Below are 72,089 nucleotides of genomic sequence, written 5' to 3'. Positions count from 1 at the left end.
CAACCAACATAACCAACACAACCAACACAACCAACACAACCAACGCAACCAACACAACCAAGACAACCAACACAACCAACACAACCAACCAACCAACACAACCAACCAACCAACACAACCAACCAACCAACACAACCAACACAACCAACCAACCAACACAACCAACACAACCAACACAACCAACACGGCCAACACAACCAACACAACCAACCAACCAACCAACATAACCAACCAACCCAACCAACCCAACGAACCCACCCAACCCAACCAACCCAACCCAACCAACCCAACCAACCCATCCAACCCAACCAACACAACCAACCCAACCAACACAACCAACCCAGCCAACACAACCAACCCAACCAACACAACCAACCCAACCAACACAACCAACACAACCAATACAACCAACCAACCAACACAACCAACACAATTAACACAACCAACCAACACAACCAACACAACCAACACAACCAACCAACCAACCAACACAACCAACACAACCAACACAACCAACCAACCAACCAACACAACCAACACAACCAACACAACCAACATAACCAACACAACCAACACAACCAACGCAACCAACACAACCAACACAACCAACACAACCAACACAACCAACCAACCAACCAACCAACCCAACCAACCCAACCAACACAACCAACCCAACCAACACAACCAACCAACCAACCAACCCAACCAACCAACCCAACCAACCAACCAAAAAACCAACCCAACCAACCCAACCAACCCAACCCAACCAACCCAACCAACCCAACCAACCCATCCAACCCAACCAACACAACCAACACAACCAACCCAACCAACACAACCAACACAACCAACCAACCAACCAACCAACCAACCAACACAACCAACACAACCAACCAACCAACCAACACAACCAACACAACCAACACAACCAACCAACACAACCAACACAACCAACACAACCAAAAACACCAACACAACCAACACAACCAACCAACCCAACCACCCAACCAACCAACCAACCCAACCAACACAACCAACCCAACCAACACAACGAACCGAACCAACACAACCAACACAACCAACCCAACAACCCAACCAACACAACCAACCCAACCAACACAACCAACACAACCAACCAACCAACCCAACCAACCAACCAACCCAACCAACACAACCAACCCAGCCAACACAACCAACCCAACCAACACAACCAACCCAACCAACACAACCAACACAACCAACACAACCAGCCAACCAACACAACCAACACAACCAACACAACCAACCAACCAACACAACCAACACAACCAACCAACCAACACAACCAACACAACCAACCAACCAACACAACCAACACAACCAACCAACCAACCAACCAACATAACCAACACAACCAACACAACCAACGCAACCAACACAACCAAGACAACCAACACAACCAACACAACCAACACAACCAACACAACCAACACAACCAACACAACCAACCAACCAACCAACCAACCAACCCAACCAACCAAACCAACCCAACCAACACAACCAACCCAACCAACGCAACCAACCAACCAACCCAACCAACCAACCCAACCAGCCAACCAACCCAACCAACCAACAAACCCAACCAACACACCAACACAACCAACCCAACCAACCAACCCAACCCAACCCAAACAACCCAATTAACCCAACCCAACCAACCAACCAACACAACCAACACAACCAACCAACCAAACAACCAACCCAACCAACCAACCCAACCAACCAACCCAACCCAACCCAACCCAACCCAACCAACCAACCCAACCAACCCAACCAACCCAGCCAACCCAACCAACACAACCAACCCAACCAACACAACAAACCCAACCAACACAACCAACCCAACCAACACAACCAACACAACCAACCAACCAACCAACCAACACAACCAACACAACCAACACAACCAACATAACCAACACAACCAACACAACCAACACAACCAATGCAACCAAGACAACCAACACAACCAACACAACCAACACAACCAACCAACCAACCAACCCAACCAACCCAACTAACCCAACAAACACAACCAACACAACCAACACAACCAACCAACCAACACAACCAACCAGCACAACCAACACAACCAACACAACCAGCCAACCAACCAACACAACCAACACAACCAACACAACACAACCAACACAACAAACACAACCAACACAACCAACCAACCAAGCAACCAACACAACCAACACAACCAACACAACCAACCAACCAACCAACCAACCAACCAACACAACCAACACAACCAACACAACCAGCACAACCAACACAACCAACACAACCACCCAACACAACCAACACAACCAACACAACCAACCAACCAACCAACCAACACAACCAACACAACCAATACAACCAGCACAACCAACACAACCAACACAACCAACCAACACAACCAACACAACCAACACAACCAACACAACCAACGCAAACAACACAACCAACACAACCAAGAAAACCAACGCAACCAACACAACCAACACAACCAACCAACCAACCCAACCAGCCCAACCAACCCAACCAACCCAACCAACACAACCAACACAACCACCACAACCAACCAACCAACACAACCAACCAACACAACCAACACAACCAACCAACCAACCAACACAACAAACACAACCAACACAACCAACCAACCAACACAACCAACACAACCAACACAACCAACACAACCAACCAACCAACACAACCAACACAACCAACACAACCAGCACAACCAACACAACCAACACAACCAACCAACACAACCAATACAACCAACACAACCAACACAACCAACCAACCAACCAACACAACCAACCAACCAACCAACACAACCAACCAACACAACCAACACAACCAACCCAACAAACACAACCAACACAACCAACACAACCAACACAACCAACTAACCAACACAACCAACCAACCAACACAACCAACCAACACAACCAACCAACCAACACAACCAACCAACCAACACAACCAACACAACCAACACAACCAACACGGCCAACACAACCAACACAACCAACCAACCAACCAACATAACCAACCAACCCAACCAACCCAACGAACCCACCCAACCCAACCAACCCAACCCAACCAACCCAACCAACCCATCCAACCCAACCAACACAACCAACACAACCAACCCAACCAACACAACCAACCCAGCCAACACAACCAACCCAACCAACACAACCAACCCAACCAACACAACCAACACAACCAACCAACCAACACAACCAACACAACCAACACAACCAACACAACCAACCAACCAACACAACCAACACAACCAACACAACCAACCAACCAACCAACACAACCAACACAACCAACCAACCAACCAACACAACCAACACAACCAACCAACCAACCAACATAACCAACACAACCAACACAACCAACGCAACCAAGACAACCAACACAACCAACACAACCAACACAACCAACACAACCAACCAACCAACCAACCAACCCAACCAACCCAACCAACACAACCAACCCAACCAACCCAACCAACCCAACCAACACAACCAACACAACCAACCAACCAACCCAACCAACCAACCCAACCAACCAACCAACCAACCAACCAACCAACCAACCCAACCAACCCAACCAACACAACCAACCCAACCAACACAACCAACACAACCAACCAACCAACCCAACCAACCAACCCAACCAACCAACCAACCAACCCAACCAACCAACAAACCCAACCAACCAACCAACACAACCAACCCAACCAACCAACCCAACCCAAACAACCCAATTAACCCAACCGAACCAACCAACCAACACAACCAACACAACCAACACAACCAACCAACCAAACAACCAACCCAACCAACCCAACCAACCAACCAACCCAACCCAACCCAACCAACCAACCCAACCAACCAACCAACCCAACCCAACCAACCAACCCAACCAACCCAACCAACACAACCAACCCAACCAACACAACCAACCCAACCAACACAACCAACACAACCAACCAACCAACCAACCAACACAACCAACACAACCAACCAACCAACACAACCAACACAACCAACCAAGCAACCAACACAACCAACACAACCAACACAACCAACAACACCAACACAACCAACACAACCAACACAACCAACCAACCAACCCAACCAACACAACCAACCCAACCAACACAACCAACACAACCAACCAACCAACCAACCAACCAACACAACCAACACAACCAACAACACCAACACAACCAACACAACCAACACAACCAACCAACCCAACCAACACAACCAACACAACCAACCAACCAACCAACCAACACAACCAACACAACCAACCAACCAACACAACCAACACAACCAACACAACCAACCAACCAACCAACACAACCAACACAACCAACACAACCAAAAACACCAACACAACCAACACAACCAACACAACCAACCAACCCAACCAACACAACCAACCCAACCAACACAACGAACCGAACCAACCCAACCAACCCAACGAACCCAACCAACACAACCAACCCAACCAACACAACCAACACAACCAACCAACCAACCCAACCAACCAACCCAACCAACCAACCAACCCAACCAACCAACAAACCCAACCAACCAACCAACACAACCAACCCAACCAACCACCCCAACCCAACCCAAACAACCCAAATAACCCAACCCAACCAACCAACCAACACAACCAACACAACCAACCAACCAAACAACCAACCCAACCAACCCAACCAACCAACCCAACCCAACCAACCAACCCAACCAACCAACCCAACCCAACCAACCAACCCAACCAACCCAACCAACCCAGCCAACCCAACCAACACAACCAACCCAACCAACACAACCAACCCAACCAACACAACCAACCCAACCAACACAACCAACACAACCAACCAACCAACCAACCAACACAACCAACACAACCAACACAACCAACACAGCCAACACAACCAACACAACTAACCAACCAACCAACACAACCAACACAACCAACCAACCAACCAACACAACCAACACAACCAACACAACCAACACAACCAACACAGCCTACACAACCAACACAACCAACCAACCAACCAACACAACCAACACAACCAACACAACCAATGCAACCAACACAACCAACACAACCAACACAACCAACACAACCCACACAACCAACACAACCAACCAACCAACCAACCATTCAACCAACCAACCAACCCAACCAACCAACCCAACCAACACAACCAACACAACCAACACAGCCTACACAACCAACCAACATAACCAACACAACCAACACAACCAACACAACCAACGCAACCAACACAACCAACACAACCAACACAACCAACACAATCAACCAACCAACCATTCAACCAACCAACCAACCCAACCAACCCAACCAACACAACCAACCAACACAACCAACACAACCAACCAACCAACACAACCAACACAACCAACACAACCAACCAACCAACACAACCAACACAACCAACACAACCAAAAACACCAACACAACCAACACAACCAACACAACCAACCAACCAAACCACCCAACCAACCAACCCAACCAACACAACCAACACAACGAACCGAACCAACACAACCAACCCAACCAACCCAACCAACCCAACCAACACAACCAACCCAACCAACACAACCAACACAACCAACCAACCAACCCAACCAACCAACCAACCAACCAACCCAACCAACACAACCAACCCAGCCAACACAACCAACCCAACCAACACAACCAACCCAACCAACACAACCAACACAACCAACGCAACCAGCCAACCAACACAACCAACACAACCAACACAACCAACACAACCAACCAACCAACCAACACAACCAACACAACCAACACAACCAACCCAACCAACACAACCAACACAACCAACCAACCAACCCAACCAACCAACCCAACCAACCAACCAACCAACCCAACCAACCAACAAACCCAACCAACCAACCAACACAACCAACCCAACCAACCAACCCAACCCAAACAACCCAATTAACCCAACCGAACCAACCAACCAACACAACCAACACAACCAACACAACCAACCAACCAAACAACCAACCCAACCAACCCAACCAACCAACCAACCCAACCCAACCAACCAACCAACCCAACCAACCAACCAACCAACCCAACCCAACCAACCAACCCAACCAACACAACCAACCCAACCAACACAACCAACCCAACCAACACAACCAACACAACCAACCAACCAACACAACCAACACAACCAACCAACCAACACAACCAACACAACCAACCAAGCAACCAACACAACCAACACAACCAACACAACCAACAACACCAACACAACCAACACAACCAACCAACCAACCCAACCAACACAACCAACCCAACCAACACAACCAACACAACCAACCAACCAACCAACCAACCAACACAACCAACACAACCAACAACCCCAACACAACCAACACAACCAACACAACCAACACAACCAACCAACCCAACCAACACAACCAACACAACCAACCAACCAACCAACCAACACAACCAACACAACCAACCAACCAACACAACCAACACAACCAACACAACCAACCAACCAACCAACCAACACAACCAACACAACCAACACAACCAACCAACCAACCAACCAACACAACCAACACAACCAACACAACCAACATAACCAACACAACCAACACAACCAACACAACCAATGCAACCAAGACAACCAACACAACCAACACAACCAACACAACCAACCAACCAACCAACCCAACCAACCCAACTAACCCAACAAACACAACCAACACAACCAACACAACCAACCAACCAACACAACCAACCAGCACAACCAACACAACCAACACAACCAGCCAACCAACCAACACAACCAACACAACCAACACAACACAACCAACACAACAAACACAACCAACACAACCAACCAACCAAGCAACCAACACAACCAACACAACCAACACAACCAACCAACCAACCAACACAACCAACACAACCAACACAACCAGCACAACCAACACAACCAACACAACCAACCAACACAACCAACACAACCAACACAACCAACCAACCAACACAACCAACACAACCAATACAACCAGCACAACCAACACAACCAACACAACCAACCAACACAACCAACACAACCAACACAACCAACACAACCAACGCAAACAACACAACCAACACAACCAAGAAAACCAACGCAACCAACACAACCAACACAACCAACCAACCAACCCAACCAGCCCAACCAACCCAACCAACCCAACCAACACAACCAACACAACCACCACAACCAACCAACCAACACAACCAACCAACACAACCAACACAACCAACCAACCAACCAACACAACAAACACAACCAACACAACCAACCAACCAACACAACCAACACAACCAACACAACCAACACAACCAACCAACCAACACAACCAACACAACCAACACAACCAGCACAACCAACACAACCAACACAACCAACCAACACAACCAATACAACCAACACAACCAACACAACCAACCAACCAACACAACCAACCAACCAACCAACACAACCAACCAACACAACCAACACAACCAACCCAACAAACACAACCAACACAACCAACTAACCAACACAACCAACCAACCAACACAACCAACCAACACAACCAACCAACCAACACAACCAACCAACCAACACAACCAACACAACCAACACAACCAACACGGCCAACACAACCAACACAACCAACCAACCAACCAACATAACCAACCAACCCAACCAACCCAACGAACCCACCCAACCCAACCAACCCAACCCAACCAACCCAACCAACCCATCCAACCCAACCAACACAACCAACACAACCAACCCAACCAACACAACCAACCCAGCCAACACAACCAACCCAACCAACACAACCAACCCAACCAACACAACCAACACAACCAACCAACCAACACAACCAACACAACCAACACAACCAACACAACCAACCAACCAACACAACCAACACAACCAACACAACCAACCAACCAACCAACACAACCAACACAACCAACCAACCAACCAACACAACCAACACAACCAACCAACCAACCAACATAACCAACACAACCAACACAACCAACGCAACCAAGACAACCAACACAACCAACACAACCAACACAACCAACACAACCAACCAACCAACCAACCAACCCAACCAACCCAACCAACACAACCAACCCAACCAACCCAACCAACCCAACCAACACAACCAACACAACCAACCAACCAACCCAACCAACCAACCCAACCAACCAACCAACCAACCAACCAACCCAACCAACCCAACCAACACAACCAACCCAACCAACACAACCAACACAACCAACCAACCAACCCAACCAACCAACCCAACCAACCAACCAACCAACCCAACCAACCAACAAACCCAACCAACCAACCAACACAACCAACCCAACCAACCAACCCAACCCAAACAACCCAATTAACCCAACCGAACCAACCAACCAACACAACCAACACAACCAACACAACCAACCAACCAAACAACCAACCCAACCAACCCAACCAACCAACCAACCCAACCCAACCAACCAACCCAACCAACCAACCAACCCAACCCAACCAACCAACCCAACCAACCCAACCAACACAACCAACCCAACCAACACAACCAACCCAACCAACACAACCAACACAACCAACCAACCAACCAACCAACACAACCAACACAACCAACCAACCAACACAACCAACACAACCAACCAAGCAACCAACACAACCAACACAACCAACACAACCAACAACACCAACACAACCAACACAACCAACACAACCAACCAACCAACCCAACCAACACAACCAACCCAACCAACACAACCAACACAACCAACCAACCAACCAACCAACCAACACAACCAACACAACCAACAACACCAACACAACCAACACAACCAACACAACCAACCAACCCAACCAACACAACCAACACAACCAACCAACCAACCAACCAACACAACCAACACAACCAACCAACCAACACAACCAACACAACCAACACAACCAACCAACCAACCAACCAACACAACCAACACAACCAACACAACCAAAAACACCAACACAACCAACACAACCAACACAACCAACCAACCCAACCAACACAACCAACCCAACCAACACAACGAACCGAACCAACCCAACCAACCCAACGAACCCAACCAACACAACCAACCCAACCAACACAACCAACACAACCAACCAACCAACCCAACCAACCAACCCAACCAACCAACCAACCCAACCAACCAACAAACCCAACCAACCAACCAACACAACCAACCCAACCAACCACCCCAACCCAACCCAAACAACCCAAATAACCCAACCCAACCAACCAACCAACACAACCAACACAACCAACCAACCAAACAACCAACCCAACCAACCCAACCAACCAACCCAACCCAACCAACCAACCCAACCAACCAACCCAACCCAACCAACCAACCCAACCAACCCAACCAACCCAGCCAACCCAACCAACACAACCAACCCAACCAACACAACCAACCCAACCAACACAACCAACCCAACCAACACAACCAACACAACCAACCAACCAACCAACCAACACAACCAACACAACCAACACAACCAACACAGCCAACACAACCAACACAACTAACCAACCAACCAACACAACCAACACAACCAACCAACCAACCAACACAACCAACACAACCAACACAACCAACACAACCAACACAGCCTACACAACCAACACAACCAACCAACCAACCAACACAACCAACACAACCAACACAACCAATGCAACCAACACAACCAACACAACCAACACAACCAACACAACCCACACAACCAACACAACCAACCAACCAACCAACCATTCAACCAACCAACCAACCCAACCAACCAACCCAACCAACACAACCAACACAACCAACACAGCCTACACAACCAACCAACATAACCAACACAACCAACACAACCAACACAACCAACGCAACCAACACAACCAACACAACCAACACAACCAACACAATCAACCAACCAACCATTCAACCAACCAACCAACCCAACCAACCCAACCAACACAACCAACCAACCAACCAACACAACCAACACAACCAACCAACCAACACAACCAACACAACCAACACAACCAACCAACCAACACAACCAACACAACCAACACAACCAAAAACACCAACACAACCAACACAACCAACACAACCAACCAACCAAACCACCCAACCAACCAACCCAACCAACACAACCAACACAACGAACCGAACCAACACAACCAACCCAACCAACCCAACCAACCCAACCAACACAACCAACCCAACCAACACAACCAACACAACCAACCAACCAACCCAACCAACACAACCAACCCAGCCAACACAACCAACCCAACCAACACAACCAACCCAACCAACACAACCAACACAACCAACGCAACCAGCCAACCAACACAACCAACACAACCAACACAACCAACACAACCAACACAACAAACACAACCAACCAACCAACCAACACAACCAACACAACCAACACAACCAACCCAACCAACACAACCAACACAACCAACCAACCAACCCAACCAACCAACCCAACCAACCAACCAACCAACCCAACCAACCAACCAACAAACCCAACCAACCAACCAACACAACCAACCCAACCAACACAACCAACACAACCAACCAACCAACCCAACCAACACAACCAACCCAGCCAACACAACCAACCCAACCAACACAACCAACCCAACCAACACAACCAACACAACCAACGCAACCAGCCAACCAACACAACCAACACAACCAACACAACCAACACAACCAACACAACAAACACAACCAACCAACCAACCAACACAACCAACACAACCAACACAACCAACCCAACCAACACAACCAACACAACCAACCAACCAACCCAACCAACCAACCCAACCAACCAACCAACCAACCCAACCAACCAACAAACCCAACCAACCAACCAACCCAACCAACACAACCAACCCAACCAACACAACCAACACAACCAACCAACCAACACAACCAACACAACCAACAACCCCAACACAACCAACACAACCAACACAACCAACACAACCAACCAACCCAACCAACACAACCAACACAACCAACCAACCAACCAACCAACACAACCAACACAACCAACCAACCAACACAACCAACACAACCAACACAACCAACCAACCAACCAACCAACACAACCAACACAACCAACACAACCAAAAACACCAACACAACCAACACAACCAACACAACCAACCAACCCAACCAACACAACCAACCCAACCAACACAACGAACCGAACCAACCCAACCAACCCAACGAACCCAACCAACACAACCAACCCAACCAACACAACCAACACAACCAACCAACCAACCCAACCAACCAACCAACCCAACCAACCAACCAACCCAACCAACCAACAAACCCAACCAACCAACCAACACAACCAACCCAACCAACCAACCCAACCCAAACAACCCAATTAACCCAACCCAACCAACCAAACAACACAACCAACACAACCAACCAACCAAACAACCAACCCAACCAACCCAACCAACCAACCCAACCCAACCAACCAACCCAACCAACCAACCCAACCCAACCAACCAACCCAACCAACCCAACCAACCCAGCCAACCCAACCAACACAACCAACCCAACCAACACAACCAACCCAACCAACACAACCAACCCAACCAACACAACCAACACAACCAACCAACCAACCAACACAACCAACACAACCAACACAACCAACACAACTAACCAACCAACCAACACAACCAACACAACCAACCAACCAACCAACACAACCAACACAACCAACACAACCAACACAACCAACACAGCCTACACAACCAACACAACCAACCAACCAACCAACACAACCAACACAACCAACACAACCAATGCAACCAACACAACCAACACAACCAACACAACCAACACAACCCACACAACCAACACAACCAACCAACCAACCAACATAACCAAGACAACCAACACAGCCAACACAACCAACACAACCAACCAACCAACCCGAACAAACCAACCAACCCAACCAACCCAACCAACCCAACCAACCCAACCAACACAACCAACACAACAAACACAACCAACACAACCAACCAACCAAGCAACCAACACAACCAACACAACCAACCAACCAACCAACCAACACAACCAACACAACCAACACAACCAGCACAACCAACACAACCAACACAACCAACACAACCAACCAACACAACCAACACAACCAACACAACCAACCAACCAACCAACACAACCAACCAACACAACCAACCAACCAACCAACCAACACAACCAACCAACCAACCAACCAACCAACACAACCAACACAACCAACACAACCAACCAACCAACCAACCAACCCAACCAACCAACCAACCCAATCAACACAACCAACTAACCAACACAACCAACCAACCAACACAACCAACCAACACAACCAACCAACCAACACAACCAACCAACACAACCAACCAACACAACCAACACAACCAACACAGCCAACACAACCACCAACCAACCAACCAAACAACCCAATCAACACAACCAACCCAACCAACACAACCAACCCAACCAACACAACCAACACAACCAACAAACCAACCCAACCAACACAACCAACCCAACCAACACAACCAACCCAACCAACACAACCAACCCAACCAACCCAACCAACACAACCAACCCAACCAACACAACCAACACAATCAACACAACCAACACAACCAACCCAACCAACACAACCAACCCAACCAACACAACCAACCCAACCAACCCAACCAACCCAACCAACAACCCCAACCCAACCAACACAACCAACACAACCAACCAACCAACCAACACAACCAACACAACCAACACAACCAACAAAACCAACCAACCAACCAACACAACGAACACAACCAACACAACCAACACAACCAACACACCCAACCAACCAACCAACCCAACCAACCCAACACAACCAACCCAACCAACACAACCAACCCAAACAATCCAATCAACACAACCAACCCAACCAACACAATTAACCCAACCAACACAACCAACAAACCAACCCAACCAACACAACCAACCCAACCAACACAACCAACCCAACCAACACAACCAACCCAACCAACACAACCAACACAACCAACCCAACCAACACAACCAACACAACCAACACAACCAACACAACCAACCAACCAACCAACCAACACTACCAACACAACCAACACAACCAACACAACCAACACAACCAACCAACCAACCAACCAACCATTCAACCAAGCAACCATTCAACCAACCAACCATCCAACCAACCAACACAACCAACGCAACCAACACAACCAACACAACCAACACAACCAACACAACCAACACAACCAACCAACCAACCAACCAAACCAACCAACCCAACCAACCAAACAACCCAACCAACCCAACCAACCAACCCAACCAACCCAACCCAACCAACCCAACCAACCCAACCAACACAACCAACCCAACCAACACAACCAACCCAACCAACACAACCAACACAACCAACACAACCAACACAACCAACACAACCAACACACCAACACAACCAACTAACCAACACAACCAACCAACACAACCAACCAACCAACCAACCAACACAACCAACCCAACCAACACAACCAACACAACCAACACAACCAACCAACCAACACAACCAACACAACCAACACAACCAACACAACCAACCAACCAACCAACCAACCAACACAACCAACACAACCAACACAACCAACACAACCAACACAACCAACCAACCAACCAACCATTCAACCAACCAACCAACCAACACAACCAACGCAACCAACACAACCAACACAACCAACCAACCAACACAACCAACCAACCAACCAACACAACCAACACAACCAACCAACCAACACAACCAACACAACCAACACAACCAACACAACCAACCAACCAACACAACCAACACAACCAGCACAACCAGCACAACCAACACAACCAACACAACCAACTAACACAACCAACACAACCATCACAACCAACCAACCAACACAACCAACCAACCAACCCAACCAACCCAACCAACCAACCCAACCAACCCAACCCAACCAACCCATCCAACCCAACCCAACCCAACCAACCCAACCAACACAACCAACACAACCAACCCAACCAACACAACCAACCCAACCAGCACAACCAACACAACCAACCAACCAACCAACCAACACAACCAACCAACCAACCAACCCAATCAACACAACCAACACAACCAACCAACCAACACAACCAACTAACCAACACAACCAACCAACACAACCAACCAACACAACCAACCAACCAACACAACCAACCAACACAACCAACACAACCAACACAACCAACACAACCAACCAACCAACACAACCAACACAACCAACACAACCAACCAACCAACCAACCAACCAACACAACCAACACAACCAACACAACCAACACAGCCAAAACAACCAACACAACCAACCAACCAACCAACCAACATAACCAACACAACCAACACAACCAACACAACCAACCAACCAACCCGAACAAACCAACCAACCCAACCAACCCAACCAACACAACCAACCCAACCAACACAACCAACACAACCAACACAACAAACACAACCAACACAACCAACCAACCAAGCAACCAACACAACCAACACAACCAACCAACCAACACAACCAACACAACCAACACAACCAGCACAATCAACACAACCAACACAACCAACACAACCAACCAACACAACCAACACAACCAACACAACCAACCAACCAACACAACCAACCAACCAACCAACACAACCAACCAACCAACCAACCAACACAACCAACTCAACCAACACAACCAACCAACCAACCAACCCAACCAACCAACCAACCCAATTAACACAACCAACACAACCAACCAACCAACACAACCAACTAACCAACACAACCAACCAACCAACACAACCAACCAACCAACACAACCAACCAACCAACACAACCAACCAACCAACACAACCAACACAACCAACACAGCCAACACAACCAACCAACCAAACAACCCAATCAACACAACCAACCCAACCAACACAACCAACACAACCAACACAACCACCAAACCAACCCAACCAACACAACCAACCTAACCAACACAACCAACCCAACCAACACAACCAACCCAACCAATGCAACCAACACAACCAACCCAACCAACACAACCAACACAACCAACCCAACCAACACAACCAACCCAACCAACACAACCAACCCAACCAACACAACCAACCCAACCAACCCAACCAACACAACCAACACAACCAACACAACCAACACAACCAACCAACCAACCAACACAACCAACACAACCAACACAACCAACACAACCAACACAACCAACGAACCAACCAACACAACCAACCAACCAACACAACCAACCAACACAACCAACCAACCAACACAACCAACCAACACAACCAACACAACTAACAAAACCAACACAACGAACACAACCAACCCAACCAACACAACCAACACAACCAACACAACCAACACAACCAACCAACCAACCAACACAACCAACACAACCAACACAACCAACACAACCAACACAACCAACCAACCAACCAACCATTCAACCAAGCAACCATTCAACCAACCAACCATCCAACCAACCAACACAACCAACGCAACCAACACAACCAACACAACCAACACAACCAACACAACCAACACAACCAACCAACCAACCAACCAAACCAACCAACCCAACCAACCAAACAACCCAACCAACCCAACCAACCCAACCAACCAACCCAACCAACCCAACCCAACCAACCCAACCCAACCAACCCAATTAGCCCAACCAACACAACCAACCCAACCAACACAACCAACACAACCAACTCAACCAACCAACCAACCCAACCAACCAACCCAATCAACCAACCAACCCAACCAACCAACCCAACCATCCCAACCAACCAACCCAACCAACCCAACCAACCCAACCAACACAACCAACCCAACCAACACAACCAACCCAACCAACACAACCAACACAACCAACACAACCAACACACCAACACAACCAACTAACCAACACAACCAACCAACACAACCAACCAACCAACACAACCAACCCAACCAACACAACCAACACAACCAACACAACCAACCAACCAACACAACCAACACAACCAACACAACCAACACAACCAACCAACCAACCAACCAACACAACCAACACAACCAACACAACCAACACAACCAACACAACCAACCAACCAACCATTCAACCAACCAACCATTCAACCAACACACAACCAACACAACCAATGCAACCAACACAACCAACACAACCAACCAACCAACACAACCAACCAACCAACCAACACAAGCAACCAACACAACCAGCACAACCAACACAACCAACACAACCAACACAACCAACCAACCAACCAACCAACACAACCAACACAACCAACACAACCAACACAACCAACCAACCAACACAGCCAACACAACCAACACAACCAACCAACCAACCAACACAACCAACCAACCAACACAACCAACACAACCAACACAACCAACACAGCCAAAACAACCAACACAACCAACCAACCAACCAACCAACCAACATAACCAAGACAACCAACACAGCCAACACAACCAACACAACCAACCAACCAACCCGAACAAACCAACCAACCCAACCAACCCAACCAACCCAACCAACCCAACCAACACAACCAACACAACAAACACAACCAACACAACCAACCAACCAAGCAACCAACACAACCAACACAACCAACCAACCAACCAACACAACCAACACAACCAACACAACCAGCACAACCAACACAACCAACACAACCAACACAACCAACCAACACAACCAACACAACCAACACAACCAACCAACCAACACAACCAACCAACACAACCAACCAACCAACCAACACAACCAACCAACCAACCAACCAACACAACCAACACAACCAACACAACCAACCAACCAACCAACCCAACCAACCAACCAACCCAATCAACACAACCAACTAACCAACACAACCAACCAACCAACACAACCAACCAACACAACCAACCAACCAACACAACCAACCAACACAACCAACCAACACAACCAACACAACCAACACAGCCAACACAACCAACCAACCAACCAAACAACCCAATCAACACAACCAACCCAACCAACACAACCAACCCAACCAACACAACCAACACAACCAACAAACCAACCCAACCAACACAACCAACCCAACCAACACAACCAACCCAACCAACACAACCAACCCAACCAACCCAACCAACACAACCAACCCAACCAACACAACCAACACAATCAACACAACCAACACAACCAACCCAACCAACACAACCAACCCAACCAACACAACCAACCCAACCAACCCAACCAACAACCCCAACCCAACCAACACAACCAACACAACCAACCAACCAACCAACCAACACAACCAACACAACCAACACAACCAACAAAACCAACCAACCAACCAACACAACGAACACAACCAACACAACCAACACAACCAACACAACCAACCAACCAACCCAACCAACCAACCAACCCAACACAACCAACCCAACCAACACAACCAACCCAAACAATCCAATCAACACAACCAACCCAACCAACACAATTAACCCAACCAACACAACCAACAAACCAACCCAACCAACACAACCAACCCAACCAACACAACCAACCCAACCAACACAACCAACCCAACCAACCCAACCAACACAACCAACACAACCAACCCAACCAACACAACCAACACAACCAACACAACCAACACAACCAACCAACCAACCAACCAACACTACCAACACAACCAACACAACCAACACAACCAACCAACACAACCAACCAACCAACCAACCAACCATTCAACCAAGCAACCATTCAACCAACCAACCATCCAACCAACCAACACAACCAACGCAACCAACACAACCAACACAACCAACACAACCAACACAACCAACACAACCAACCAACCAACCAACCAAACCAACCAACCCAACCAATCAAACAACCCAACCAACCCAACCAACCAACCCAACCAACCCAACCCAACCAACCCAACCCAACCAACCCAACCAACCCAATTAGCCCAACCAACACAACCAACCCAACCAACACAACCAACCCAACCATCACAACCAACACAACCAACTCAACCAACCAACCAACCCAACCAACCAACCCAATCAACCAACCAACCCAACCAACCAACCCAACCATCCCAACCAACCAACCCAACCAACCCAACCATCCCAACCAACACAACCAACCCAACCAACACAACCAACCCAACCAACACAACCAACACAACCAACACAACCAACACAACCAACACACCAACACAACCAACTAACCAACACAACCAACCAACACAACCAACCAACCAACCAACCAACACAACCAACCCAACCAACACAACCAACACAACCAACCAACCAACACAACCAACACAACCAACACAACCAACACAACCAACCAACCAACCAACCAACACAACCAACACAACCAACACAACCAACACAACCAACACAACCAACCAACCAACCAACCATTCAACCAACCAACCATTCAACCAACACACAACCAACACAACCAATGCAACCAACACAACCAACACAACCAACCAACCAACACAACCAACCAACCAACCAACACAACCAACACAACCAACCAACCAACCAACACAACCAACACAACCAACACAACCAACACAACCAACACAACCAACACAACCAACACAACCAGCACAACCAGCACAACCAACACAACCAACTAACACAACCAACTAACACAACCAACACAACCAACACAACCAACCAACCAACCAACCAACACAACCAACCAACCAACCCAACCAACCAACAAACCCAACCAACCAACCCAACCAACCCAAACAACCCAACCAACCAACCCAACCAACCCAACCAACACAACCAACCCAACCAACACAACCAACACAACCAACCCAACCAACACAACCAACCCAACCAACACAACCAACCCAACCAACACAACCAACCCAACCAACCCAACCAACACAACCAACACAACCAACACAACCAACCAACCAACACAACCAACACAACCAACCAACCAACAAAACCAACCAACCAACACAACCAACCAACCAACACAACCAACCAACCAACACAACCAACCAACACAACCAACACAACCAACCAACACAACCAACACAACCAAAACAACCAACCAACCAACACAACCAACGAACACAACCAACACAACAACACAACCAACCAACCAACCAACACAACCAACCAACACAACCAACCAACCAACACAACCAACACAACCAACCCAACCAACCCAACCAACACAACCAACAGAACCAACCCAACCAACACAACCAACCCAACCAGCAGAACCAACACAACCAACCAACCAACACAACCAACCAACCAACCAACACAACCAACCAACCAACACAACCAACCAACACAACCAACCAACCAACACAACCAACACAACTAACAGAACCAACACAACGAACACAACCAACACAACCAACACAACCAACCAACCAACCAACCAACACAACCAACCAACCAACCAACCAACACAACCAACCAACCAACCAACCAACACAACCAACACAACCAACTCAACCAACCAACCAACCCAACCAACCAACCCAATCAACCAACCAACCCAACCAACCAACCCAACCATCCCAACAAACCAACCCAACCAACCCAGCCAACCCCACCAACACAACCAACCCAACCAACACAACCAACCCAACCAACACAACCAAGACAACCAACACAACCAACACAACCAACCAACCAACACAACCAACTAACCAACACAACCAACCAACACAACCAACCAACCAACACAACCAACCAACACAACCAACACAACCAACACAACCAACCAACCAAACAACCAACCAACCAACACAACCAACACAACCAACCAACCAACCCAACCAACCAACCAACCCAACCAACCAACCAACCCAACCCAACCCAACCAATCAACCCAACCAACCCAACCCAAACAACCAGCCAACCCAACCAACCCAACCAACCAACCAACCAGCCAACCAACCAACGCAACCAACACAACCAAGACAACCAACACAGCCAACACAACCAACACAACCAACACAACCAACCAACCAACCCGAACAAACCAACCAACCCAACCAACCCAACCAACCCAACCAACCCAACCAACACAACCAACACAACAAACACAACCAACCCAACCAACCAACCAAGCAACCAACACAACCAACACAACCAACCAACCAACCAACCAACACAACCAACACAACCAACACAACCAGCACAACCAACACAACCAACACAACCAACCAACACAACCAACACAACCAACACAACCAACCAACCAACACAACCAACCAACACAACCAACCAACCAACCAACACAACCAACACAACCAACACAACCAACCAACCAACCAACCCAACCAACCAACCCAATCAACACAACCAACTAACCAACACAACCAACCAACCAACACAACCAACCAACACAACCAACCAACCAACACAACCAACCAACACAACCAACACAACCAACACAGCCAACACAACCAACCAACCAACCAAACAACCCAATCAACACAACCAACCCAACCAACACAACCAACCCAACCAACACAACCAACAACCAACAAACCAACCCAACCAACACAACCAACCCAACCAACACAACCAACCCAACCAACCCAACCAACCCAACCAACCCAACCAACACAACCAACCCAACCAACACAACCAACACAATCAACACAACCAACACAACCAACCCAACCAACACAACCAACCCAACCAACACAACCAACCAACCAACCAACCAACACAACCAACAAAACCAACCAACCAACCAACACAACGAACACAACCAACACAACCAACACAACCAACACAACCAACCAACCAACCCAACCAACCAACCAACCCAACACAACCAACCCAACCAACACAACCAACCCAAACAATCCAATCAACACAACCAACCCAACCAACACAATTAACCCAACCAACACAACCAACACAACCAACAAACCAACCCAACCAACACAACCAACCCAACCAACACAACCAACCCAACCAACACAACCAACCCAACCAACACAACCAACCCAACCAACCCAACCAACACAACCAACACAACCAACCCAACCAACACAACCAACACAACCAACACAACCAACACAACCAACCAACCAACCAACCAACCAACACAACCAACACAACCAACACAACCAACACAACCAACACAACCAACCAACCAACCAACCAACCATTCAACCAAGCAACCATTCAACCAACCAACCATCCAACCAACCAACACAACCAACGCAACCAATACAACCAACACAACCAACACAACCAACACAACCAACACAACCAACCAACCAACCAACCAAACCAACCAACCCAACCAACCAAACAACCCAACCAACCCAACCAACCCAACCAACCCAACCAACCCAACCCAACCAACCCAACCCAACCCAACCAACCCAATTAGCCCAACCAACACAACCAACCCAACCAACACAACCAACCCAACCATCACAACCAACACAACCAACTCAACCAACCAACCAACCCAACCAACCAACCCAATCAACCAACCAACCCAACCAACCAACCCAACCATCCCAACCAACCAACCCAACCAACCCAACCAACCCAACCAACACAACCAACCCAACCAACACAACCAACCCAACCAACACAACCAACACAACCAACACAACCAACACAACCAACACACCAACACAACCAACTAACCAACACAACCAACCAACACAACCAACCAACCAACACAACCAACCCAACCAACACAACCAACCAACCAACACAACCAACACAACCAACACAACCAACACAACCAACCAACCAACCAACCAACACAACCAACACAACCAACACAACCAACACAACCAACCAACCAACCATTCAACCAACCAACCATTCAACCAACACACAACCAACACAACCAATGCAACCAACACAACCAACACAACCAACCAACCAACACAACCAACCAACCAACCAACACAACCAACACAACCAACCAACCAACACAACCAACACAACCAACACAACCAACCAACCAACACAACCAACACAACCAGCACAACCAGCACAACCAACAAAACCAACACAACCAACTAACACAACCAACACAACCAACACAACCAACCAACCAACCAACCAACGCAACCAACCAACCCAACCAACCAACAAACCCAACCAACCAACCCAACCAACCCAAACAACCCAACCAACCCAACCAACACAACCAACCCAACCAACACAACCAACACAACCAACCCAACCAACACAACCAACCCAACCAACACAACCAACCCAACCAACACAACCAACCCAACCAACCCAACCAACCCAACCAACACAACCAACACAACCAACACAACCAACACAACCAACCAACCAACACAACCAACACAACCAACCAACCAACAAAACCAACCAACCAACACAACCAACCAACCAACACAACCAACCAACCAACCAACACAACCAACCAACACAACCAACCAACACAACCAACCAACACAACCAACACAACCAACACAACCAAAACAACCAACCAACCAACACAACCAACGAACACAACCAACACAACAACACAACCAACCAACCAACCAACACAACCAACCAACACAACCAACCAACCAACACAACCAACACAACCAACCCAACCAACCCAACCAACACAACCAACAGAACCAACACAACCAACACAACCAACCCAACCAGCACAACCAACACAACCAACCAACCAACACAACCAACCAACCAACCAACACAACCAACCAGCCAACACAACCAACCAACACAACCAACACAACTAACAGAACCAACACAACGAACACAACCAACACAACCAACACAACCAACCAACCAACCAACCAACCAACACAACCAACCAACCAACCAAACAACCAACACAACCAACCAACCAACCAACACAACCAACACAACCAACTCAACCAACCAACCAACCCAACCAACCAACCCAATCAACCAACCAACCCAACCAACCAACCCAACCATCCCAACAAACCAACCCAACCAACCCAACCAACCCAACCAACACAACCAACCCAACCAACACAACCAACCCAACCAACACAACCAACACAACCAAGACAACCAACACAACCAACACAACCAACACAACCAACCAACCAACACAACCAACTAACCAACACAACCAACCAACACAACCAACCAACACAACCAACCAACCAACACAACCAACACAACCAACCAACCAACCAACACAACCAACACAACCAACCAACACAACCAACCAACCAACCAACACAACCAACCAACCAACCAACCCAACCAACCAACCAACCAACCCAACCAACCAACCAACCCAACCCAACCCAACCAATCAACCCAACCCAACCAACCCAACCCAAACAACCAGCCAACCCAACCAACCCAACCAACCAACCAACCAGCCAACCAACCAACCAACCCAACCAACCCAACCAACCCAATCAACACAACCAACCCAACCAACCCAACCAACACAACCAACACAACCAACACAACGAACCCATCCAACACAACCAACCCAACCAACACAACCAACCCAACCAACCCAACCAACACAACCAACCCAACGAACACAACCAACACAACCAACACAACCAACACAACCAACACAACCAACCAACCAACCAACACAACCAACACAACCAACACAACCAACCAACCAACCAACACAACCAACACAACCAACACAACCAACACAACCAACCAACCAACAGAACCAACTAACCAACACAACCAAACAACCAACACAACCAACCAACACAACCAACCAACACAACCAACCAACACAACCAACACAACCAACACAACCAACACAACCAACCAACCAACCAAGCAAACAACCAACCAACCAACCAACCAACACAACCAACCAACCAACACAACCAACACAACACAACCAACACAACCAACACAACCAACCAACACAACCAACCAACCAACTCACACAACCAACCAACCAACCAACCCAACCAACCCAACCAACCAACCAACCAACCAACCCAACCCAACCCAACCAATCAACCAACCAACCCAACCCAACCCAACCCAAACAACCAACCAACCCAACCAACCCAACCAACCAACCAACCAACCAGCCAACCAACCAACCAACCAACCAACCAACCCAACCAACACAACCAACCAACCAACACAACCAACACAACCAACACAACCAACACAACCAACCAACCAACCAAACAACCAACCAACCAACCAACCAACCAACACAACCAAACAACCAACCAACCAACACAACCAACACAACACAACCAACACAACCAACACAACCAACACAACCAACCAACACAACCAACCAACCAACCAACCAACACAACCAACCAACACAACCAACCAACACAACCAACCAACACAACCAACCAACCAACCCAACCAACCCAACCAACACAACCAACACAACCAACACAACCAACACAACCAACCAACCAACACAACCAACACAACCAACACAACCAACACAACCAACCAACCAACCAACACAACCAACACAACCAACACAACCAACCAACCAACCAACCATTCAACCAACCAACCATTCAACCAACACACAACCAACACAACCAACGCAACCAACACAACCAACACAACCAACCAACCAACACAACCAACCAACACAACCAACCAACACAACCAACCAACCAACACAACCAACCAACACAACCAACACAACTAACAGAACCAACACAACGAACACAACCAACACAACCAACACAACCAACCAACCAACCAACACAACCAACCAACCAACCAACACAACCAACCAACCAACCAACACAACCAACGCAACCAACTCAACCAACCAACCAACCCAACCAACCAACCCAATCAACCAACCAACCCAACCAACCAACCCAACCATCCCAACCCAACCAACCCAACCAACACAACCAACCCAACCAACACAACCAACCCAACCAACACAACCAACCCAACCAACACAACCAACCCAACCCACACAACCAACCCAACCAACCCAACCAACCCAACCAACACAACCAACACAACCAACCAACCAACACAACCAACACAACCAACCAACCAACAAAACCAACCAACCAACACAACCAACCAACCAACACAACCAACCAACCAACACAACCAACCAACACAACCAACACAACCAAAATAACCAACCAACCAACACAACCAACGAACACAACCAACACAACCAACACAACAACACAACCAACCAACCAACCAACCAACACAACCAACCAACACAACCAACCAACCAACCAACACAACCAACCAACCAACACAACCAACACAACCAACCCAACCAACCCAACCAACCAACCAACCCAATCAACACAACCAACACAACCAACCAACCAACCAACACAACCAACACAACCAACTAACCAACACAACCAACCAACCAACACAACCAACCAACACAACCAACCAACCAATACAACCAACCAACCAACACAACCAACCAACAACCCAACACAACCAACACAACCAACACAACCAACCAACCAACCAAACAACCAACCAACCAACCAACCAACCAACACAACCAAACAACCAACACAACCAACACAACCAACACAACACAACCAACACCACCAACACAACGAACACAACCAACACAAGCAACACAACCAACCAACCAACACAACCAACCAACCAAGCAACCAACCAACCAACCAACCCAACCAACCCAACCAACCAACCAACCCAACCCAACCAACCCAACCAAACCAACCAACCCAAACAACCAACCAACCAACCAAACCAACACAACCAACCAACCAGCCAACCAACCAACCAACCAACCAACCAACCAACCAACCAACCAACCAACCCAACCAACCAACCAACCCAACCAACCAACCAACCAACCAACCAACCAACCAACCAACCCAACCAACCAACCAACCCAACCAACCAACCCAACCAACCAACAAACCAACCCAACCAACCAACAAACCCAACCAACCAACCCAACCAACCAACCCAACCAACCCAAGCAACCCAATCAACACAACCAACCCAACCAACACAACCAACCCAACCAACCCAACCAACACAACCAACCCAACCAACCCAACCAACACAACCAACCCAACCAACACAACCAACCCAACCAACACAACCAACCCAACCAACACAACCAACCCAACCAACCCAACCAACACAACCAACCCAACCAACACAACCAACACAACCAACACAACCAACCAACACAACCAACACAACCAACACAAAAAACCAACCAACCAACACAACCAACACAACCAACACAACCAACCAACCAACACAACCAACACAACCAACCAACCAACCAACCAACACAACCAACACAACCAACACAACCAACACAACCAACACAACGGCTTCTTACACGGTCGATCTTGCGAAACACAGCTGTTTGAACTGATCACTGACCTTCATCACGCTGTTCATGCTCACTCTATAATAGACGCCGTATTCGTAGATTTCGCCAAAGCATTCGATAAAGTCCCACACATACGTCTAATAAATAAACTTGAGAATCTGAACTTAAATCCTAAAATTATTTCTTGGATCAAGAGTTTTTTGGCCAGTCGGTATCAAACAGTCTTTGTTAATGGGCATTCATCGTCCCTCTCCCCCGTTAAATCTGGAGTACCGCAAGGGTCTGTACTCGGACCTATCTTGTTCTTAGTTTATATTAATGATATAAGTAATAACCTAAATTCAACGGTCAGATTATTTGCAGATGATTGCGTGATATACAGACAGATTACTGATCCTTCCGACTCTACTCGTCTACAATCAGACCTTAACAAAATTAATGACTGGTGCACACAATGGCAAATGGAGATTAACACCTCAAAAACAAAAGTTGTTAGATTTACCACAATATCTAGCGCCGAACCTTGTCGTTACACTTTGAACAATGTGCGAGTAGAATCGGCACCCATCATAAAATATTTAGGCTTGCATTTAGCAGCAGACCTCTCATGGAACAGGCACATCGATACAGTTATTAACAAAGCTTCCAAAACACTCGGCTTCCTCAGACGTAACCTGCGTTTAGCTAATCCAGGCACAAAGCTATTAGCATACACTACATTAGTTCGCTCGAAATTGGATTACGCCTCTTTGATCTGGAACCCCCATCAAGCATACCTAGTAACAAAATTGGAGTCCCTGCAAAATAAAGCCGCCCGGTTCATATCGAAGAACTACTCTCGATCAGCGAGTGTAACTGAAATAAAAAAAGCTCTAAATTTACCTCTTCTCGACAAACGGAGAATGGTTTCCATACTGTCATTTTTCTACAAATTATATCACAGTCATTCTTCCTTTTCTTCGTACCATATCAAGCCGGCTCATCGGATATTCCCACGCATTGATCACCAACTGAAAGTAGAACCCATTTTTGCTAGAACTAATCTCTTATTTCATTCGCCTCTCCTCATCGCCATCCGTCAATGGAATCTACTCCCTGGCACCATTGCGTCTGCCAATGATTACGAAGCGTTTGTAACCGCTCTAAAACGTCACTTCGAGCTGTAACCTTCATATTTTTGCATTCTTGTTGAAGCACTGCTTTTGAAGGAAACCTGAGTGTTCTTTGTCATGTGCCTTTATATTTTGAGTGTTTGATGCTTTTCAACAATGTGTTCCCGGCCAACGAATTTTGTACTCATCGGAAATTTTTTCTGTTGTTCCCCCCTATGTAATGCCCGCTCGGGCCTTTAGGGTATTTGAAAAAACCAACCAACCAACCAACCAACCCAACCAACCAACCAACCCAACCAACCAACCCAACCAACCAACCCAACCAACCAACAAACCAACCCAACCAACCAACAAACCCAACCAACCAACCCAACCAACCAACCCAACCAACCCAAGCAACCCAACCAACCCAAGCAACCCAATCAACACAACCAACCCAACCAACACAACCAACCCAACCAACCCAACCAACACAACCAACCCAACCAACACAACAAACCCAACCAACACAACCAACCCAACTAACACAACCAACCCAACCAACCCAACCAACACAACCAACCCAACCAACACAACCAACACAACCAACACAACCAACCAACACAACCAACACAACCAACACAAAAAACCAACCAACCAACACAACCAACACAACCAACACAACCAACCAACCAACCAACCAACACAACCAACACAACCAACACAACCAACACAACCAACACAACCAACACAACCAACCAACCAACCAACCAACCATTCAACCAACCAACCATTCAACCAACCAACCAACCAACACAACCAATGCAAGCAACACAACCAACACAACCTACACAACCAACCAACCAACACAACCAACCAACCAACCAACCAACACAACCAACACAACAAACCAACCAAAACAACCAACACAACCAAAACAAACCAACACAACCAACACAACCAACCAACCAACCCAACCAACCAACCCAACGAACCCAACCAACCAACCCAACGAACCCAACCAACCCAACCAACCCAACCAACCCATCCAACCCAACCCAACCAACCCAACCAACCCAACCAACACAACCAACCCAACCAACACAACCAACCCAACCAGCACAACCAACACAACCAACCCAACCAACCCAACCAAATCAACCAACCCAACCAACACAACCAACCCAACCAGCACAACCAACACAACCAACCAACCAACACAACCAACCAACCAACCAACACAACCAACCAACCAACCAACCAACCAACACAACCAACCAACCAACACAACCAACACAACTAACAGAACCAACACAACGAACACAACCAACACAACCAACACAACCAACCAACCAAACAACCAACACAACCAACCAACCAACCAACACAACCAACCAACCAACCAACACAACCAACACAACCAACTCAACCAACCCAACCAACCAACCCAATCAACCAACCAACCCAACCAACCAACCCAACCATCCCAACCAACCAACCCAACCAACCCAACCAACCCAACCAACACAACCAACCCAACCAACACAACCAACCCAACCAACACAACCAACACAACCAAGACAACCAACACAACCAACACAACCAACCAACCAACACAACCAACTAACCAACACAACCAACCAACACAACCAACCAACCAACACAACCAACCAACACAACCAACACAACCAACACAACCAACACAACCAACACAACCAACCAACCAACCAACCAAACAACCAACCAACCAACCAACCAACACAACCAACACAACCAACCAACACAACCAACCAACCAACCAACACAACCAACCAACCAACCCAACGAACCAACCAACCCAACCATCCAACCAACCAACCAACCAACCAACCCAACAAAACCCAACCAATCAACCCAACCCAACCAACCCAACCCAAACAACCAACCAACCCAACCAACCCAACCAACCAACCAACCAGCCAACCAACCAACCAACCAACCAACCCAACCAACCCAACCAACCCAATCAACACAACCAACCCAACCAACAAAACCAACCCAACCAACACAACCAACACAACCAACACAACGAACCCATCCAACACAACCAACCCAACCAACACAACCAACCCAACCAACCCAACCAACACAACCAACCCAACCAACACAAACAACACAACCAACACAACCAACACAACCAACCAACACAACCAACACAACCAACACAACCAACACAACCAACCAACCAACCAACACAACCAACACAACCAACACAACCAACCAACCAACAGAACCAACTAACCAACACAACCAACCAACCAACACAACCAACCAACACAACCAACCAACACAACCAACACAACCAACACAACCAACACAACCAACCAACCAACCAAGCAAACAACCAACCAACCAACCAACACAACCAACCAACCAACACAACCAACACAACACAACCAACACAACTAACACAACCAACACAACCAACCAACACAACCAACCAACCAACCAACACAACCAACCAACCAACCAACCAACCCAACCAACCAACCAACCCAACCAACCAACCAACCAACCCAACCCAACCAATCAACCCAACCCAACCCAACCCAACCAACCCAACCCAAACAACCAACCAACCCAACCAACCCAACCAACCAACCAACCAACAAACCAGCCAATCAACCAACCAACCAACCAACCAACCAACCCAACCAACCCAATCAACACAACCAACCCAACCAACACAACCAACCCAACCAACACAACCAACACAACGAACCCATCCAACACAACCAACCCAACCAACACAACCAACCCAACCAACCCAACCAACACAACCAACCCAACCAACCCAACCAACACAAACAACACAACCAACACAACCAACACAACCAACACAACCAACCAACCAACCAACACATCCAACACAACCAACATAACCAACACAACCAACCAACCAACCAACCAACACAACCAACACAACCAACACAACCGACACAACCAACACAACCAACACAACCAACACAACCAACCAACCAACACAACCAACACAACCAACCAACCAACCATTCAACCAACCAACCATTCAACCAACCAACCAACCAACACAACCAATGCAACCAACACAACCAACCCAACCAACCAACCAACACAACCAACCAGCCAACCAACACAACCAACACAACCAACCAACCAACACAACCAACACAACCAACCCAACCAACACAACCAACACAACCAACCAACCAACCAACCCAACCAACCCAACCAACCCAACCAACCCAACCAACCCAACCAACCAACCCAACCCAACCAACCCAACCAACACAACCAACACAACCAACCCAAACAACACAACCAACCCAACCAGCACAACCAACACAACCAACCAACCAACCAACCAACCAACACAACCAACCAACCAACCAACCCAATCAACACAACCAACACAACCAACCAACCAACACAACCAACTAACCAACACAACCAACCAACACAACCAACCAACCAACACAACCAACCAACACAACCAACACAACCAACACAACCAACACAACCAACACAACCAACCAACCAACACAACCAACACAACCAACACAACCAACCAACCAACCAACACAACCAACACAACCAACACAGCCAAAACAACCAACACAACCAACCAACCAACCAACCAACATAACCAACACAACCAACACAACCAACACAACCAACCAACCAACCCGAACAAACCAACCAACCCAACCAACCCAACCAACACAACCAACCCAACCAACACAACCAACACAACAAACACAACCAACACAACCAACCAACCAAGCAACCAACACAACCAACACAACCAACCAACCAACCAACACAACCAACACAACCAACACAACCAGCACAATCAACACAACCAACACAACCAACACAACCAACCAACACAACCAGCACAACCAACACAACCAACCAACCAACCAACACAACCAACCAACACAACCAACCAACCAACCAACCAACACAACCAACCAACCAACCAACACAACCAACACAACCAACACAACCAACCAACCAACCAACCCAATTAACACAACCAACACAACCAACCAACCAACACAACCAACTAACCAACACAACCAACGAACCAACACAACCAACCAACCAACACAACCAACCAACACAACCAACACAACCAACACAGCCAACACAACCAACCAACCAACCAACCAAACAACCCAATCAACACAACCAACCCAACCAACACAACCAACACAACCAACACAACCAACAAACCAACCCAACCAACACAACCAACCCAACCAACACAACCAACCCAACCAACACAACCAACCCAACCAATGCAACCAACACAACCAACCCAACCAACACAACCAACACAACCAACCCAACCAACACAACCAACCCAACCAACACAACCAACCCAACCAACACAACCAACACAACCAACCCAACCAACACAACCAACACAACCAACACAACCAACACAACCAACCAACCAACCAACACAACCAACACAACCAACACAACCAACACAACCAACGAACCAACCAACCAACCCAACCAACCAACCAACCAACCCAACCAACCAACCCAACACAACCAACCCAACCAACACAACCAACCCAAACAACCCAATCAACACAACCAACCCAACCAACACAACCAACCCAACCAACACAACCAACACAACCAACAAACCAACCCAACCAACACAACCAACCCAACCAACACAACCAACCCAACCAACACAACCAACACAACCAACACAACCAACCCAACCAACACAACCAACACAACCAACACAACCAACCAACCAACACAACCAACACAACCAACCAACCAACCAACACTACCAACACAACCAACACAACCAACACAACCAACCAACCAACCAACCAACCATTCAACCAAGCAACCATTCAATCAACCAACCATTCAACCAACCAACCAACCAACCAACACAACCAATGCAACCAACACAACCAACACAACCAACCAACCAACACAACCAACCAACCAACACAACCAACACAACCAACCAACCAACACAACCAACACAACCAACACAACCAACCAACCAACCAAACCAACCAACCCAACCAACCAACCAACCCAACCAACCCAACCAACCCAACCCAACCAACCCAACCAACACAACCAACCCAACCAACACAACCAACCCAACCAACACAACCAACACAACCTTCACAACCAACACAACCAACTCAACCAACCAACCAACCCAACCAACCAACCCAATCAACCAACCAACCCAACCAACCAACCCAACCATCCCAACCAACCAACCCAACCAACCCAACCAACCCAACCAACACAACCAACCCAACCAACACAACCAACCCAACCAACACAACCAACACAACCATCCAACCAACACAACCAACTAACCAACACAACCAACCAACCAACACAACCAACCAACACAACCAACCAACCAACACAACCAACCCAACCAACACAACCAACACAACCAACCAACCAACACAACCAACACAACCAACACAACCAACACAACCAACACAACCAACCAACCAACCAACCATTCAACCAACCAACCATTCAACCAACCAACCAACCAACACAACCAATGCAACCAACACAACCAACACAACCAACCAACCAACACAACCAACCAACCAACCAACCAACACAACCAACACAACCAACCAACCAACACAACCAACACAACCAACACAACCAACACAACCAACCAACCAACACAACCAACACAACCAGCACAACCAGCACAACCAACACAACCAACTAACACAACCAACACAACCATCACAACCAACCAACCAACACAACCAACCAACCAACCAACCAACCCAACCAACCCAACCAACCCAACCAACCAACCCAACCAACCCAACCCAACCAACCCATCCAACCCAACCCAACCAACCCAACCAACACAACCAACACAACCAACCAAACCAACACAACCAACCCAACCAGCACAACCAACACAACCAACCAACCAACCAACCAACCAACACAACCAACCAACCAACCAACCCAATCAACACAACCAACACAACCAACCAACCAACACAACCAACTAACCAACACAACCAACCAACACAACCAACCAACACAACCAACCAACCAACACAACCAACCAACACAACCAACACAACCAACACAACCAACCAACCAACACAACCAACACAACCAACACAACCAACCAACCAACCAACCAACACAACCAACACAACCAACACAGCCAAAACAACCAACACAACCAACCAACCAACCAACCAACATAACCAACTAACCAACACAACCAACCAACCAACACAACCAACCAACACAACCAACCAACCAACACAACCAACCCAACCAACACAACCAACACAACCAACCAACCAACACAACCAACACAACCAACACAACCAACACAACCAACACAACCAACCAACCAACCAACCATTCAACCAACCAACCATTCAACCAACCAACCAACCAACACAACCAACGCAACCAACACAACCAACACAACCAACCAACCAACACAACCAACCAACCAACCAACACAACCAACACAACCAACCAACCAACACAACCAACACAACCAACACAACCAACACAACCAACCAACCAACACAACCAACACAACCAGCACAACCAGCACAACCAACACAACCAACACAACCAACTAACACAACCAACACAACCATCACAACCAACCAACCAACACAACCAACCAACCAACCAACCAACCAACCAACCCAACCAACCCAACCAACCAACCCAACCAACCCAACCCAACCAACCCATCCAACCCAACCCAACCAACCCAACCAACACAACCAACACAACCAACCAAACCAACACAACCAACCCAACCAGCACAACCAACACAACCAACCAACCAACCAACCAACAAACACAACCAACCAACCAACCAACCCAATCAACACAACCAACACAACCAACCAACCAACACAACCAACTAACCAACACAACCAACCAACACAACCAACCAACACAACCAACCAACCAACACAACCAACCAACACAACCAACACAACCAACACAACCAACACAACCAACCAACCAACACAACCAACACAACCAACACAACCAACCAACCAACCAACCAACACAACCAACACAACCAACACAACCAACACAGCCAAAACAACCAACACAACCAACCAACCAACCAACCAACATAACCAACACAACCAACACAACCAACACAACCAACCAACCAACCCGAACAAACCAACCAACCCAACCAACCCAACCAACACAACCAACCCAACCAACACAACCAACACAACCAACATAACAAACACAACCAACACAACCAACCAACCAAGCAACCAACACAACCAACACAACCAACCAACCAACACAACCAACACAACCAACACAACCAGCACAATCAACACAACCAACACAACCAACACAACCAACCAACACAACCAACACAACCAACACAACCAACCAACCAACACAACCAACCAACCAACCAACACAACCAACCAACCAACCAACACAACCAACACAACCAACACAACCAACCAACCAACCAACCCAACCAACCAACCAACCCAATTAACACAACCAACACAACCAACCAACCAACACAACCAACTAACCAACACAACCAACCAACCAACACAACCAACCAACCAACACAACCAACCAACCAACACAACCAACCAACACAACCAACACAGCCAACACAACCAACCAACCAAACAACCCAATCAACACAACCAACCCAACCAACACAACCAACACAACCAACACAACCAACAAACCAACCCAACCAACACAACCAACCTAACCAACACAACCAACCCAACCAACACAACCAACCCAACCAACGCAACCAACACAACCAACCCAACCAACACAACCAACACAACCAACCCAACCAACACAACCAATCCAATCAACACAACCAACAAAACCAACGCAACCAACACAACCAACACAACCAACCCAACCAACACAACCAACACAACCAACACAACCAACACAACCAACCAACCAACCAACACAACCAACACAACCAACACAACCAACACAACCAACGAACCAACCAACCAACCCAACCAACCAACCAACCAACCAACCAACCCAACCAACCAACCCAACACAACCAACCCAACCAACACAACCAACCCAAACAACCCAATCAACACAACCAACCCAACCAACACAAGCAACCCAACCAACACAACCAACACAACCAACAAACCAACCCAACCAACACAACCAACCCAACCAACACAACCAACCCAACCAACACAACCAACACAACCAACACAACCAACCAACCAACACAACCAACACAACCAACCAACCAACCAACACTACCAACACAACCAACACAACCAACACAACCAACCAACCAACCAACCATTCAACCAAGCAACCATTCAATCAACCAACCATTCAACCAACCAACCAACCAACCAACACAACCAATGCAACCAACACAACCAACACAACCAACCAACCAACACAACCAACCAACCAACCAACACAACCAACACAACCAACACAACCAACCAACACAACCAACCCAACCAACACAACCAACCCAACCAACCCAACCAACACAACCAACCCAACCAACACAACCAACACAACCAACACAACCAACACAACCAACCAACCAACACAACCAACACAACCAACCAACCAACCAACACTACCAACACAACCAACACAACCAACACAACCAACCAACCAACCAACCAACCATTCAACCAAGCAACCATTCAACCAACCAACCATTCAACCAACCAACCAACCAACCAACACAACCAACGCAACCAACACAACCAACACAACCAACCAGCCAACACAACCAACCAACCAACACAACCTACACAACCAACCAACCAACACAACCAACACAACCAACACAACCAACCAACCAACCAAACCAACCAACCCAACCAACCCAACCAACCCAACCCAACCAACCCAACCCAACCCAACCAACCCAACCAACCCAACTAACACAACCAACACAACCTTCACAACAAACACAACCAACTCAACCAACCAACCAACCCAACCAACCAACCCAACCAACCAATTCAATCAACCAACCAACCCAACCAACCAACCCAACCATCCCAACCAACCAACCCAACCAACCCAACCAACCCAACCAACACAACCAACCCAACCAACACAACCAACCCAACCAACACAACCAACACAACCAACCAACCAACACAACCAACTAACCAACACAACCAACCAACCAACACAACCAACCAACACAACCAACCAACACAACCAACCAACCAACACAACCAACCCAACCAACACAACCAACACAACCAACCAACCAACCAACACAACCAACACAACCAACACAACCAACCAACCAACCATTCAACCAACCAACCATTCAACCAACCAACCAACCAACACAACCAACACAACCAACCAACCAACACAACCAACCCAACCAACCAACCAACACAACCAACACAACCAACACAACCAACACAACCAACACAACCAACCAACCAACACAACCAACACAACCAGCACAACCAGCACAACCAACACAACCAACCCAACCAACACAACCAACCCAACCAACCCAACCAACACAACCAACCCAACCAACACAACCAACACAACCAACCAACCAACACAACCAACACAACCAACCAACAAACAAAACCAACCAACCAACACAAACAACCAACCAACACAACCAACCAACCAACACAACCAACCAACACAACCAACCAACACAACCAACCAACACAACCAACCAACCAACACAACCAACCAACACAACCAACACAACCAACCAACCAACACAACCAACCAACACAACCAACCAACCAACCAACACAACCAACCAACCAACCAACACAACCAACACAACCAACACAACCAACACAACCAACCCAACCAACCAACCAACCCAATCAACACAACCAACGCAACCAACCAACCAACACAACCAACTAACCAACACAACCAACCAACACAACCAACCAACCCAACCAACCCAACCAACACAACCAACACAACAACCCAACCAACACAACCAACCGAACCAACACAACCAACACAACCAACCAACCAACACAACCAACTAACCAACACAACCAACCAACCAACACAACCAACCAACCAACACAACCAACACAACCAACACAACCAACCAACCAACACAACCAACACAACCAACACAACCAACACAACCAACACAACCAACACAACCAACACAACCAACACAACCAACCAACCAACCAACCATTCAACCAACCAACCATTCAACCAACCAACCAACCAACCAACACAACCAACGCAACCAACACAACCAACACAACCAACCAACCAACACAACCAACCAACCAACCAACACAACCAACACAACCAACCAACCAACACAACCAACACAACCAACACAACCAACACAACCAGCACAACCAGCACAACCAGCACAACCAACACAACCAACACAACCAACTAACACAACCAACACAACCAACACAACCAACACAACCAACACAACCAACCAACCAACCAACACAACCAACCAACCAACCAACCAACCCAACCAACCAAGAAACCCAACCAACCAACCCAACCAACCCAAACAACCCAACCAACATAACCAACCCAACCAACACAACCAACCCAACCAACACAACCAACACAACCAACCCAATCAACACAACCAACCCAACCAACACAACCAACCCAACCAACACAACCAACCCAACCAACACAACCAACCCAACCAACACAACCAACCCAACCAACCCAACCAACACAACCAACCCAACCAACACAACCAACACAACCAACCAACCAACACAACCAACACAACCAACCAACCAACAAAACCAACCAACCAACACAACCAACCAACCAACACAACCAACCAACCAACACAACCAACCAACACAACCAACCAACACAACCAACCAACACAACCAACACAACCAACACAACCAACCAACCAACACAACCAACCAACACAACCAACACAACCAACACAACCAACACAACCAACACAACCAACCAACCAACACAACCAACCAACACAACCAACCAACCAACCAACACAACCAACCAACCAACCAACACAACCAACACAACCAACCCAACCAACCCAACCAACCAACCAACCCAATCAACACAACCAACACAACCAACCAACCAACACAACCAACTAACCAACACAACCAACCAACCAACACAACCAACCAACACAACCAACCAACCAACACAACCAACCAACCAACACAACCAACACAACCAACACAACCAACGCAACCAACACAACCAACCAACCAACCAAACAACCAACCAACCAACCAACACAACCAAACAACCAAACAACCAACACAACCAACACAACCAACACAACACAACCAACACAACCAACACAACGAACACAACCAACACAAGCAACACAACCAACCAACCAACACAACCAACCAACCAAGCAACCAACCAACCAACCAACCAACCCAACCAACCAACCAACCCAACCAACCAACCAACCAACCAACCAACCAACCAAACAACCAACCCAACCCAACCAACCAACCAACCAACCAACCCAACCAAACCAACCAACCCAACCCAACCAACCAACCAACACAACCAACCAACCAACACAACCACCAACACAACCAACCAACACAACCAACACAACCAACCAACCAACACAACCAACCAACACAACCAACACAACCAACACAACCAACCAACCAACACAACCAACCAACACAACCAACCAACCAACCAACCAACACAACCAACCAACCAACCAACCAACCAACACAACCAACCAACCAACCAAACCAACCCAACCAACCAACCAGCCAACCAACCAACCAACCAACCAACCAACCCAACCAACCAACCAACCCAACCAACCAACCCAACCAACCAACCAACCAACCCAACCAACCCAACCAACCAACCCAACCAACCAACCCAACCAACCAACCAACCAACCCAACCAACGAACCAACCCAACCAACCAACCAACCCAACCAACCAACCAACCCAACCAACCAACCAACCAACCAACCAACCAACCCAACCAACCAACCAACCACACCAACCAACAAACCCAACCAACCAACCCAACCAACCCAACCAACCCAACCAACCAACACAACTAACACAACCAACACAACCAACTAACACAACCAACACAACCAACCAACACAACCAACCAACACAACCAACCAACCAACCCAACCAACCAACAAACCCAACCAACCAACCCATCTAACCCAAACAACCCAACCAACCCAACCAACCGAACCAACACAACCAACCCAACCAACACAACCAACACAACCAACCCAACCAACACAACCAACCCAACCAACACAACCAACCCAACCAACACAACCAACCCAACCAACACAACCAACCCAACCAACACAACCAACCCAACCAACCCAATCAACACAACCAACGCAACCAACCAACCAACACAACCAACTAACCAACACAACCAACCAACACAACCAACCAACCCAACCAACCCAACCAACACAACCAACACAACCAACCCAACCAACACAACCAACCGAACCAACACAACCAACACAACCAACCAACCAACACAACCAACTAACCAACACAACCAACCAACCAACACAACCAACCAACCAACACAACCAACACAACCAACACAACCAACCAACCAACACAACCAACACAACCAACACAACCAACACAACCAACCAACCAACACAACCAACACAACCAACACAACCAACACAACCAACCAACCAACCAACCATTCAACCAACCAACCATTCAACCAACCAACCAACCAACCAACACAACCAACGCAACCAACACAACCAACACAACCAACCAACCAACACAACCAACCAACCAACCAACACAACCAACACAACCAACCAACCAACACAACCAACACAACCAACACAACCAACCAACCAACACAACCAACACAACCAGCACAACCAGCACAACCAGCACAACCAACACAACCAACACAACCAACTAACACAACCAACACAACCAACACAACCAACACAACCAACACAACCAACCAACCAACCAACACAACCAACCAACCAACCAACCCAACCAACCAAGAAACCCAACCAACCAACCCAACCAACCCAACCAACACAACCAACCCAACCAACCCAACCAACACAAACAACACAACCAACACAACCAACACAACCAACACAACCAACCAACCAACCAACACATCCAACACAACCAACATAACCAACACAACCAACCAACCAACCAACCAACACAACCAACACAACCAACACAACCGACACAACCAACACAACCAACACAACCAACACAACCAACCAACCAACACAACCAACACAACCAACCAACCAACCATTCAACCAACCAACCATTCAACAAACCAACCAACCAACACAACCAATGCAACCAACACAACCAACCCAACCAACCAACCAACACAACCAACCAGCCAACCAACACAACCAACACAACCAACCAACCAACACAACCAACCCAACCAACACAACCAACACAACCAACCAACCAACCAACCAACCCAACCAACCCAACCAACCCAACCAACCCAACCAACCCAACCAACCAACCCAACCAACCCAACCCAACCAACCCAACCAACACAACCAACACAACCAACCCAACCAACACAACCAACACAACCAACTAACCAACACAACCAACCAACACAACCAACCAACCAACACAACCAACCAACACAACCAACACAACCAACACAACCAACACAACCAACCAACCAACACAACCAACACAACCAACACAACCAACCAACCAACCAACACAACCAACACAACCAACACAGCCAAAACAACCAACACAACCAACCAACCAACCAACCAACATAACCAACACAACCAACACAACCAACACAACCAACCAACCAACCCGAACAAACCAACCAACCCAACCAACCCAACCAACACAACCAACCCAACCAACACAACCAACACAACAAACACAACCAACACAACCAACCAACCAAGCAACCAACACAACCAACACAACCAACCAACCAACCAACACAACCAACACAACCAACACAACCAGCACAATCAACACAACCAACACAACCAACACAACCAACCAACACAACCAGCACAACCAACACAACCAACCAACCAACCAACACAACCAACCAACACAACCAACCAACCAACCAACACAACCAACCAACCAACCAACACAACCAACACAACCAACACAACCAACCAACCAACCAACCCAATTAACACAACCAACCAACCAACACAACCAACTAACCAACACAACCAACGAACCAACACAACCAACCAACCAACACAACCAACCAACCAACACAACCAACCAACACAACCAACACAACCAACACAGCCAACACAACCAACCAACCAACCAAACAACCCAATCAACACAACCAACCCAACCAACACAACCAACACAACCAACACAACCAACAAACCAACCCAACCAACACAACCAACCCAACCAACACAACCAACCCAACCAACACAACCAACCCAACCAATGCAACCAACACAACCAACCCAACCAACACAACCAACACAACCAACCCAACCAACACAACCAACCCAACCAACACAACCAACCCAACCAACACAACCAACACAACCAACCCAACCAACACAACCAACACAACCAACACAACCAACACAACCAACACAACCAACCAACCAACCAACACAACCAACACAACCAACACAACCAACACAACCAACGAACCAACCAACCAACCCAACCAACCAACCAACCAACCAACCCAACCAACCAACCCAACACAACCAACCCAACCAACACAACCAACCCAAACAACCCAATCAACACAACCAACCCAACCAACACAACCAACCCAACCAACACAACCAACACAACCAACAAACCAACCCAACCAACACAACCAACCCAACCAACACAACCAACCCAACCAACACAACCAACACAACCAACACAACCAACCCAACCAACACAACCAACACAACCAACACAACCAACCAACCAACACAACCAACACAACCAACCAACCAACCAACACTACCAACACAACCAACACAACCAACACAACCAACCAACCAACCAACCAACCAACCAACCATTCAACCAAGCAACCATTCAATCAACCAACCATTCAACCAACCAACACAACCAATGCAACCAACACAACCAACACAACCAACCAACCAACACAACCAACCAACCAACCAACACAACCAACACAACCAACCAACCAACACAACCAACACAACCAACACAACCAACCAACCAACCAAACCAACCAACCCAACCAACCAACCAACCCAACCAACCCAACCAACCCAACCCAACCAACCCAACCAACACAACCAACCCAACCAACACAACCAACCCAACCAACACAACCAACACAACCTTCACAACCAACACAACCAACTCAACCAACCAACCAACCCAACCAACCAACCCAATCAACCAACCAACCCAACCAACCAACCCAACCATCCCAACCAACCAACCCAACCAACCCAACCAACCCAACCAACACAACCAACCCAACCAACACAACCAACCCAACCAACACAACCAACACAACCATCCAACCAACACAACCAACTAACCAACACAACCAACCAACCAACACAACCAACCAACACAACCAACCAACCAACACAACCAACCCAACCAACACAACCAACACAACCAACCAACCAACACAACCAACACAACCAACACAACCAACACAACCAACCAACCAACCAACCATTCAACCAACCAACCATTCAACCAACCAACCAACCAACACAACCAACGCAACCAACACAACCAACACAACCAACCAACCAACACAACCAACCAACCAACCAACCAACACAACCAACACAACCAACCAACCAACACAACCAACACAACCAACACAACCAACACAACCAACCAACCAACACAACCAACACAACCAGCACAACCAGCACAACCAACACAACCAACTAACACAACCAACACAACCATCACAACCAACCAACCAACACAACCAACCAACCAACCAACCAACCCAACCAACCCAACCAACCCAACCAACCCAACCAACCAACCCAACCAACCCAACCCAACCAACCCATCCAACCCAACCCAACCAACCCAACCAACACAACCAACACAACCAACCAAACCAACACAACCAACCCAACCAGCACAACCAACACAACCAACCAACCAACCAACCAACCAACACAACCAACCAACCAACCCAATCAACACAACCAACACAACCAACCAACCAACACAACCAACTAACCAACACAACCAACCAACACAACCAACCAACACAACCAACCAACCAACACAACCAACCAACACAACCAACACAACCAACCAACCAACACAACCAACACAACCAACCAACCAACCAACACAACCAACACAACCAACACAACCAACACAGCCAAAACAACCAACACAACCAACCAACCAACCAACCAACATAACCAACTAACCAACACAACCAACCAACCAACACAACCAACCAACCAACACAACCAACCAACACAACCAACCAACCAACACAACCAACCCAACCAACACAACCAACACAACCAACCAACCAACACAACCAACACAACCAACACAACCAACACAACCAACACAACCAACCAACCAACCAACCATTCAACCAACCAACCATTCAACCAACCAACCAACCAACCAACCAACACAACCAACGCAACCAACACAACCAACACAACCAACCAACCAACACAACCAACCAACCAACCAACACAACCAACACAACCAACCAACCAACACAACCAACACAACCAACACAACCAACACAACCAACCAACCAACACAACCAACACAACCAGCACAACCAGCACAACCAACACAACCAACACAACCAACTAACACAACCAACACAACCATCACAACCAACCAACCAACACAACCAACCAACCAACCAACCAACCCAACCAACCCAACCAACCAACCCAACCAACCCAACCCAACCAACCCATCCAACCCAACCCAACCAACCCAACCAACACAACCAACACAACCAACCAAACCAACACAACCAACCCAACCAGCACAACCAACACAACCAACCAACCAACCAACCAACAAACACAACCAACCAACCAACCAACCCAATCAACACAACCAACACAACCAACCAACCAACACAACCAACTAACCAACACAACCAACCAACACAACCAACCAACACAACCAACCAACCAACACAACCAACCAACACAACCAACACAACCAACACAACCAACACAACCAACCAACCAACACAACCAACACAACCAACACAACCAACCAACCAACCAACCAACACAACCAACACAACCAACACAACCAACACAGCCAAAACAACCAACACAACCAACCAACCAACCAACCAACATAACCAACACAACCAACACAACCAACACAACCAACCAACCAACCCGAACAAACCAACCAACCCAACCAACCCAACCAACCCAACCAACACAACCAACACAACCAACATAACAAACACAACCAACACAACCAACCAACCAAGCAACCAACACAACCAACACAACCAACCAACCAACACAACCAACACAACCAACACAACCAGCACAATCAACACAACCAACACAACCAACACAACCAACCAACACAACCAACACAACCAACACAACCAACCAACCAACACAACCAACCAACCAACCAACACAACCAACCAACCAACCAACACAACCAACACAACCAACACAACCAACCAACCAACCAACCCAACCAACCAACCAACCCAATTAACACAACCAACACAACCAACCAACCAACACAACCAACCAACACAACCAACACAGCCAACACAACCAACCAACCAAACAACCCAATCAACACAACCAACCCAACCAACACAACCAACACAACCAACACAACCAACAAACCAACCCAACCAACACAACCAACCTAACCAACACAACCAACCCAACCAACACAACCAACCCAACCAACGCAACCAACACAACCAACCCAACCAACACAACCAACACAACCAACCCAACCAACACAACCAATCCAATCAACACAACCAACAAAACCAACGCAACCAACACAACCAACCCAACCAACACAACCAACACAACCAACACAACCAACCAACCAACCAACACAACCAACACAACCAACACAACCAACACAACCAACGAACCAACCAACCAACCCAACCAACCAACCAACCAACCAACCCAACCAACCAACCCAACACAACCAACCCAACCAACACAACCAACCCAAACAACCCAATCAACACAACCAACCCAACCAACACAAGCAACCCAACCAACACAACCAACACAACCAACAAACCAACCCAACCAACACAACCAACCCAACCAACACAACCAACCCAACCAACACAACCAACACAACCAACCAACCAACACAACCAACACAACCAACCAACCAACCAACACTACCAACACAACCAACACAACCAACACAACCAACCAACCAACCAACCATTCAACCAAGCAACCATTCAATCAACCAACCATTCAACCAACCAACCAACCAACCAACACAACCAATGCAACCAACACAACCAACACAACCAACCAACCAACACAACCAACCAACCAACCAACACAACCAACACAACCAACACAACCAACCAACACAACCAACCCAACCAACACAACCAACCCAACCAACCCAACCAACACAACCAACCCAACCAACACAACCAACACAACCAACACAACCAACACAACCAACCAACCAACACAACCAACACAACCAACCAACCAACCAACACTACCAACACAACCAACACAACCAACACAACCAACCAACCAACCAACCAACCATTCAACCAAGCAACCATTCAACCAACCAACCATTCAACCAACCAACCAACCAACACAACCAACGCAACCAACACAACCAACACAACCAACCAGCCAACACAACCAACCAACCAACACAACCAACACAACCAACCAACCAACACAACCAACACAACCAACACAACCAACCAACCAACCAAACCAACCAACCCAACCAACCCAACCAACCCAACCCAACCAACCCAACCCAACCAACCCAACCAACCCAACTAACACAACCAACACAACCTTCACAACAAACACAACCAACTCAACCAACCAACCAACCAACCCAACCAACCAACCCAACCAACCAATTCAATCAACCAACCAACCCAACCAACCAACCCAACCATCCCAACCAACCAACCCAACCAACCCAACCAACCCAACCAACACAACCAACCCAACCAACACAACCAACCGAACCAACACAACCAACACAACCAACCAACCAACACAACCAACTAACCAACACAACCAACCAACCAACACAACCAACCAACACAACCAACCAACACAACCAACCAACCAACACAACCAACCCAACCAACACAACCAACACAACCAACCAACCAACCAACACAACCAACACAACCAACACAACCAACACAACCAACCAACCAACCATTCAACCAACCAACCATTCAACCAACCAACCAACCAACACAACCAACACAACCAACCAACCAACACAACCAACCCAACCAACCAACCAACACAACCAACACAACCAACACAACCAACACAACCAACCAACCAACACAACCAACACAACCAGCACAACCAGCACAACCAACACAACCAACCCAACCAACACAACCAACCCAACCAACCCAACCAACACAACCAACCCAACCAACACAACCAACACAACCAACCAACCAACACAACCAACACAACCAACCAACAAACAAAACCAACCAACCAACACAAACAACCAACCAACACAACCAACCAACCAACACAACCAACCAACACAACCAACCAACACAACCAACCAACACAACCAACCAACCAACACAACCAACCAACACAACCAACACAACCAACCAACCAACACAACCAACCAACACAACCAACCAACCAACCAACACAACCAACCAACCAACCAACACAACCAACACAACCAACACAACCAACACAACCAACCCAACCAACCAACCAACCCAATCAACACAACCAACGCAACCAACCAACCAACACAACCAACTAACCAACACAACCAACCAACACAACCAACCAACCCAACCAACCCAACCAACACAACCAACACAACCAACCCAACCAACACAACCAACCGAACCAACACAACCAACACAACCAACCAACCAACACAACCAACTAACCAACACAACCAACCAACCAACACAACCAACCAACCAACACAACCAACACAACCAACACAACCAACCAACCAACACAACCAACACAACCAACACAACCAACACAACCAACCAACCAACACAACCAACACAACCAACACAACCAACACAACCAACCAACCAACCAACCATTCAACCAACCAACCATTCAACCAACCAACCAACCAACCAACACAACCAACGCAACCAACACAACCAACACAACCAACCAACCAACACAACCAACCAACCAACCAACACAACCAACACAACCAACCAACCAACACAACCAACACAACCAACACAACCAACACAACCAGCACAACCAGCACAACCAGCACAACCAACACAACCAACACAACCAACTAACACAACCAACACAACCAACACAACCAACACAACCAACCAACCAACCAACACAACCAACCAACCAACCCAACCAACCAAGAAACCCAACCAACCAACCCAACCAACCCAAACAACCCAACCAACATAACCAACCCAACCAACACAACCAACCCAACCAACACAACCAACACAACCAACCCAACCAACACAACCAACCCAACCAACACAACCAACCCAACCAACCCAACCAACACAACCAACCAACCAACCAACACAACCAACCAACACAACCAACCAACCAACCAACACAACCAACCAACCAACCAACACAACCAACACAACCAACCCAACCAACCCAACCAACCAACCAACCCAATCAACACAACCAACACAACCAACCAACCAACACAACCAACTAACCAACACAACCAACCAACCAACACAACCAACCAACACAACCAACCAACCAACACAACCAACCAACCAACACAACCAACCAACCAACCAAACCAACCCAACCAACCAACCAGCCAACCAACCAACCAACCAACCCAACCAACCAACCAACCCAACCAACCAACCCAACCAACCAACCAACCAACCAACCAACCCAACCAACCCAACCAACCAACCCAACCAACCAACCCAACCAACCAACCAACCCAACCAACGAACCAACCCAACCAACCAACCAACCCAACCAACCAACCAACCCAACCAACCAACCAACCAACCAACCAACCCAACCAACCAACCAACCACACCAACCAACAAACCCAACCAACCAACCCAACCAACCCAACCAACCAACACAACTAACACAACCAACACAACCAACTAACACAACCAACACAACCAACACAACCAACCAACACAACCAACCAACCAACCCAACCAACCAACAAACCCAACCAACCAACCCAACCAACCCAAACAACCCAACCAACCCAACCAACCGAACCAACACAACCAACCCAACCAACACAACCAACACAACCAACCCAACCAACACAACCAACCCAACCAACACAACCAACCCAACCAACACAACCAACCCAACCAACACAACCAACCCAACCAACACAACCAACCCAACCAACCCAATCAACACAACCAATGCAACCAACCAACCAACACAACCAACTAACCAACACAACCAACCAACACAACCAACCAACCCAACCAACCCAACCAACACAACCAACACAACCAACCCAACCAACACAACCAACCGAACCAACACAACCAACACAACCAACCAACCAACACAACCAACTAACCAACACAACCAACCAACCAACACAACCAACCAACCAACACAACCAACACAACCAACACAACCAACACAACCAACCAACCAACACAACCAACACAACCAACACAACCAACCAACCAACACAACCAACACAACCAACACAACCAACACAACCAACCAACCAACCAACCATTCAACCAACCAACCATTCAACCAACCAACCAACCAACCAACACAACCAACGCAACCAACACAACCAACACAACCAACCAACCAACACAACCAACCAACCAACCAACACAACCAACACAACCAACCAACCAACACAACCAACCAACCAACACAACCAACACAACCAGCACAACCAGCACAACCAGCACAACCAACACAACCAACACAACCAACTAACACAACCAACACAACCAACACAACCAACACAACCAACACAACCAACCAACCAACCAACACAACCAACCAACCAACCAACCCAACCAACCAAGAAACCCAACCAACCAACCCAACCAACCCAAACAACCCAACCAACATAACCAACACAACCAACCCAACCAACACAACCAACACAACCAACCCAATCAACACAACCAACCCAACCAACACAACCAACCCAACCAACACAACCAACCCAACCAACACAACCAACCCAACCAACACAACCAACCCAACCAACCCAACCAACACAACCAACCCAACCAACACAACCAACACAACCAACCAACCAACACAACCAACACAACCAACCAACCAACAAAAAACCAACCAACACAACCAACCAACCAACACAACCAACCAACCAACACAACCAACCAACACAACCAACCAACACAACCAACCAACACAACCAACACAACCAACACAACCAACCAACCAACACAACCAACCAACACAACCAACACAACCAACACAACCAACACAACCAACCAACCAACCAACACAACCAACCAACACAACCAACCAACCAACCAACACAACCAACCAACCAACCAACACAACCAACACAACCAACCCAACCAACCCACCCAACCAACCAACCCAATCAACACAACCAACACAACCAACCAACCAACACAACCAACTAACCAACACAACCAACCAACCAACACAACCAACCAACACAACCAACCAACCAACACAACCAACCAACCAACACAACCAACACAACCAACACAACCAACACAACCAACACAACCAACCAACCAACCAAACAACCAACACAACCAAACAACCAAACAACCAACACAACCAACACAACCAACACAACACAACCAACACAACCAACACAACGAACACAACCAACACAAGCAACACAACCAACCAACCAACACAACCAACCAACCAAGCAACCAACCAACCAACCAACCAACCCAACCAACCAACCAACCCAACCAACCAACCAACCAACCAACCAACCAACCAACCCAACCCAACCAACCAACCAACCAACCCAACCAAACCAACCAACCCAACCCAACCAACCAACCAACACAACCAACCAACCAACACAACCACCAACACAACCAACCAACACAACCAACACAACCAACCAACCAACACAACCAACCAACACAACCAACACAACCAACACAACCAACACAACCAACCAACCAACACAACCAACCAACACAACCAACCAACCAACCAACACAACCAACCAACCAACCAACCAACCAACACAACCAACCAACCAACCAAACCAACCCAACCAACCAACCAACCAACCAACCAACCAGCCAACCAACCAACCAACCAACCCAACCAACCAACCCAACCAACCAACCCAACCAACCAACCAACCAACCAACCCAACCAACCCAACCAACCAACCCAACCAACCAACCCAACCAACCAACCAACCAACCCAACCAACGAACCAACCCAACCAACCAACCAACCCAACCAACCAACCAACCCAACTAACCAACCAACCAACCAACCCAACCAACCAACCACACCAACCAACAAACCCAACCAACCAACCCAACCAACCCAACCAACCCAACCAACCAACACAACTAACACAACCAACACAACCAACTAACACAACCAACACAACCAACCAACCAACCCAACCAACCAACAAACCCAACCAACCAACCCAACCAACCCAAACAACCCAACCAACCCAACCAACCGAACCAACACAACCAACCCAACCAACACAACCAACACAACCAACCCAACCAACACAACCAACCCAACCAACACAACCAACCCAACCAACACAACCAACCCAACCAACACAACCAACCCAACCAACACAACCAACCCAACCAACCCAACCAACACAACCAACCCAACCAACACAACCAACACAACCAACCAACCAACACAACCAACACAACCAACCAACCAACAAAACCAACCAACCAACACAACCAACCAACCAACACAACCAACCAACAAACACAACCAACCAACACAACCAACCAACACAACCAACCAACACAACCAACACAACCAACCAACCAACACAACCAACCAACACAACCAACACAACCAACCAACCAACACAACCAACCAACACAACCAACCAACCAACCAACACAACCAACCAACCAACCAACCAACACAACCAACACAACCAACACAACCAACACAACCAACCCAACCAACCAACCAACCCAATCAACACAACCAACGCAACCAACCAACCAACCAACACAACCAACTAACCAACACAACCAACCAACCAACACAACCAACCAACACAACCAACCCAACCAACACAACCAACACAACCAACACAACCAACCAACCAACACAACCAACACAACCAACACAACCAACACAACCAACCAACCAACCAACACAACCAACACAACCAACCAACCAACCAACCATTCAACCAACCAACCATTCAACCAACCAACCAACCAACCAACACAACCAACGCAACCAACACAACCAACACAACCAACACAACCAACCAACCAACACAACCAACCAACCAACACAACCAACACAACCAACACAACCAGCACAACCAGCACAACCAACACAACCAACACAACCAACTAACACAACCAACACAACCAACACAACCAACACAACCAACCAACCAACCAACACAACCAACCAACCCAACCAACCAACCAACCAACACAACCAACCAACAAACCCAACCAACCAACAAACCCAACCAACCAACAAACCCAACCCAACCAACCCAACAAACCCAAACAACCCAACCAACCCCACCAACCCAACCAACACAACCAACCCAACCAACCCAACCAACACAACCAACCCAACCAACACAACCAACCCAACCAACACAACCAACCCAACCAACACAACCAACCCAACCAACACAACCAACCCAACCAACACAACCAACCCAACCAACACAACCAACACAACCAACCAACCAACACAACCAACACAACCAACCAACCAACAAAACCAACCAACCAACACAACCAACCAACCAACACAACCAACCAACCAATACAACCAACCAACACAACCAACACAACCAACACAACCAACCAACCAACACAACCAACCAACACAACCAACACAACCAACACAACCAACCAACCAACACAACCAACACAACCAACCCAACCAACCCAACCAACCAACCAACCCAATCAACACAACCAACACAACCAACCATCCAACACAACCAAATAACCAACCCAATCAACACAACCAACAAACACAACCAACCAACCAACACAACCAACCAACCAACACAACCAACACAACCAACACAACCAACACAACCAACCAACCAACCAAACAACCAACCAACCAACCAACCAACCAACCAACACAACCAACACAACCAACACAACACAACCAACACAACCAACACAACGAACACAACCAACACAAGCAACACAACCAACCAACCAACACAACCAACCAACCAAGCAACCAACCAACCAACCAACCAACCAACCCAACCAACCAACCCAACCAACCAACCAACCAACCAACCCAACCAACCAACCAACCAACCCAACCAACCAACCAACCAACCCAACCAACCAACCAACCAACCAACCCAACCAACCAACCAACCCAACCAACCAACCCAACCAACCAAGAAACCCAACCAACCAACCCAACCAACCCAAGCAACCCAACCAACACAAACAACCAACCAACCAACACAACCAACACAACCAACACAACCAACACAACCAACCAACCAACCAACCATTCAACCAACCAACCATTCAACCAACCAACCAACCATCACAACCAACGCAACCAACACAACCAACACAACCAACCAACCAACACAACCAACCAACCAACCAACCAACCAACACAACCAACACAACCAACCAACCAACCAACCAACACAACCAACACAACCAACACAACCAACACAACCAACCAACCAACACAACCAACACAACCAGCACAACCAGCACAACCAACACAACCAACACAACCAACACAACCATCACAACCAACCAACCAACCAACACAACCAACCAACCAACCCAACCAACCAACAAACCCAACCAACCAACCCAACCAACCCAAACAACCCAACCAACCCAACCAACCCAACCAACACAATCAACCCAACCAACATAACCAACACAACCAACCCAACCAACACAACCAACCCAACCAACACAACCAATCCAACCAACACAACCAACCCAACCAACACAACCAACCCAACCAACACAACCAACCCAACCAACCCAACCAACACAACCAACCCAACCAACACAACCAACACAACCAACCAACCAACACAACCAACACAACCAACCAACCAACAAAACCAACCAACCAACACAAACAACCAACCAACACAACCAACCAACCAACACAACCAACCAACACAACCAACCAACACAACCAACCAACACAACCAACCAACCAACACAACACAACCAACACAACCAACACAACCAACACAACCAACCAACCAACCAACACAACCAACCAACACAACCAACCAACCAACCAACACAACCAACCAACCAACCAACACCACCAACACAACCAACACAACCAACACAACCAACCCAACCAACCAACCCAATCAACACAACCAACGCAACCAACCAACCAACACAACCAACTAACCAACACAACCAACCAACACAACCAACCAACCCAACCAACCCAACCAACCCAACCAACACAACCAACCCAACCAACACAACCAACCGAACCAACACAACCAACACAACCAACCAACCAACACAACCAACTAACCAACACAACCAACCAACCAACACAACCAACCAACCAACACAACCAACCCAACCAACACAACCAACACAACCAACACAACCAACCAACCAACACAACCAACACAACCAACACAACCAACACAACCAACCAACCAACCAACACAACCAACACAACCAACACAACCAACACAACCAACACAACCAACACAACCAACCAACCAACCAACCAACCATTCAACCAACCAACCATTCAACCAACCAACCAACCAACCAACACAACCAACGCAACCAACACAACCAACACAACCAACCAACCAACACAACCAACCAACCAACACAACCAACACAACCAACCAACCAACACAACCAACACAACCAACACAACCAACACAACCAACCAACCAACACAACCAACACAACCAGCACAACCAGCACAACGAACACAACCAACACAACCAACTAACACAACCAACACAACCAACACAACCAACACAACCAACCAACCAACCAACACAACCAACCAACCAACCCAACCAACCAACAAACCCAACCAACCAACCCAACCAACCCAAACAACCCAACCAACATAACCAACCCAACCAACACAACCAACCCAACCAACACAACCAACACAACCAACCCAATCAACACAGCCAACCCAACCAACACAACCAACCCAACCGACACAACCAACCCAACCAACACAACCAACCCAACCAACACAACCAACCCAACCAACCCAACCAACACAACCAACCCAACCAACACAACCAACACAACCAACCAACCAACACAACCAACACAACCAACCAACCAACAAAACCAACCAACCAACACAACCAACCAACCAACACAACCAACCAACACAACCAACCAACACAACCAACCAACACAACCAACACAACCAACACAACCAACCAACCAACACAACCAACCAACACAACCAACACAACCAACACAACCAACACAACCAACCAACCAACCAACACAACCAACCAACACAACCAACCAACCAACCAACACAACCAACCAACCAACCAACCAACACAACCAACACAACCAACCCAACCAACCCAACCAACCAACCAACCCAATCAACACAACCAACACAACCAACACAACCAACCCAATCAACACAGCCAACCCAACCAACACAACCAACCCAACCGACACAACCAACCCAACCAACACAACCAACCCAACCAACACAACCAACCCAACCAACCCAACCAACACAACCAACCCAACCAACACAACCAACACAACCAACCAACCAACACAACCAACACAACCAACCAACCAACAAAACCAACCAACCAACACAACCAACCAACCAACACAACCAACCAACCAACACAACCAACACAACCAACCAACCAACACAACCAACACAACCAACACAACCAACACAACCAACCAACCAACACAACCAACACAACCAGCACAACCAGCACAACCAACACAACCAACACAACCAACACAACCATCACAACCAACCAACCAACCAACACAACCAACCAACCAACCCAACCAACCAACAAACCCAACCAACCAACCCAACCAACCCAAACAACCCAACCAACCCAACCAACCCAACCAACACAACCAACCCAACCAACACAACCAACACAACCAACCCAACCAACACAACCAACCCAACCAACACAACCAATCCAACCAACACAACCAACCCAACCAACACAACCAACCCAACCAACACAACCAACCCAACCAACCCAACCAACACAACCAACCCAACCAACACAACCAACACAACCAACCAACCAACACAACCAACACAACCAACCAACCAACAAAACCAACCAACCAACACAAACAACCAACCAACACAACCAACCAACCAACACAACCAACCAACACAACCAACCAACACAACCAACCAACACAACCAACCAACCAACACAACCAACCAACACAACCAACACAACCAACACAACCAACCAACCAACCAACACAACCAACCAACACAACCAACCAACCAACCAACACAACCAACCAACCAACCAACACAACCAACACAACCAACACAACCAACACAACCAACACAACCAACCCAACCAACCAACCCAATCAACACAACCAACGCAACCAACCAACCAACACAACCAACTAACCAACACAACCAACCAACACAACCAACCAACCCAACCAACCCAACCAACCCAACCAACCCAACCAACACAACCAACCCAACCAACACAACCAACCGAACCAACACAACCAACACAACCAACCAACCAACACAACCAACTAACCAACACAACCAACCAACCAACACAACCAACCAACCAACACAACCAACCCAACCAACACAACCAATACAACCAAAACAACCAACCAACCAACACAACCAACACAACCAACACAACCAACACAACCAACCAACCAACCAACACAACCAACACAACCAACACAACCAACACAACCAACACAACCAACACAACCAACCAACCAACCAACCAACCATTCAACCAACCAACCATTCAACCAACCAACCAACCAACACAACCAACGCAACCAACACAACCAACACAACCAACCAACCAACACAACCAACCAACCAACCAACACAACCAACACAACCAACCAACCAACACAACCAACACAACCAACACAACCAACACAACCAACACAACCAACCAACCAACACAACCAACACAACCAGCACAACCAGCACAACGAACACAACCAACACAACCAACTAACACAACCAACACAACCAACACAACCAACACAACCAACCAACCAACCAACACAACCAACCAACCAACCCAACCAACCAACAAACCCAACCAACCAACCCAACCAACCCAAACAACCCAACCAACATAACCAACCCAACCAACACAACCAACCCAACCAACACAACCAACACAACCAACACAACCAACACAACCAACACAACCAACACAACCAACCAACCAACCAACCAACCATTCAACCAACCAACCATTCAACCAACCAACCAACCAACCAACACAACCAACGCAACCAACACAACCAACACAACCAACCAACCAACACAACCAACCAACCAACACAACCAACACAACCAACCAACCAACACAACCAACACAACCAACACAACCAACACAACCAACCAACCAACACAACCAACACAACCAGCACAACCAGCACAACCAACACAACCAACCCAACCAACACAACCAACCGAACCAACACAACCAACACAACCAACCAACCAACACAACCAACTAACCAACACAACCAACCAACCAACACAACCAACCAACCAACACAACCAACCCAACCAACACAACCAACACAACCAACACAACCAACCAACCAACACAACCAACACAACCAACACAACCAACCAACCAACCAACACAACCAACACAACCAACACAACCAACACAACCAACACAACCAACACAACCAACCAACCAACCAACCAACCATTCAACCAACCAACCATTCAACCAACCAACCAACCAACCAACACAACCAACGCAACCAACACAACCAACACAACCAACCAACCAACACAACCAACCAACCAACACAACCAACACAACCAACCAACCAACACAACCAACACAACCAACACAACCAACACAACCAACCAACCAACACAACCAACACAACCAGCACAACCAGCACAACGAACACAACCAACACAACCAACTAACACAACCAACACAACCAACACAACCAACACAACCAACCAACCAACCAACACAACCAACCAACCAACCCAACCAACCAACAAACCCAACCAACCAACCCAACCAACCCAAACAACCCAACCAACATAACCAACCCAACCAACACAACCAACCCAACCAACACAACCAACACAACCAACCCAATCAACACAGCCAACCCAACCAACACAACCAACCCAACCGACACAACCAACCCAACCAACACAACCAACCCAACCAACACAACCAACCCAACCAACCCAACCAACACAACCAACCCAACCAACACAACCAACACAACCAACCAACCAACACAACCAACACAACCAACCAACCAACAAAACCAACCAACCAACACAACCAACCAACCAACACAACCAACCAACACAACCAACCAACACAACCAACCAACACAACCAACACAACCAACACAACCAACCAACCAACACAACCAACCAACACAACCAACACAACCAACACAACCAACACAACCAACCAACCAACCAACACAACCAACCAACACAACCAACCAACCAACCAACACAACCAACCAACCAACCAACCAACACAACCAACACAACCAACCCAACCAACCCAACCAACCAACCAACCCAATCAACACAACCAACACAACCAACACAACCAACACAACCAACCCAATCAACACAGCCAACCCAACCAACACAACCAACCCAACCGACATAACCAACCCAACCAACACAACCAACCCAACCAACACAACCAACCCAACCAACCCAACCAACACAACCAACCCAACCAACACAACCAACACAACCAACCAACCAACACAACCAACACAACCAACCAACCAACAAAACCAACCAACCAACACAACCAACCAACCAACACAACCAACCAACCAACACAACCAACACAACCAACCAACCAACACAACCAACACAACCAACACAACCAACACAACCAACCAACCAACACAACCAACACAACCAGCACAACCAGCACAACCAACACAACCAACACAACCAACACAACCATCACAACCAACCAACCAACCAACACAACCAACCAACCAACCCAACCAACCAACAAACCCAACCAACCAACCCAACCAACCCAAACAACCCAACCAACCCAACCAACCCAACCAACACAACCAACCCAACCAACACAACCAACACAACCAACCCAACCAACACAACCAACCCAACCAACACAACCAATCCAACCAACACAACCAACCCAACCAACACAACCAACCCAACCAACACAACCAACCCAACCAACCCAACCAACACAACCAACCCAACCAACACAACCAACACAACCAACCAACCAACACAACCAACACAACCAACCAACCAACAAAACCAACCAACCAACACAAACAACCAACCAACACAACCAACCAACCAACACAACCAACCAACACAACCAACCAACACAACCAACCAACACAACCAACCAACCAACACAACCAACCAACACAACCAACACAACCAACACAACCAACCAACCAACCAACACAACCAACCAACACAACCAACCAACCAACCAACACAACCAACCAACCAACCAACACAACCAACACAACCAACACAACCAACACAACCAACACAACCAACCCAACCAACCAACCCAATCAACACAACCAACGCAACCAACCAACCAACACAACCAACTAACCAACACAACCAACCAACACAACCAACCAACCCAACCAACCCAACCAACCCAACCAACCCAACCAATACAACCAACCCAACCAACACAACCAACCGAACCAACACAACCAACACAACCAACCAACCAACACAACCAACTAACCAACACAACCAACCAACCAACACAACCAACCAACCAACACAACCAACCCAACCAACACAACCAACACAACCAAAACAACCAACCAACCAACACAACCAACACAACCAACACAACCAACACAACCAACCAACCAACCAACACAACCAACACAACCAACACAACCAACACAACCAACACAACCAACACAACCAACCAACCAACCAACCAACCATTCAACCAACCAACCATTCAACCAACCAACCAACCAACCAACACAACCAACGCAACCAACACAACCAACACAACCAACCAACCAACACAACCAACCAACCAACCAACACAACCAACACAACCAACCAACCAACACAACCAACACAACCAACACAACCAACACAACCAACACAACCAACCAACCAACACAACCAACACAACCAGCACAACCAGCACAACGAACACAACCAACACAACCAACTAACACAACCAACACAACCAACACAACCAACACAACCAACCAACCAACCAACACAACCAACCAACCAACCCAACCAACCAACAAACCCAACCAACCAACCCAACCAACCCAAACAACCCAACCAACATAACCAACCCAACCAACACAACCAACCCAACCAACACAACCAACACAACCAACCCAATCAACACAGCCAACCCAACCAACACAACCAACCCAACCGACACAACCAACCCAACCAACACAACCAACCCAACCAACACAACCAACCCAACCAACCCAACCAACACAACCAACCCAACCAACACAACCAACACAACCAACCAACCCACACAACCAACACAACCAACCAACCAACAAAACCAACCAACCAACACAACCAACCAACCAACACAACCAACCAACCAACACAACCAACCAACACAACCAACCAACACAACCAACACAACCAACACAACCAACCAACCAACACAACCAACCAACACAACCAACACAACCAACACAACCAACACAACCAACCAACCAACCAACACAACCAACCAACACAACCAACCAACCAACCAACACAACCAACCAACCAACCAACCAACACAACCAACACAACCAACCCAACCAACCCAACCAACCAACCAACCCAATCAACACAACCAACACAACCAACCAACCAACACAACCAACTAACCAACACAACCAACCAACCAACACAACCAACCAACACAACCAACCAACACAACCAACCAACCAACACAACCAACCAACCAACACAACCATCCAACCAACACAACCAACACAACCAACACAACCAACACAACCAACACAACCAACCAACCAACCAAACAACCAACCAACCAACCAACACAACCAAACAACCAAACAACCAACACAACCAACACAACACAACCAACACAACCAACACAACGAACACAACCAACACAACCAACACAACCAACCAACCAACACAACCAACCAACCAAGCAACCAACCAACCAACCAACCCAACCAACCAACCAACCAACCCAACCAACCAACCAACCAACCAACCCAACCCAACCAACCAACCAACCAACCCAACCAAACCAACCAACCCAACCCAACCAACCAACCAACACAACCAACCAACCAACCAACCAACCCAACCAACCAACCAACCAACCAACCCAACCAACCAACCCAACCAACCAAGAAACCCAACCAACCAACCCAACCAACCCAAGCAACCCAACCAACACAAACAACCAACCAACCAACACAACCAACACAACCAACACAACCAACACAACCAACCAACCAACCAACCATTCAACCAACCAACCATTCAACCAACCAACCAACCAACCAACACAACCAACGCAACCAACACAACCAACACAACCAACCAACCAACACAACCAACCAACCAACCAACCAACACAACCAACACAACCAACCAACCAACACAACCAACACAACCAACACAACCAACACAACCAACACAACCAACCAACCAACACAACCAGCACAACCAGCACAACCAACACAACCAACACAACCAACACAACCATCACAACCAACCAACCAACCAACACAACCAACCAACCAACCCAACCAACCAACAAACCCAACCAACCAACCCAACCAACCCAAACAACCCAACCAACCCAACCAACCCAACCAACACAACCAACCCAACCAACACAACCAACACAACCAACCCAACCAACACAACCAACCCAACCAACACAACCAATCCAACCAACACAACCAACCCAACCAACCCAACCAACCCAACCAACACAACCAACCCAACCAACCCAACAAACACAACCAACCCAACCAACACAACCAACACAACCAACCAAGCAACACAACCAACACAACCAACCAACCAACAAAACCAACCAACCAACACAAACAACCAACCAACACAACCAACCAACACAACCAACCAACACAACCAACCAACACAACCAACCAACACAACCAACCAACCAACACAACCAACCAACACAACCAACACAACCAACACAACCAACCAACCAACCAACACAACCAACCAACACAACCAACCAACCAACCAACACAACCAACCAACCAACCAACACAACCAACACAACCAACACAACCAACACAACCAACACAACCAACCCAACCAACCAACCAACCCAATCAACACAACCAACGCAACCAACCAACCAACACAACCAACTAACCAACACAACCAACCAACACAACCAACCAACCCAACCAACCCAACCAACCCAACCAACACAACCAACCCAACCAACACAACCAACCGAACCAACACAACCAACACAACCAACCAACCAACACAACCAACTAACCAACACAACCAACCAACCAACCAACACAACCAACCAACCAACACAACCAACCCAACCAACACAACCAACACAACCAACACAACCAACCAACCAACACAACCAACACAACCAACACAACCAACACAACCAACCAACCAACCAACACAACCAACACAACCAACACAACCAACACAACCAACACAACCAACACAACCAACCAACCAACCAACCAACCAACCATTCAACCAACCAACCATTCAACCAACCAACCAACCAACCAACACAACCAACGCAACCAACACAACCAACACAACCAACCAACCAACACAACCAACCAACCAACCAACCAACCAACCAACCATTCAACCAACCAACCATTCAACCAACCAACCAACCAACCAACACAACCAACGCAACCAACACAACCAACACAACCAACCAACCAACACAACCAACACAACCAACACAACCAACACAACCAACCAACCAACACAACCAACACAACCAGCACAACCAGCACAACGAACACAACCAACACAACCAACTAACACAACCAACACAACCAACACAACCAACACAACCAACCAACCAACCAACACAACCAACCAACCAACCAACCCAACCAACCAACAAACCCAACCAACCAACCCAAACAACCCAACCAACATAACCAACCCAACCAACACAACCAACCCAACCAACACAACCAACACAACCAACCCAATCAACACAGCCAACCAACCAACCAACACAACCAACCAACCAACCAACCAACCAACCAACACAACCAACCAACCAACCAACCAAACCAACCCAACCCAACCAACCAACCAGCCAACCAACCAACCAACCAACCCAACCAACCAACCCAACCAACCAACCCAACCAACCAACCAACCCAACCAACCCAACCAACCAACCAACCCAACCAACCAACCCAACCAACCAACCAACCAACCAACCCAACCAACGAACCAACCCAACCAACCAACCAACCCAACCAACCAACCAACCCAACCAACCAACCAACCAACCAACCAACCCAACCAACCAACAAACCCAACCAACCAACCCAACCAACCCAACACAACCAACACAACCAACACAACCAACACAACCAACACAACCAACACAACCAACCAACCAACCAACACAACCAACCAACCAACCCAACCAACCAACAAACCCAACCAACCAACCCAACCAACCCAAACAACCCAACCAACCCAACCAACCGAACCAACACAACCAACCCAACCAACACAACCAACACAACCAACCCAACCAACACAACCAACCAAAACCAACACAACCAACCCAACCAACACAACCAACCCAACCAACACAACCAACCCAACCAACACAACCAACCCAACCAACCCAACCAACACAACCAACCCAACCAACACAACCAACACAACCAACCAACCAAAACAACCAACACAACCAACCAACCAACAAAACCAACACAACCAACTAACCAACACAACCAACCAACCAACACAACCAACCAACACAACCAACCAACCAACACAACCAACCCAACCAACACAACCAACACAACCAACACAACCAACCAACCAACACAACCAACACAACCAACCAACCAACCAACACAACCAACACAACCAACACAGCCAACACAACCAACCAACCAACCATTCAACCAACCAACCATTCAACCAACCAACCAACACAACCAACGCAACCAACACAACCAACACAACCAACACAACCAACCAACCAACACAACCAACCAACCAACCAACACAACCAACACAACCAACACAACCAGCACAACCAGCACAACCAACACAACCAACACAACCAACTAACACAACCAACACAACCAACACAACCAACACAACCAACCAACCAACCAACCAACACAACCAACCAACCAACCCAACCAACCAACCAACACAACCAACCAACAAACCCAACCAACCAACAAACCCAACCCAACCAACCCAACCAACCCAAACAACCCAACCAACCCAACCAACACAACCAACCCAACCAACACAACCAACACAACCAACCCAACCAACACAACCAACCCAACCAACACAACCAACCCAACCAACACAACCAACCCAACCAACACAACCAACCCAACCAACACAACCAACCCAACCAACACAACCAACACAACCAACCAACCAACACAACCAACCAACCAACAAAACCAACCAACCAACACAACCAACCAACCAACACAACCAACCAACCAACACAACCAACCAACACAACCAACCAACACAACCAACACAACCAACACAACCAACCAACCAACACAACCAACCAACACAACCAACACAACCAACACAACCAACCAACCAACCAACACAACCAACACAACCAACCCAACCAACCCAACCAACCAACCCAATCAACACAACCAGCACAACCAACCATCCAACACAACCAAATAACCAACCCAATCAACACAACCAACACAACCAACAAACACAACCAACCAACCAACACAAGCAACCAACCAACACAACCAACCAACCAACACAACCAACACAACCAACCAACCAACCAAACAACCAACCAACCAACCAACACAACCAAACAACCAACACAACCAACACAACCAACACAACACAACCAACACAACCAACACAACGAACACAACCAACACAAGCAACACAACCAACCAACCAACACAACCAACCAACCAAGCAACCAACCAACCAACCAACCCAACCAACCAACCCAACCAACCAACCAACCAACCCAACCAAACCAACCAACCCAACCCAACCCAAACAACCAACCAACCAAACCAATCCAACCAACCAACCAGCCAACCAACCAACCAACCAACCAACCAACCCAACCAACCAACCAACCCAACCTCCAACCCAACCAACCAACCAACCAACCCAACCAACCAACCAACCCAACCAACCAACCCAACCAACCAACCAACCAACCCAACCAACCAACCAACCAACCCAACCAACCAACCCAACCAACCAACAAACCCAACCAACCAACCCAACCAACCAACCCAACCAACCCAAGCAACCCAACCAACCCAACCAACCCAATCAACACAACCAACCTAACCAACACAACCAACCCAACCAACACAACCAACACAACCAACACAACCAACCCAACCAACACAACCAACCCAACCAACACAACCAACCCAACCAACACAACCAACACAACCAACCAACCAACACAACCAACACAACCAACCAACACACCAACCAACACAACCAACACAACCAACACAACCAACCAACCAACCAACCATTCAACCAACCAACCATTCAACCAACCAACCAACCAACACAACCAATGCAACCAACACAACCAACACAACCAACCAACACAACCAACCAACCAACCAACCAACACAACCAACACAACCAACCAACCAAAACAACCAACACAACCAACACAACCAACACAACCAACACAACCAACCAACCAACCAACCCAACCAACCAACCCAACCAACCCAACCAACCAACCCAACCAACCCAACCCAACCAACCCAACCAACCCATCCAACCCAACCCAACCAACCAACCAGCCAACCAACCAACCAACCAACCCAACCAACCAACCAACCAACCAACCAACCCAACCAACCAACCAACCCAACCAACCAACCAACCAACCAACCCAACCAACCAACCCAACCAACCAACAAACCCAACCAACCATCCCAACCAACCAACCCAACCAACCCAATCAACACAACCAACACAACCAACACAACCAACCAACACAACCAACACAACCAACACAACCAACCAACCGACCAACACAACCAACACAACCAACACAACCAACACAACCAACACAACCAACCAACCAACACACCAACCAACACAACCAACACAACCAACACAATCAACACAACCAACACAACGAACCATCCAACCAACCAACCAACCAACACAACCAATGCAACCAACACAACCAACACAACCAACCAACCAACACAACCAACCAACCAACCAACACAACCAACACAACCAACCAACCAAAACAACCAACACAACCAACACAACCAACACAACCAACCAACCAACCAACCAACCAACCAACCCAACCAACCAACCCAACCAACCCAACCAACCAACCCAACCAACCCAACCCAACCAACCCAACCAACCCATCCAACCCAACCCAACCAACCCAACCAACCCAACCAACCCAACCAACACAACCAACACAACCAACCCAACCAACACAACCAACCCAACCAGCACAACCAACACAACCAACCAACCAACACAACCAACCCAACCAACACAACCAACACAACCAACCCAACCAACACAACCAACCCAACCAGCACAACCAACACAACCAACCAACCAACACAACCAACCAACCAACCAACACAACCAACCAACCAACACAACCAACCAACCAACACAACCAACCAACACAACCAACCAACCAACCAACACAACCAACCAACACAACCAACACAACCAACACAACTAACACAACCAACACAACGAACACAACCAACCAACCAACCAACACAACCAACACAACCAACACAACCAACCAACCAACACAACCAACACAACCAACCAACCAACCAACCAAAACAACCAACCAACCAACCAACACAACCAACCAACCAACCAACCAACACAACCAACCAACCAACCAACCCAACCAACCAACCAACCCAACCAACCAACCAACCAACCAACCAACCAACCAACCCAACCCAACCCAACCCAACCCAACCCAACCCAACCCAACCCAACCCAACCAACCAAACCAACCAACCCAACCAACCAACCAACCCAACCAACCCAACCAACCAACCCAACCAACCCAACCAACCCAACCCAACCAACCCAACCAACACAACCAACCCAACCAACCCAACCATCACAACCAACACAACCAACTCAACCAACCAACCAACCCAACCAACCAACCCAATCAACCAACCAACCCAACCAACCAACCCAACCATCCCAACCAACCAACCCAACCAACCCAACCCAACCAACACAACCAACCCAACCAACACAACCAACCCAACCAACACAACCAACACAACCAACCAACCAACACAACCAACTAACCAACACAACCAACCAACCAACACAACCAACCAACACAACCAACCAACCAACACAACCCAACCAACACAACCAACACAACCAACACAACCAACCAACCAACACAACCAACACAACCAACACAACCAACACAACCAACACAACCAACCAACCAACACAACCAACACAACCAACCAACCAACCAACACAACCAACACAACCAACCAACCAACCAACCATTCAACCAACCAACCATTCAACCAACCAACCAACCAACCAACACAACCAACGCAACCAACACAACCAACACAACCAACCAACCAACACAACCAACCAACCAACACAACCAACACAACCAACCAACCAACCAACCAACACAACCAACACAACCAACACAACCAACAAACCCAACCAACCAACACAACCAACCAATACAACCAACACAACCAACACAACCAACACAACCAACACAACCAACCAACACAACCAACACAACCAACACAACCAACCAACCGACCAACACAACCAACACAACCAACACAACCAACACAACCAACACAACCAACCAACCAACACACCAACCAACACAACCAACACAACCAACACAATCAACACAACCAACACAACGAACCATCCAACCAACCAACCAACCAACACAACCAATGCAACCAACACAACCAACACAACCAACCAACCAACACAACCAACCAACCAACCAACACAACCAACACAACCAACCAACCAAAACAACCAACACAACCAACACAACCAACACAACCAACCAACCAACCAACCAACCAACCAACCCAACCAACCAACCCAACCAACCCAACCAACCAACCCAACCAACCCAACCCAACCAACCCAACCAACCCATCCAACCCAACCCAACCAACCCAACCAACCCAACCAACCCAACCAACACAACCAACACAACCAACCCAACCAACACAACCAACCCAACCAGCACAACCAACACAACCAACCAACCAACACAACCAACCCAACCAACACAACCAACACAACCAACCCAACCAACACAACCAACCCAACCAGCACAACCAACACAACCAACCAACCAACACAACCAACCAACCAACCAACACAACCAACCAACCAACACAACCAACCAACCAACACAACCAACCAACACAACCAACCAACCAACCAACACAACCAACCAACACAACCAACACAACCAACACAACTAACACAACCAACACAACGAACACAACCAACCAACCAACCAACACAACCAACACAACCAACACAACCAACCAACCAACACAACCAACACAACCAACCAACCAACCAACCAAAACAACCAACCAACCAACCAACACAACCAACCAACCAACCAACCAACACAACCAACCAACCAACCAACCCAACCAACCAACCAACCCAACCAACCAACCAACCAACCAACCAACCCAACCCAACCCAACCCAACCCAACCCAACCCAACCCAACCCAACCCAACCAACCAAACCAACCAACCCAACCAACCAACCAACCCAACCAACCCAACCAACCAACCCAACCAACCCAACCAACCCAACCCAACCAACCCAACCAACACAACCAACCCAACCAACCCAACCATCACAACCAACACAACCAACTCAACCAACCAACCAACCCAACCAACCAACCCAATCAACCAACCAACCCAACCAACCAACCCAACCATCCCAACCAACCAACCCAACCAACCCAACCCAACCAACACAACCAACCCAACCAACACAACCAACCCAACCAACACAACCAACACAACCAACCAACCAACACAACCAACTAACCAACACAACCAACCAACCAACACAACCAACCAACACAACCAACCAACCAACACAACCCAACCAACACAACCAACACAACCAACACAACCAACCAACCAACACAACCAACACAACCAACACAACCAACACAACCAACACAACCAACCAACCAACACAACCAACACAACCAACCAACCAACCAACACAACCAACACAACCAACCAACCAACCAACCATTCAACCAACCAACCATTCAACCAACCAACCAACCAACCAACACAACCAACGCAACCAACACAACCAACACAACCAACCAACCAACACAACCAACCAACCAACACAACCAACACAACCAACCAACCAACCAACCAACACAACCAACACAACCAACACAACCAGCACAACCAACACAACCAACACAACCAACCAATACAACCAACACAACCAACACAACCAACACAACCAACCAACCAACCAACACAACCAACCAACCAACACAACCAACCAACCAACGAACACAACCAACACAACCAACTCAACCAACCAACCAACCCAATCAACCAACCAACCCAACCAACCAACCCAACCATCCCAACCAACCAACCCAACCAACCCAACCAACACAACCAACACAACCAACCCAACCAACACAACCAACCCAACCAACACAACCAACACAACCAAGACAACCAACACAACCAACACAACCAACCAACCAACACAACCAACTAACCAACACAACCAACCAACACAACCAACCAACACAACCAACCAACACAACCAACCAACCAACACAACCAACCAACCAACACAACCAACCAACACAACCAACACAACCAACACAACCAACACAACCAACACAACCAACACAACCAACCAACCAACCAACCAAACAACCAACCAACCAACCAACACAACCAACCAACCAACCAACACAACCAACACAACACAACCAACACAACCAACACAACACAACCAACACAACCAACACAACCAACACAACCAACCAACACAACCAACCAACCAACCAACACAACCAACCAACCAACCAACCAACCCAACCAACCAACCAACCAACCAACCCAACCCAACCCAACCAACCAACCCAACCCAAACAACCAACCAACACAATCAACACAACCAACACAACCAACCAACCAACAGAACCAACTAACCAACACAACCAACCAACCAACACAACCAACCAACACAACCAACCAACCAACACAACCAACCAACACAACCAACACAACCAACACAACCAACACAAGCAACCAACCAACCAACCAACCAACACAACCAACCAACCAACACAACCAACACAACCAACACAACCAACCAACACAACCAACCAACCAACACAACCAACCAACCAACCAACCAACCCAACCAACCAACCAACCAACCAACCCAACCAACCAACCAACCCAACCCAACCCAACCAATCAACCCAACCCAACCAACCCAACCCAAACAACCAACCAACCCAACCAACCCAACCAACCAGCCAACCAGCCAACCAACCAACCAACCCAACCAACCCAACCAACCCAATCAACACAACCAACCCAACCAACACAACCAACACAACCAACACAACGAACCCTTCCAACACAACCAACCCAACCAACACAACCAACCCAACCAACCCAACCAACACAACCAACCCAACCAACACAAACAACACAATCAACACAACCAACACAACCAACACAACCAACCAACCAACCAACACAACCAACCAACCAACACAACCAACCAACACAACCAACCAACACAACCAACACAACCAACACAACCAACACAACTAACACAACCAACACAACCAAAACAACCAACCAACCAACCAACACAACCAACACAACCAACACAACCAACACAACCAACCAACCAACACAACCAACACAACTAACCAACCAACCAACCAACCAAAACAACCAACCAACCAACCAACACAACCAACCAACCAACCAACACAACCAACCAACCAACCAACCAACCCAACCAACCAACCAACCAACCCAACCAACCAACCAACCAACCAACCCAACCAACCAACCAACCAACCAACCCAACCAACCAACCAACCAACCAACCCAACCCAACCCAACCCAAGCAACCAAACCAACCCAACCAACCCAACCAACCGC

Source organism: Amblyomma mixtum, chromosome 3 (genome assembly GCF_055824585.1).
Source record: "Amblyomma mixtum isolate Tamu chromosome 3, ASM5582458v1, whole genome shotgun sequence".
NCBI classification, from domain to species: domain Eukaryota; kingdom Metazoa; phylum Arthropoda; class Arachnida; order Ixodida; family Ixodidae; genus Amblyomma; species Amblyomma mixtum.
Note: the sequence above shows the minus strand (reverse complement) of the source record.